The 72,089-nt window shown below is 41.2% G+C and overlaps 1 long non-coding RNA gene across 1 annotated transcript; it reads right to left on the bottom strand.

Moving 5' to 3' along the window:
* Positions 1-12,712: 12,712 nt before the first annotated feature.
* On the bottom strand, positions 12,713-42,127 carry LOC122560382. Its single transcript, XR_006314728.1, has 3 exons — positions 42,031-42,127; positions 17,178-17,269; positions 12,713-14,513 (listed from the first exon to the last, which is right to left on the bottom strand). It is a non-coding gene; the product is annotated as an uncharacterized LOC122560382 (long non-coding RNA).
* Between the last annotated feature and the right edge of the window lie 29,962 nt (positions 42,128-72,089).

Raw genomic sequence — 72,089 nt, 5'->3', positions numbered from 1 at the left:
AGGATGTGGTGGAGGCTGGTACAATTGCAACATTTAAGAGGCATTTGAATGGGTATATGAATAGGAAGGGTTTGGAGGGATATGGGCTGGATGCTGGCAGGTGAGACTAGATTGGGTTAGGATATCTGGTCGGCAAGGACGGGTTGGACCGAAGGGTCTGTTTCCATGCTGTACATCTCTACGACTCTATGACTCTTTTAAAACTCTGAATATGAATGGATGACACGCAATGGAACAGAGATCATTCGCTGAGGATGGAAGAATCAGGAGTAACTGACTCAAGTAGACATCAAGACTTCCACGTCCATTTGTCACTGTACCATCATCCCACTCTCTGATCTGGGAATCAAGTCTGAATGTCCTGATGCTTAATCATGTAGAAACTGTACTGTGCTGCATGAAAACATTGTGAAGTGACCATTTATTTCTTTCTAAATCCTCATCGTGCTGTATTGATTTTGACACAATGGCTGCAATTCTTTAAAAGGACAGATCTGCACTACCAATCCTGGCACAGTTTGAAACCCAGACAGCAATCGTTTGACTAACTTTTTCAGAAATTTTGCGATTGTTCAGTTAGCAGAGCTGAATAGCTGAGAGCTGAATTGTCAAGTCTGGTACATTTATTGTAGGCACATTAGTATCTTTTCTTTGCATTGTTTTAAATCAGTACATCAGCCTATTAGTCAGGTTTCATGTTGAAGGACGGAAAGTGCAAATGACTATTCACTAAGTATGGAATGACAGAAGATGTTCTGGCACATCAAGTTGATTGTGAGATATGCCAAACAGTACAACTGTGATCAGATAAACACTTCATGAGAACTGCTGCTAAAGAGTGCGTAACAGTGAAGTTCCAGCCTATATATATCATTAATTGGCAAGGCAGATTCTAACCCACAGTCAACAACACATTTATTGTGTGACAGAGGATAGCTAATGTTAGTCCATTAAATCAGTCAAATCAGATTTACTGTTGATGAACCTGTTCCAGGCTATCTCTTAGATGGCTATTACTCCAAAGACGAACAGTTTAAACATTTTACTCTGGTCAATGCAGCGAATTATATTGAGTGCAAGTATCCAACAACTTAGCAGTTTCAACCAACTAAGCAAAAAATGCTTAAAGTTGATAAAATAGAATCTTTAACAAACACACATCAAATTCCTGTTTAATACAACTGTGATTAAGTAAACTTGTTTAAAGAGCATCAATGCATTTGGTCATATGCTATTTCTTTATTTAATTGTTTTTGTTCCTTGAGTCATCTTGATTAATGTTGTGTTGATCACATTACAGCTATTCATTGAAGATGTTACAGGGCCATGCATAATAGTTGGCATTATTGCACATGTATACAGATGCTCTTCCCTCACCTTTACCTTTTATCAAAGAACATTTGTCACAGACTTGCTGAACCTTCCCTCATAATAGCATTAATTAAAATAGGGAAGCTAGCTGGGACATTGTATAAAAAACTTCATTTCCATAGTGGGAAAACCCTTAAAAGAAAGGTCCTTCAAACGTGCAAAGCACATGAATCTCCCTGTATATGATGCTTTATACCATGGAAGCTGTGCAGATTTGAAAAGCCAAATCGCCCACACACTGCCTCTGCTTGCCTAGCAACAAGCCACGAGGGGAAAGAACATTTTTTTTTCCTAACAGCACACATAAATTGGAGAGATGCAGAGTTGATCTGCCCTACATTCCTTAATGAAAGTTCAGTGCTGTAGTCTTTTGTGGGTAAACCACAGCTGGAATACTGTGAACGGTTTGAGCCCCTTATCTAAGGAAATGTTTATTGGCATTGGAGCCAGTCCTTTGAAGGTTACTGAGGCTTTTACCAGGCGCGGAGTCACTATCTTATAAAGAGACATTGAGTGGGTTGAGCCTGTACTCATTGGAATTTAGAAGAATGAGAGGCAACCTGATTGAAGCATACAAGATTCTTAGGTGATTTGCCAGGACAGATGAAAAAGTTGTTTCCCCTTGTGGAAGAGTCTAGGGTCAGACAGCACAATCCAAGAATCAGGGATTCAACAATTAAGACAGGGACAAGGAGCAATTTCTTCTCTCAGAGGGAAGTGAATTTGTGAAAATCTTTATTGCAAAGGGCTGTGGAGTCATATGGTCATAAAGTCACAGAGCTGTTTAGCATGGAAACAAACTCCTCGGTCCAACTCGTCCTTGCCAACCAGATATCCTAAATTAATCTAGTCCCATTCGCCAGCATTTGGCCCATATCCATTTAAAAACTTCCAATTCATATACCCATCCAGATGTCTTTTAAATGTTGTAATTGTACCATCCTCCACCACTTCCTCTGGCAGCTCATTCCATATATGCAACACACTCTGTGTGAACAAGTTGTCCCTTTTAAATCTTTCCCGCCTCACCTTAAACCTATGCTTTCTAGATTTGAACTCCCCCAACCCAGGGAAAAGACCTTGGCTATTCACCCTATCCATGCCTATTATGATTTTATAAAACTCTATAAGGTCACCCTTCAGCCTCCAGGGAAAACAGCCCCAGCCTATTCAGCCTTTCCCTACAGTTCAAACCCTCCAACCCTGGCAAAATCTTTTCTGAACCTTTCAAGTTTCTCCCTCCTGTAGCAGGGAGACCAGAATTGCACATTGTGTTCCAAAAGTGGCCGAACCAATGTCCTGTATAGCCGCAACATGACCAATAAAGGCAAGCATATCAAACACCTTCTTCACTATCCTGTCTAGCTGGGACTCCACTCTCACGAAACTTACCAACCTGCACTCCAATGCCTCTTTGTTCAGCAACATTCCCCCGGACCTTACTATTAATTGTAGAAGTCCTGTCCTGGTTTGCCTTTCCAAAATGCAACATCTCACATTTATCTAAATTAAACTCCATCTGCCACTCTTCAGCCCATTTTCCCATCTGATCAAGATCCTGTTGTAATCTGAGATAACCTTCTTTGCTGTCCACTACACCTCCAATTTTGGTGTCATCTGCAAACTTACTAACTGTACCTCCTATGTTCACATCCAAATCATTTATATAAACGATGAAAAGCAGTGAACCCAGCACCAATCCTTGTGGCACATCACTGGTCACAGGCCTCCAGTCTGAAAAGCAACCCTCCACCTCCATCCTGTGTCTTCTACCTTCAAACTAGTTCTGTATCCAAAGGCTAATTCTCCCTGTATTCTGCAACATTAGCAATTTTCCTGGCTGAGATAGACAGATTTTGAACAAGTAAGGGAATTAAGGTTTTTATGGAAAAGGTGAGAAATTAGGATTGAGGATTATTAGATCAGCCATGATTTCATTGGATGGCAGAACAGACTCAGTGGGCTGAATGGCCTACTTCTGTTCCAGTGTCATCTGGCCTTAAATTGCGCCTGAGGTAAAAGAGGTAAAGGGCAGAATTTCTGTGGAAAACAATGGTCTCAATGGGATGCATGCATTTGCACTGATAAAAGGAAAGAATTAGAGATAAGGCTATGCTGGATAAGTAAATTGTGTGGGATAGAAATTGGGTTGCTAATTCACTTCTGCTAAAGAACAATTTCATCTTCTGTAGTTTCTGCTTTAAACAAAGACTTATATAGTAACATAAATACATGCAAACATTTCATATGATAAAGCTGGGAGTGAGTCCATTTAACCCATTATGGTTTTGTGGCTCTTTGAAAGAAGTATCCAATTCAACCCTTACCCCTTCTCTTTCCTCATAGCCCTGCAGTTTTAATGCTTTCAAACATTTATCGAATTCAGTTTGAAAATTACTATCACAGCTGTCTCCATCATCCTTTCATGCAGTACATTCCAGATTGTAATGACTCCCTGCCTACATTTTCTTCCTCATGTTTTCTCTTGTTCTTCTGCCAATTATTTTCAAACTGATTACTGATTACTGATCCTTCTGCCACTGCACTCCTTATTTACTCTATCAAGGACACAAAAGATTTTGAACACTTCTATCAAACCTGCTCTTAACATTCTTGAATCTAATTAAAACTGTCTCTCCAGTCTCTCCACATTGGTGAAGTGCCTTAGACCTGGTGCTAGTTAGTCTCATCTGCACCCTCTCTTGTTCTGGTTAGCTGCAGCCAGTGACTTGGCTGTGCATAGTCACACATTGTGCTTCTGCTCTGTCTCCCTTGATCTGGGTGTACCCTGATCTTCCTTTCTTTGGAGTTTGTGTGGAGGCAGCCAATCCTGTGAATTCAGACTGTGGCCAGGTTTCCTGTTTAATTCACACGGACAGAAGGTGATAGTCCATTGGAACTGGGCTTTGCATGCCAATTAATATTTTCTCCCAGCATGAGTCCTGTAAATTAATCACTTTGTATGTGTTTACTTCGACAAAATGCCAAATATTCATGTTCATTTAAAACACATTGTTATTTGCGAGTTTGAATCTCTCCATGGCCTCACCTCCTCCCTATGCCTGTTACCTCCATCAGCCTTGGAACTTTCTGAAATTTCTGACTTTCTCCAATTCTGGACCCTCGTGCATTCCTTCACGCCTTCATTGGCAGCGTTCTTTCAGCCATTTAAGCTGTAAGCTCTGGAATTCCCTCCCCATCTATCTCTATTAATTTGAGAAGTTGCTTGAAACATACCTCTGTGGCTAAGTATTTGGCCACCTGTCCTGCTTATTTGGCTTGGTGTCAAGTTTCAGGGCTGATTTAGCTCCTGTGAAGCACAGCATCTACTTCTCAAACCAAGTTCCCGTCTCTCATGTATTTAACATGAGGCAATGTATTGCAGTTGAGTGCCATGCATAATTGAAAAATGGAGCCAAATATAGTGTCCCATTTGTATATTCGTTATATAAGGTATTGAAGGAGGTTCCTCATCTTGGATGAACATAACCTCCATTTTTCTATTGCCTTTTAAAAATGGTAAAAATAAATCCCAATACATTTTACAAAATATTGTCAAGAAAATAATGCACATGGAACTAAAGAATAAAATATAATATATATAGAAACAGGGTCATCTTGCAGGATGAGAGAGTGATCGAAAGGAAGAGAGGTTTAGGGTGAGAATTCTAGTGTTTACAACCAAAGTGGCTGAATTGTCTCCAATAGAGGAGCAAAGGCAGTTGAGAACGTGCAAATGATTTAAATTGGAAGAGATCTAAACAGTGGATTGTGGAGCTGGAAGAAGCTCTTTGGATATTACCTAATGATCACACTGCAAAAGAAGAGTGGGCTGCATGGTGGCTCAGTGGTTAGCACTGCCACTTCATGCACCAAGGACCCGAGTTCAATTCCAGTCTCAGGTGATTGTCCATGTGGAGTTTGCATATTCTCCCTGTGTCTGCGTGGGTTTCCTTTGGGTGCTCTGGTTTCCTCCCACCATCCATAAGTGTGCAAACTAGGTGAATTGGCTATACAAAATTGCCCATAGTTTTCAGGAATGTGTGGGTTAGGTGCATTAGGCAAGGATAAATGTAGGGGATGGGTCTGGGTGGGTTACTCTTCGGAGGGTCGGTGTGGACTTGTTGTGTCAAATGGTCTTTTTCTGCAGTGTAGAGATTCTATAATAAGAGCATTTCATTTGTAATAAAAGATGAAGGCAGAGGAGATACTCATGAACCAGGATCCAGGAACTTCAGGTAGGAAGGACATGTAAGATTCGTGGAGGTTGAGAAGATCAGAGGGAATGAAAAGGTTAAGAACAAAGACAAGGAGTTAATATCTAATGCACTGAATTGTGGTAGTCAACGTGTGACAACAATGTTCATTAGACTTCATGGACCAGTTTATTTAATATGAACAAAATAGAACAATATACTATATACAAAACTAAACCATTCTTCTTACATTTAGAGCTGCTAAGAATTGGTTCTATTAGTTTGGTTAACAATGCTTTATCATGAAGCCCGATGTATACTGTCACCTTGACTATCCTTCACAACACTACAACAATTGATGGTTCTACTTTATACTATTTAATATACAGGTTGGCCCTTTTGCAGAAATTACAGAAGATGCCACAGACTTGCAGCAGATCAATAAGTAAAGAGAAGTCCTTACCTTTGACCCTTCATTGGAAATGGTGTTCATTGTTCCATCTAAATCATTGTTCCCTCTTCGCATTTCGTGCATTGATTAAACTTCTACGTATTTTCATTTCATTTTCTCTGCATTTGACATTTCCAGCTTCTCTCCTTTCATTTTGGCCCATTGTGCTATTTTATTAGTTTTCACCATTTCCGCTTATTGTTATTTTGTTTTCTTGTGAACCTCCAAACAAATTGGCTGTTGTAGGTTCCATTAGCTGAGATATGATGTTAGGTAAGATCAATTCTCCCATTTGAAACCATTTATATTTTCCATTTGCTGGAGATTGGAGAGATCATTGGGGCATATGCATTTTGATTTGTAACAATGTTGGATAAAAATACCAAAGCAAATTTACACGACATTTCTTATTGCTGTACATGTTACCACAGGGTTAAAGTTGGACACAATAATATCTCAAACTACCATACTGTACATTAATAGTCTTATCACAAATCAATTGCTTTCACTTTTTCTCCTTTTTTTCCAATCATATAGAGGACTTTGATGACTTGTTTCCATGATTTGTTTCTCTGAAAATTAGAACCAGATCCAGTTTAAGCATCAATACGAATAATACAAAATGATTCCCAAATTGTAATTTTGGTTGGATATTGCCAAAGTCTGAAATTCTCACTCTGGACTGAACAAACCAGAACTGAAAAGAGATGGCCTACCTTGCTATTTTCACTTAGATTGTAACATTGAATTAAAACTTTCAGCGCAGAAGAATACTGTTCCATCTAAATGGTTTATGAATTTAATGCTCCATTCTGGCTTCTTCCCAACAGATACCAATGACAATATTGGAACTTCTCCTCCCAACCTTGGAGGTCAGTGTAGATTTAGGATCAGTGTCTGGTGAATCAGGTCTTCCAAGCCAAAAAAACTAGAAAGACAAGGGCAGCAGATGGATGGGAAATCACGCATAAGTCCCACTCCAAATCATACACCATCCTGTCTTGGAACTGTATCACCTTACCTTCACTACTTCAACATTAAGAACTTACCTTCTAATAGCATTGAGGAGGCTCCCTTTTTTTTATTCACTTGTGGGATGTGGACATCCTTCTTAAGGGCAACTAGGGATGGCAATAAAAATGCTGGCCAGCCAGAGATATCCGTGTCTCACAAGTGAATAATAAAAAAACGTCACCTTCAGTGCTGTTAGAAAGGAAATTCCAGGATTTTGACAATGAGGGAACGGTGATATATTTCCCAGTCAGAATAGTGAGTGGCTTGGTGGGGAACTTGCTGGTGATGGTATTCCCATGTATCTGCTGCCCTTGTCTTTCTAAATGGAAATGGTCATGGGTTTGGAAGGTGCTGTCTAAGGATCTTTGGTGAATTTCTCTAGTGCATCTTGTAATTAATACACACTGCTGAGCATCATTGTTGGGAAGGATGGATGCTTAGGGATGTGGTGCTAATCAACCTACACCAAAACGACGACAGCGATTCAATAATTCAAGTCACCACCTCTTTGCTAAAGCAATTAGGGATGGGTAATTAATGCTGGCCAAGGATTGACGTAAGTATGAATCCACAGTGAATGGTCATCAGTAATTACATGCTTTGGGTGCAGCCACTAATATTGATACAGTCAGCAGCTCTCACATCCCATGACTGAATATCATCAAATGGTGAGCACAGCTGGGTTATAGCCAGGCCAGAAGTAAAGAACTGTTCATTTGTCAACTCTCTGGACAGTGAGGTTGTAGATGACTTTTTGCTGCAAAGGACTCAGATGAGGATCTTGGAACAGAATACATGTCAGTGCTGATGTGCATGTATACTGACAGGAATTGGCTGGCCTGTTGATAGCTGCCTGACATTAGCAAGAAGCATGGGCGCGGGATTCCGTGCTCTACGGTCTATTCCCCGGGACGCATACCGAGAAGAACATCAACTGTGCCTGGAGGATCATCAACTCGGTGAAGGACGCTCTCTGAGCGGTCTGAAACCTGTTGATCTTCCAGCTGAAGGAGTTGACCCCGACTGAGTGTTGCAGACTGGCACATTCCAAGGTCCAGGACTACGTGTTGAGGGACGCGCTGAAGCTTGGGGCAGCTGCCGCCAAGGCGCGGTGGGGAAAGACCACTGTGTAACATCTGCCTGCCTAAGAAGAACAGGGGGCCCACGCAGTCATTTGGGCTCTGCTGACGCCTCAGCTAATTATATGGACATATGATTGATAAACGTACAGACCTGTATATAAAAATGATAAATTCTGATCTCTGTATGTAAATATGTACGTATGTATGGCATGACCAACTGTACAGACCATCAAATTATTTTATGAATAAATTGTATTTTTGAAATAAAAAAAAATTAGCAAGAAGCATGGGGCAAGTCTGGCTCCGAATGCACAAATGCCATTGCAGACAGTTTGCCCCCTCCACAGCCTCTGTTCCATCTCCTTGTCGAGTTGCAAATGCAAAGTCACTGCAACTGCAAAGTCACTGCAACTGCAGCTGAATCTTTCTGTACTCCACTTGCAACCAGAACCCTGTTATGTTGTGTCTCATGATATTACGACTCACTGGGATAGTATGCTGAAATTCAAGCTTTGCTATTCCCGGAGTCATCAAAATAGTTAGAGGGTCTTAAAAAAAAAGGCAAAATTGACAAAGCATGGATGAGATGTCTGTAATAAACAAAGAATTACTGTTTATTACAAATAATATTACAATAAATAAGCAATTAATAACCATTTACTGGTTAAAACTTTATCTCCCTTATGAAGTTTAGAAACAGACAGGGAAGTAATAAACATGGGTGTTATGGGCAGAGGGAACGACTAGGAAGGCAGATCAGTGGTGTAATGAGCACTGAGTTTGCTGAGCTGATCCTTCAGCTGATGAGAATGCTATTTTTCGATCTTCTCCAGATGCTTTCACTTCTTTGCAGGATGCACAGTCTGACTAGTTCACACATGTAAAGCTCTTTGACTTATCTGTTAAAAGTCACAGTTTACAGCAATTGCTGAGGGACAAATAAATTATTTTTCTTCAGGCTTTCGGTAGTTTTAACTGCAGAGAACAGACACAATTCCCAAGCTTGCAGAGGTCTGACGGCTTCTCCCTATGTCATTCAAAGCCCCAAGCTGTTCATCTATCTGGGAGCCAAACATCTAGTTGCTGGCAGGCAGAAAGCCTCTGTCATTGATAACTGGTCTAGTCCACAGACCAATCAGCCACATGTTGTTGGCTGACACTCCATTCATACACCGCCCTTCAGCTCCAGTTCATCTAGAATTGAACTCCTACTACGTCTTGAACAAGCAACTGTACAAACAGCACTTACAAGGAATGTCAGGCGACTTGCTTTTAAAAACTGCATCGATCCATCAACAATCCTTGGCTTTTAATGTAGTCCTTTTCCATTTCAGTTCACAATTAAAAATGCAGAAAAGTTGAAAGACATGGTCTTTACAACAATCAGTTTATTAGTATACCTTTAAGAAATATATTAATGATATCAATCATAGCTATGACATCTAGATATAAATGTGTTATGCCATAATGTCTTAACTCTGGTCATTTGAAGAATGATAATTTACTGGAAGTATGCTCCTCTGTTGTAAACTGATGGCTTAATATTCGCTTAGGCATCTATGTGCCTAAAGAATGTAATTTTTGTACAAAATAGCAAGTTGTAAGAAATGTCTGTTGGATTCTTCAATACCATGATATTCAAGCCTGGTTTGTATGTAATGAGGGGTGACATTAGCACTGCCGCATCAAGTAAAATACCCTGTCTAAGGTAAACTCACACCATGGTGTCAGCAGTGGTGTTCTGTAATCAATATCTTGTCAGTAGGTATTTGAAAAATGGTTGATGATCAATCAGACACAACTTTGAACAACACAGAGTTCACAAAAAGGTAAAGCTTTTCACTTTTGAGCAGTATCAGTGTTTGAAATTATAGGCATCTGTAAACATTGCTGGGTAGGGCATTACTGAGAAAACAGAGATACTTTATTTTTGATTCGGCAGTAAGTCCTTTTAAGATAAAATACATTTCTAAAGTTGTCTCAATTTAAATGAAAAAGAAATTTAAAAAGACTGAAGTGCTCTCTTGAGCTGGAACAAAATATTAGTGCAGTGTAGTACAGAAAACTAAACACTGAAATGTTCTGTTCCTGCCAGGTAATTCAAAGCAATAATTTCTCATAACAACACCTGGAACATATTTGCTCCCAAGGAACTTTTAACTTAGACTGACACAGGTGGGAGCAAGGATAACAAATACCTCAGAAATATTGGACATCCAGTGACACCTTACTGAACTGTAACTGTTCAAATAACTATACCATTTAGTGTACAGATCAACCAGTAGATGATTCACTCAAAACAAAGCCAGTGACAAGATTAATACAATCTTGTTATGAATGGTCAGAAAGATCTTGAAAAGCTCTGGAAAGTTCTTGAAGACCATCTCAAGGTAAGAGTTGACTTCAGGATTAACAGACTCCAACTAATGTCACATAAACAACAGACCAATGAGTCTATTGATCAGTTTGTCCAACTATACCACGGCAAATGCCACGCGGATGACTTTTCAGAAGACAAGCTATTGGAGAGGCCCATTTAGTTAGCCATCACCTTTGAACCCAGTAAAGCCGATAGAATTTTTTAAAGTGTTACACCATTGATGCATTCCTTGAAGATAGACAAAAATATGACTCCATAGTGAGTGGTCAACAATAATTGCCTTTGTTAGGTGCACCCACTAATGTTGATATAGTCAGCAAACTATATTAAACTAACAAATTCCGTATTAGCTGCAGTTTGTCACACCTACCCACAAGCTATCCAGCTTTTCTTGATATCTGTAAAACGTGCAGCACCAAGGGACATTGGGCATGCAGACACAGGAAATCTGTTTCTAAAGGTTGAGAATGAAAGAAGGACAAACCACAGGTAACCAAGAAGCCATTGCAATATCAGTAGCAAGGAAAGTGTTGAGAAGGTCCACAAACACAAACACATTGATCAGGCGCAGAGTCAACCAATTTTCAGAAGCTGACTGAGATTTCCATTTTGTTAACTTCATACACCATGTTGATGGAATAAGGTGACGAGAACCCTTTACATCCATTAGTAACGTACATCCTGAAAAGACAAAATAACTCACCCTAACAGCTATTATTGACCAAAGGAGCTAGTCCTAACATATTAATGCTATGTATCCTGAAAGACATGCATTTCCTCAAGCAGGATTCCATGGAAGACCATACAAGAGTCTATCTCACAACATATTACAGCTCACCAGTTTTGTGCATTGACAACATTACACTATGGGCAAATAGCAAGTTCACTGACATTGCATTAGTACATCTTTGCACAACACAAATGGAAATGGGATTACCATTCCCAGCACAATTTATGCTCAGAGGCAGGTATGAACGATCTTGCCCAGCAACCAAATATCTAACCATTCTGAGACACAGGACATTCTTCTCAAGATACAATGCTTAGAGACCAGCAAAGATTTCTAGAATTTGCAACTAGCTGGAATATATTTGTCTTTACTGATCATGGCGCTGCATTATGAAGGAGCACAAGCCAGATCAAATATATAATGTATCAATCATGCTCAAAAAGTTTGATGAGGAACACTCTGATGATGATGGTAGTGCAGTTATGAATGACAGCTGTAAAATAACAGCAACTGGGAACAATGTGTACCTCTCCAAATGGGATGAATCATCAAACGTCCAAGGGGTTACATTGAAGAGGGAAATGCTAGTCTTGAAAACTATGTTTTACCTGTTGTATTAAAGTGACAATATGTTGTTCAATCACATGTATCTCTTTGCGATAAGCTTTCTTAGTCTTTGGGAAAAGAGGAGATGTTGCATTATCTCTCAGTCTACATGTCAGTATACAGTTAAGAGACATTAAAGTTTGGGAGAAGATTTGTAGCTCGGGTGCTCATTGTTGTGGTTCTGTTCGCCACTGTTCAAAAGGGCCACAACACACTGCAGTACACCAGAACTGCAAAAAGAGGAAGAAGAACACCTATACAATGTATTCGCCAAAAACAGATACCCCTGCAATTTCATCAACAGATGGCTAAGGGAAAGACAACGGAGTAAGGACATGCCACAACCCAAAAGACTAGCCACACTACCATACATCAAAAACATTTCTGAACTGACAGCCACATACTCAGATGACAAGCAACATTAGTTCGGCTGGGACAACACTACTATTATAGGACAAGCCAAACAGAGAACAGCCAGGGAATTCCTAGAGGCATGGCACTCATCCACAGATTCAATCAATAAGCACATCGACCTGGACCCAATATACCGGCCACTGCAACGGACAGCTGGAACTGACAACCGGAAACGGCAGAGACAAACCACTATAAATGCCGGAGGAACCATCACAGAAGCGCTTCACAGGAGGCACCCAAGCACTGAGGATGTCACCTAGACAGGGGATGAAACGTCTGCAACACAGATTCCCAGCTTGGTGAACTGAACCACAACAGCTAAGAGACATGCTTAAGATATCATCACTGTAGCACATTATCTGAGGGAATAAAGATCTCATACTCCCTCTTTCCTCTGATCACTTGAAGCATGATGTGGAACTGGAAATGTGCCGCTTTGTTGTAAGCTAACAGTTATGTGTCGGCAGTTTCTTTTGCATAAAATAGTTCGATGTATCAATGTCTAATGGATTGTTTAATACAATGATATGTACACCCAGTTTCTTGTATTGCAAGAGATACCATAAACATTATCACCAATGTCACATCTAGTAAAATAAAAAACATATTATAGACAAATTACATCAGCCCTCATTTTAAGAGGGTGAAGCAACACTCTGACAAAACCGGGACTCATCTCAGGACCTGCAGACATGCTGAAATTACCTCCAGACACCCAGATATCACCTAAACTCTTAAAAATCACCATTGGTAGAATTTGAGTAAGTGGACCTTTAAATGGTGCTCTGGCTGGGCCTAACATGCTACAAGAATGTTTGCTGTTTGCAATGTGATCATCAAGTTAATTGCTGGGACTATTTTTTCCCAAATTAGGGATCCTGGCAACACAACAGTCAGGTGCCCTATATGGCATCAAGATAGCATTGATTCAAACTGTCTTTTCCTCTCCTCAGTGAGCACTGCCTAGAATGTGCAAGAAGTGGCTGATGCCATTATAAGTTGCACAAAATGAGTGCTAAGCTTTCATAGAATCACACAGCTACACAAAAGAATTTTAAATCCAGAATGGCCCAGATATTTCTTTATTATATGTGCAGTTATTGAATTTGTTCCTCCCCAGAAACAGAAACCTGACTTGCATCTTGTAAACACAGTGGTGTATGATAAATTAATGTTTTGAAAGCTGCAAGGGGAATTCAGTTTTCTCATGATTAATAAGCCAAAGGATAACTCTTCCAACATAGAATAGAGATTACAAATGGTGATAATTTATCAATTTACAAATGCTTGCTATGCCCTTTCTTTCAACCTTTGTTTTAAAGCATAGTGTACAATTGCATTTGTACTTTGTTCAGTGTGTAAATAGCATTCTAATATTAATTATGGTGCATAGGATGACTGGAGCTGCCTTTCTGACCACTACATTGTGGGTGGATTGGTCAAGTTGAAAGATAATCCTGCGTGGGAAGTGGAGGCATGCTGTCGATTTAACATTTTCTTTCCCCTAGACCATAGCAAAATTGACTATTAACTCACCTATCTAATTTGCTAAGGTCAGAAAGGCCAGAATTGTAAACCCATGGGAGAATATGATCACAGCAAACTGGTCAATGCATGACATTAATTAGGCTTTTATTAAAGTTGGTAGGGCTTGGATTTCACCTGATCTCTGTTCAGCTTCCACGCTCGGATTTGAGGAAGAAATCGCCTGGTAGCTATGGTGTGTGGTCAGATTAAAACACATTTTGATCACAGAAGACTATATCCACATAAAGGTCTCATGTTACTAAGTCTGGATAGGAAGTAGCATGCAAAAATGATTAGATTTCTATTTCTCATGTCTGCTGTGTGAGTATACATGTGGTCTCTCGGCAGTTCATGGCTGTATGACAGCTCAGTCTCTCGGCAGCTCATGGTGGTAGACAACCCGGTTTCTCGGCGGTTCATGGTTGTATGACAGCCCAGTCTCTTGGCAGTTTTTGACGGTATGACAGCCCGGTCTCTCAGTGATTCGTGGCTGTGTGACAGCCCGGTCTCTCAGTGCTTCAGCGAGATTCTTGGCCTGGTATCTCGACAGCTCGTGGCGGTGACTTGGCTCGACGTATGAGTGGGCCCTGCCCAGGCATGCTCCGGAAGCAGGTGGAGATCCAGTAGGTGGTAGCATCAGCAGCAACGATAGCATCGAGGCCCAACGGGGGAAGACTGAGTGGTGAGGGAGGTCTTCAAAATATCTGTGGTGGTGACATCAAGAACAGGCTGCTGAGGCCTCCTAGAGAGTGAGATAAGCAGAGGATTCATCAAAGACTGCTGAACTTCTAATTTAATCTCTTGAGTATCTAGTTTACATTTAGAAAGACTTTAATGTTAACCATGACCTTATTTTTAAATTTTTCTACATATTCTACTAAGGTAATGTTTAATTTTATTTCTCTTACTATTTTATACGTAAGTTTTTTTTGTACCTAGCTCCCTTTGTACCTGAGATGGCCCGAGTGTGGCAACATTATGCACCTTTCACTGTACTCTTGTACTCCTGTACTTGAGTACATGTGACAGTAAAATCTAAATCTAAATCTGTTGGCATTCAGGTCCAATGTGAAATGGATTTATTGTCTTTGTCCAGTTCCCAATGGTCTTGGATCAAAGCATGAAACTTTCACTGTTCAGGAACCCCTAAAGGTCCTCATTTTCAATTCAGTCTTGGACAAACAAGGCAGACAAAGCACAAACACATTAGGCATCTGACAAGGGGCAGACAAAGCACATGCATGAAAATAAAACAAAGAACTGTGGATGCTGGAGAAACAAAAATCAACGTTACTGGAGAAACTCAGCAAGTCTGGCATTATCTGTGCAGAGAAAGCAGAGTTAATGTTTCAAGTCCAATGATCTTTCTTCAGAATTGACACATGCATGTTGCTGCATGTAGTTTTTTTTACCTTGAACAGGTCACCAACCAGAAGCCAAAGTCAGTAGCTTGAACAGAGTTACTCTACATCAAGCATGATTTTCATCCCTGCTAAATGCATGTTGAAGGGATTTGCAGATTGATAGTCAACCTGTTTGGCCATGCTGTGAATGCACCACCCACAGGCATCAACTCTTGGAGTGGGCCTGGAACACTTAGAAATAGGGATACTCCCTGAAATAACTCCACGGAGGCTGATATCCCATCACCAAGTCACCCTTTATTTGCACAGGGAGAGTCCTTAACACTGATCCAGCTCACTCAGAGCCAATTCCGAGAGTGAACAGATCCTCTGACACTCCTGTTCTTATCTGTCAGCCAGGGCTCCCTGATTGGACCAGATTAATAGCCCCAGTTGGGGAACTCATATTTTATGAGATCCACCTGGCTGACCTCATTACAATCTCTACACCACCCACTAGCACCACAACAGCAATATGTGTAGCAGGCACTAACTTACAGCCCGTGCAGGAAATCTTAGGTCACCATGATAGCATTCCTACCTCTGGGCCAGAGCCTCTGGGTTCGAGACCCAACACAGGCCTGAAAAGAACAGGAGTGTCAGAGGATCTGTTCACTCTGGGAATTGGCTCTGAGTGAGCTGGATCAGTGTTAAGGACTCTCTCTGTGTAAATAAAGGGTGACTTGGGGGTGGGATATCAGCCTCCGTGGAGTTATTTCAGGGAGTATCCCTATTTCTAAGTGTTCCAGGCCCACTCCAAGAGTTGATGCCTGTGGGTGGTGCATTCACAGCATGGCCAAACAGGTTGATTATCCATTACACAGGTATGCCATTACACAGTCAATCAGTTTATCAATCTGTAAGGCAAAAGTGAGGAATGCAGATGCTGGAGATCAGAGTCTAGATTAGAGCAGTGCTGGAAAAGCACAGCGGGTCAGGCAGCATCCGAGGAGCAGGAAAATCGACTTTTTGGGCAAAAGCCCTTCATCAGGAATGAAAAGAGGGAGCCTCCATGGTGGAGAGATAAATGGGAGAGGTGTGGGGCTGGGGAGAAGGTAGCCAAGAGTATAATAGGTGGATGGGGATGGGGATGAAGGTGATAGGTCAGAGAGGAGGGTGGAGCGGATAGGTGGGAAGGAAGATTGGCAGGTAGGACAGGTCATAAGGATGGTGCTGAGCTGGAAGGTTTGAACTGGGGTAAGATGGGGGGAGGGGACATGAGGAAAATGGTGCAGTCCACATTGATGCCCTGGGGTTGAAGTGTTCCGAGGTGGAACATGAGGCATTCTTCCTCCAGGTGTCGGGTGGTGAGGGAGTGGTGGTGGAGGAGGCCCAGGACCTGCATGTCTTTGGTGGACTGGGAGGAGGAGTTGAAATGTTGGGCCATGGGGCAAGATGCCTACCTTGAAGAAGTTCTCCTTCTCTCTCTACAAGAATCTCAGTGAGTGTCTCTCTCTCACTGCAACCCCCATGTCATTTCCCCTGCCCTGAAGCTCTTCAATCATGTCCTGAAATGGACTTGCTACCACAGCCACATCTGCTTCCTCAGTGCTTGCCTCCACAGCCAACTGAACCCACATGGACTCCGGACTATATTCAAACCAGCACAGTTTGGATCCGAGCAGGACAACCAGTACACACTACAGATTCAAAACTACCAGCAGCGGTTCTCCTTCAGGATCCTCTGCTCCACACTTGCTCCTCAGATGCTTCCTGACCTGCTGTGCTTTTCCAGCACTGCTCTAATTTAGACTTTTATCAATCTGTAAGTCTTTCCAATGTGTAGACAAGAGAGGGAGAGTTTCCCAGTCAGCCAGAATTTTACAGTAACAAGCACAACACCTCTCCCCACATTAAAAGACTTACATGAGCAAGTGTCATCCTCATTCCAAGGAACTCCCACACAATAGGCTATTATTTTCTCCATCTGTCAGGCATTCAGCGTAATTTCCCCCAGGTAAAATGCATTTAATATGATGGATCATGTTTGGAACACAACTCACCTCCTCATCTGCATCACATAAACGCAGATATTTTCTTCTGTCACTGGCGGTACTTCAGACTTTTCCAATTTGTTCAGTTCCTTGACCTACATCTGATTAGGAATAATGCACATCTTTAGTGATTTTGACTTTGCAGCAGTGAAATGTGGCACAGGTTCTGGGTTGATTCTTATTCATTAAATTGATAGTGGAAATCTTCTGAGGCTTAGTAGGGGAGAGGTTCATTTGAAAAATTTAAAGCTGTAGTTGCTAGATTTTTGTTAGGTAAGGATTTGAGGATAAGCTCATGATCTAATTGAATCGACATTTGTAGCTGAAGGGAATCGAAATATTGGGTAAAAATGGAAAGGTGGAGGTTGAACATCAGCCAGTATCTTGAATAGATCAAGTTCAATGTGCCATATTTTTCTTTTATTTCTTATGCCCTTATGACTAAATCCTCTCGCCATTTTGTTAATGACTTTAGATAGTGGGAAAGAGCTAGTTTAGATGAGAATGCTGAAACCAGAACTGAAAGTAAAGTACTCATTATTGCTACCTCTCTCTTGCCACTCCATTCTCCCCTCCCCTCGCTGCCATGCACACCACCCCTTCATTCCCCATTTTCTGAATAGTTATCCATGAAAAGTCACAGAGATTAAAGTTTGCTGTAACTCCCTGGGTCACTATAAAACTGATCTCTGCCCAATGGCTCACTGCTGACACCTCACCTAGCCGTCCCCGTCCTGACATGACGGCACCCCCAATTATGCAAACCCAGATCTGACCCAACACAATGACCCATTCACAACCCTCGACTCGATCTGACCCCCCACCACCACACATAGCACCTTCCCATCTACCCAGCTGCCAGCTTCTACCCCTCATCTACCTGTGACCCCATCACTTTCACTGCCCTTTATCCCCTTCACCAAGTTCCTCACATCCTTTCATTCTCTCTGCAGCTTGTCAAAGTTCCATTAGGATCTTTAAATCCTGGGAAAATGACAGATACTGGGGTGTGAGTTGACCTCCAGCTGTGCTCCTGTTGATGCAGGAAAATTCCCAGAACAGGAATATTATGCATTTCTCAAGAGATCTGGTTTGGAGTTTTGTATCAGAGGTGCGAAGCTCCAGAACAAATTAGGTAAAAAGGAACAGAGTGGTAATCTGACAGTGATTAGCATTCATCAGAAGGTACAATTTACACCGCTCATGAGGTTGGAGGATTAAGAAGGCTCAGATATTAGAACTTTCTCTAATCATTTCCACAAATATTTGATTATATCCACTTTCTCAGATAAATGAGCAAACTTAGAAAAATATGGTCGAGGTAAGGTCAGGTTTTGGGCTTGTAAAACATTGCAGACTGAGTGAAGACTTTCAAATTCCTGAGAAAGAGTAAGTTGGTAAAACAACTCCACAACTTTATTCATCAATGTAAATATATGGAGTGCAAGAAATGCTATGAATCATTGTGGAATTTCTTTGACTGTGTATCTCAACATGAGCTTCAGATGAAAATGCCCAACAGGTACGCTGACATGGCACTCCCACGCTTTCAATGCACTTGATAACAAATTCAGTGGCCCATTTAATATTTCAGTAGCCCTGGGCTACTAAATTTCTTGGAAATGTAATTTTCTCTTCTTTGTCAAGCTTGTTGTGAACTTCATGAGAAATATCAGTCCAGATCTTGGGGAAACCGAAATGAGGACCATGTGGTTTTTTTAAAATGGTCTATCCCAAAGTTTTACACCACAAGTTCAAATCCACACTTGGAGTTCTTCCACAAACTCTTTGCATTCCTGCAGGTTTGTAACAAGCTTACATCATAAGTGTTCAAACCGTTGATTGTTGCAAAGTGGTAAAGAAATACAATAGTGCCTCGACCTACGAGCTTAATCCGTTCCGGGGCGAACGAAAAGTTCGCAAACTGAATCAATTTTTCCCATTGTTCGGATATTTCCGGAGTCTTTTCTCTTTTTTGTCTCGTGGAGGTTGGTGATGTCACAAGAAAACAATCCAGAGAAACTTGTTGTTTTCTTTGTTGCAGAATTTTCTGAAAATGGGACATCCCATTGTCATTTAAAATGTTCACTGCTCTGTTGGTCACAGTTTTGTTAGGGTGATTCCTCACTCCATTTCCACAGTAATACGTTTAGGCTTCTTAACACCACTATCACTACCACTTTTCACTTTCTTGGGAGCCATAATGAGGGCTAATTTAATGCAAAAAGCAAAAAAAAGCGTAAGAATTCTTATGATGTTCACAGTGCGCGTGCCAAAGACGAACTGAATGAGATCACGCAGGGCCCGAGAGCTTTTGTGTTCAGAACGTGCGTAGCAAAGCAGAACAATGCAATCACGTGGTCGCACACGGGCTTTTTGCGTTCGTACCTTTGTTTGTACCTTGAATTTTGTATGTACGTTGAAGCAAAATTTTACGTACAATCCTGTTCGTAAACCGATTTGTTCGTGAACGGGGTCGTTCGTATGTCGAGGCGCTAATGTAAATTGTATTCTCCAGTGCAGGAAAAAGGATTAAGCAACATTTGGTTTAATGGCAAACCAGTACTGTTGCACCTAGAATCATCAAGAGTGTGGAAGCAGGCCATCCATCTCACTGAGTCCACACCGACTCTCTGAAGAACATCCCAGCCAGACCCAATCCATCCTTGTAACCCTGAATTAACCATGGCTAATCCACATAGCTTTTAAAATGGTCTATCCCAACGTTTTACACCACAAGTTCAAATCCACACTTGGAGTTCTTCCACAAACTCTTAGCACTATGGGCACCATGGGCAACTTAACATGGCCAATCCACCTAACCTGCACAACCTTGGACTGCGGGAGCAAACCCCAGCACCCAGAGGAAATCCACGCAGAGACATATTATGCAAATACCGCAAGAACAGTCACCTGAGGGTGGAATTAAACCTGGGTTCCTGGTGCTGTGATGCAGCAGTGCAAACCACTGAGCCACCATGCCACCCAGATTGTCAGAATATACATTCAAAAACACCACAGCAACAGTTACATTTACTAATTATCACAACATTTATTCAATTCCTATTTTTCTAACATGGTCCTGCACGTTTATTATCTTAACCCAATCATATAACTAAAGGATACTAAGTGATTTTTCAGGAATTGATTGTGTATTGACTCACCTCAGTTAAGGAGGAGGACCTGTCCCTGTTATTAAGTAGAAGTAACATGGTTGCCTAGCAGCGTCCTTGGTTTTCATTAGTGAGTGTACCAGTGAATTTACATAAATTAACTTTGGATTATTTACGTAACCACACTTTTAATGTTTTGTATTTCAGTAACTTTTTGTCAAGGGAAATTAAACATGTGAATGTTGTCCAGAGCTTCGTGAGATACAGGAATGACAGTACAAGGTCATGAACGAGTGGCAATGTTTTTCCATCAGAGTTAGTGGTCAGACCTTGCAGGTTTCATTCCTTTTTACAAAGGGAACAGAGATTGTACTTCAAGTTAACTTTAGTCTACATTCAACATAGTTGCATCTGTTTTATGGGCAGAACAATAACTAATTTAGCAGTGCAGAGGCCCACAGTGATCTGCGCTGGTGTTTGGGTTACAGCTAAGAGTGTTCAGGTTGCTCGCTCTAGGTGCAGCTGCTTTGTCTGAAAAGAATGCAAGCCTCACTTCAACATCAAAATGAGTGACTCACACCCATTTCAAACCAGGTTTCATCTATAATATTTGACTGACATCTCTGTGCCTTGCACTGTCTTGTGAGTGTCCATAAAAGAACTTCAGACAATTATAGAGTCAGAGAGTCATAGAGATGTACCACAGGGAAACAGACCCTTTGGTCCAACTGGTCCATGCCGACCAGCTATCCTAAATTAATCTAGTCCCATTTGCCAGCATTTGGCTCACATCCCTCTAAACCCTTCCCATTCATATCCCCATCCAGATGCCTTTTAAATGTCGTAATTGTGCCAGTTCCACCACTTCCTCTGGTGGCTCATTCCATACACGCACCACCTTTTGCGTGAAAAAGTTGCCCCTTAGGTCCCTTTTAAATATTTCCCCTCTCACCCTAAACCTATGCCCTCTCGGCAAAAGATCTTGTCTATTTTACCCTATTCATGCCCCTTATGATTTAATAAACCTCTATAGAATCACCCCTCAGCCTCCGATGCTCCAGGGAAAACAGCCCCAGCCTATTCAGATTCTCCCTATAGCACAAACTCTCCAACCCTGCAATATCCTTCTAAATCTTTTCTGAACCCTTTCAAGTTTCATAACATCCTTCCTATAGGAGGTAGAGGAAATTGCACACAATATTCCAAACTTAACCTAACCAAAGTCCTGTCAGCTGCAACATGACCTCCCAACTCCTATACTCAGTGCTCTGACCAATAAAGGAAAGCATACAAAGTGCTTTCTTCACTATCCTACTCCACTTTCAAGGAACTATGAATCTGTACTCCAAGGTCTCTTTCTTCAGCAACACTTCCGAGGACCTTACCAGGTTCTGGATTAGAGCTGCTGGAAAAGCACAGCAGTCCAGGCAGCATCCGAAGAGCAGTAAAATCGACATTTCGGGCAAAAGCCCTTCATCAGGAATACAGGCAGAGTGCCTGAAGGGTGGAGAGATAAATGAGAGGAGGGTGGGTGGGGAGGAAGTAGCATAGAGTACAATAGGTGAGTGGGGGAGGGGATGAAGGTGATAGGTCAGGGAGGAGAGTGGAGTGAATAGGTGGAAAAGAAGATATACAGGTAGGACAAGTCATGGGGACAGTGCTGAGCTGGACGTTTGGAACTGGGGTGAGGTGGGGGAAGGGGAAATGAGGAAACTGGTGAAGTCCACATTGATGCCCTGTGGTTGAAGTGTTCCGTGGCGGAATGTGAGGTGTTCTTCCTCCAGGCGTCGGGTGGTGAGGGAGCGACAGTGAAGGAGGCCCAGGACCTCCATGTCCTCGGCAGAGTGGGAGGGGGAGTTGAAATGTTGGGCCACAGGACGGTGTGGTTGATTGGTGTGGGTGTCCCAGAGATGTTTCCTAAAGCGTTCTGCGAGGCGGTGTCCAGTCTCCCCAATGTAGAGGAGACCGCATCGAGAGCAACAGATGCAATAAACGATATTGGTGGATGTGCAGGTAAAACTATGATGGATGTGGAAGGCTCCTTTAGGGCCTTGGATGGAGGTGAGGGAGGAGGTGTGGGCACAGTTTTTGCAATTCCTGCGGTGGCAGGGGAAGGTGCCAGGACGGGAGGGTAGGTTGTTGGCGGGCGTGGACCTGACCAGGTAGTCACGAAGGTAACGGTCTTTGCGGAAGGTGGAAAGGGGTGGGGAGGGAAATATATCCCTGGTGGTGGGGTCTGTTTGGAGGTGGCGGAAATGTCGGCGGATGATTTGGTTTATGTGAAGGTTGGTAGGGTAGAAGGTGAGCACCAGGAGCATTCTGTCCTTGTTACGGTTGGAGGGGTGAGGTCTGAGGGCGGAGGTGCGGGATGTGGATAAGATGCATTGGAGGGTATCTTTAACCACATGGGAAGGGAAATTGTGGTCTTTAAAGAAGGAGGCCATCTGGTGTGTTCTGTGGTGGAACTGGTCCTCTTGGGAGCAGATACGGCGGAGGCGGAGGAATTGGGAATACGGGATGGCATTTTGCAAGAGGTAGGGTGGGAAGAGGTGTAATCCAGGTAGCTGTGGGAAGCGGTGGGTTTGTAAAAAATGTCGGTGTCAAGTCGGTCGTCATTAATGGAGATGGAGATGTCCAGGAAGGGGAGGGAGGTGTCAGAGATGGTCCAGGTAAATTTAAGGTCAGGGTGGAATGTGTGTTGGTAAAGTTGATGAATTGCTCAACCTCCTCATGGGAGCACGAAGTGGCGCCAATGCAGTCATCAATGTAGCGGAGGAAGAGGTGGGGAGTGGTGTCGGTGTAATTACGGAAGATAAACTGCTCTACATAGCCAACAAAGAGACAGGCATAGCTGGGGCCCTTACGGGTGCCCATGGCTACCCCTTTGGCTTGGAGAAAGTGGGAGGATTCGAAAGAGAAATTGCTAAGGGTGAGGACCAGTTCGGCCAAACGAATGAGCGTGTCAGTGGAAGGGTACTGTTGGGGACATCGGGAGAGGAAGAAACGGAGGGCTTGGAGGCCTTGGTCATGGCGGATGGAGGGACTGGATATCCATGGTGAAGATGAGGCGTTGGGGGCAGGGGAAATGGAAGTCATGGAGGAGGTGAAGGGCATGGGTGGTGTCTCGAACTTCTGTGGGGAGACTAGGGGAGATAGGACAGTGTCGAGGTAGGTAGAGATGAGTTCAGTGGGGCAGGAGCAAGCTGAGACAATGGGTCGGCCAGGGTGGCCAGGCTTGTGGATCTTAGGAAGGAGGTAGAACAAGGCAGTGCGGGGTTCCCGGACTATGAGGTTGGAAGCTGTGGGTGGGAGATCTCCTGATGTGATGAGGTTCTGTATGGTCTGGGAGATGATGGTTTGGTGATGGGGGGAGGGGTCATGGTCGAGGGGGCGGTAGGAAGAGGCATCCTCGAATTGGCGTCTGGCTTCAGTGGTGTAGAGGTCAGTGCGCCAGACTACCCCTGCGCCCCCTTTATCCGCTGGCTTGATGGTGAGGTTGGAATTGGAGCAGAGGGAGTGGAGGGCTACGTGTTGTGAGGGTGAGAGGTTGGAGCGGGGGAGGGGGGTAGACAGGTTGAGGCTGTTGATGTCCCGGCGGCAGTCGGAAATGAAGAGGTCGAGGGCGGGTAATAGGCTAGCACGGGGTGTCCAGGTGGATGCAGTGTGTTGGAGGCGGGCAAAGGGGTCCTCGGAAGGTGGGCGGGAGTCCTGATTGTGAAAGTAAGCTCGGAGGTGGAGGTGGCGGAAGAAGTGTTCAACGTCATGGCGTGTATTAAATTCATTGATGCGTGGGCGGAGGGGGATGAAGGTGAGCCCTTGACCAGAACCTTACCATTTAGTGTATAAGTCCTGCCCTGTTCAAAAATGCATTCCAAAATTTCCTGCCTTATCTTTTTTTGTATAGAATTCAGATGGAGTATATTGACATATTTGCCCTGTCCTTCTGAAATGTTAATGATATGTTAATTGGGTGCTTCATTATAATCAGATGGGCGTTACCTAGGGATTCATTTGTATCATGCACAAACTCCCTAACCAGACCACCTGCATTCTCCTCCAAATCATTTATATATATTACAAACAAAAGAGGTTCTGTCACTAAGTTAAAGAGTGCTATTACTATTACATCTGTATGTTTAACTGTAATATGTAATTATAATGGCCCAGATTGGTTTCAGAACCTTTCCAACTGATGACCATCATAGGCTCCAATATAAAGGAGGAGACTCTACTGGTGATCTTGATGTCTTCTGTGACTATGGCACTACTGAGAATGAAAAGCAATACCTTTCCCCACAATCAAATTCTAATTTAAGTTTGTAAGTTCCATTTGACTATTTGATTTTTGTTTTGTTATGACACCCCTTTAAATTTTGCCTGCTTTTAATTTGGTTTGATTTGTTTCACTTGCTTGAATAGGAGAAGGCAGATTGGGTTGAAAGTGCATGTTTATAATGTATGTTTCTGTAAATAAAATCTCATAAAGTAGATTAAGTGAATAGTCATTTTCACCCTTCACCACTGACTATCGAGTGTCTATCTAAGCCTATCTAACTACCACCCTTATCATTTGTCAACCTGCCACCATATCCACATGCCACCCCAGCACCCTATCCGCCAACCAACACTGCCAGTCAAGTCACCTACAACACCACCTACTCATTCATCCCTCCATCCGACTCAACTACCACACTGTCATCCTGCCAATCTACTCACCTGCTACCAAAACTTCCTAGCACTTTACCTATCTGCCACACTGTCGGACCATGGCACTATCCGCCTACCACCGAAAAACTTGCTATCCAAACCGTCAAATACCTTACCCACACTGCTCTGCTTCAGTGCCTCTTTTCCAAGTGCAATCCCACCCCTTTACACAGTGACCTCTACCCCTCAGCCTTACCCATTTTTGACGCTCACCTACAGTCAGTCAATGGAATCGCGCAATTACATTGAATGTTAAATAACCAAAGTTTAGAATTATGAAGTGACAACATTAATATTTGAAAGAGATAAAAAAAAATTAAAGGCTATGTTGGACCTGAAAAATAGCGCGGAAGTTGCATTGAGGCCTATCAGTTTTTCTATGTCGGAGTCTCACGTAGGTGTCTAGCATTGGAAGACTAGCTGTAAACAGCACAGGCAGGTAATTGGATACTTTATCCTATGATATTTATCAGTCAGAAAGGTTCTGAAACCAATCAAAAATTCCGGGCCATTATAATTACACATTACAGGTAAACATGCAGATGTAATAACAATAGCATTCTTTGACTTAGTGACAGAACCTCTTTTGTTTGTAATATATATAAATGATTTGGAGAAGAATGCAGGTGGTCTGATTAGGAAGCTTGTGGATGATACAAGGATCAGGGGAGCTGAGGATAGTGAGGAGGATTGCCAGAGGATACAGCAGGATATAGATAGACAGAAGATTTGGGCAGAGATATGGCAGACGGAATTTAATCCAGACAAATGCGAGGTGATGCATTTTGGAAGGTGTAATGCAAGAGAGAAGTACACAGTATTTGGCAGAACCCTTAGAAGTATTAACATACAGAGATATCTAGATGTACAAGTCCACAGTTCCCTGAAAGTGGTAATATAAATGGATAAAGTGCTCAAGAAAGAATCGAGCATGCTTGCCTTCATTGGTCGGGGCATAGATTATAAAAATTGGCTAGTCATGTTCCAGCTGTTTAGAACTCTAGTTCGGCCATATTTGAAATATTGCATATAATTCTGGTTGCCGCACAGGCCGAAAGGATGTGAAGATTCTGGAGGGAGTTCAGAAAAGCTTTACAGGGTGTTGCCTGGTTTGGAGGGTATAAGCTATGAAGAGAGATTGAACAAATTTGGTTTGTTTCCACTTGAAAATTGAAGGCTTAGGGCTGACCTGATAGGAGTTTCTAAAATTATAGGAGGCATGGATAGAATAGGTAGTTGGAATCTTTATCCCAAGATAGAAATGTTAATTGCAAGGAACCTAGGTTTAAGGAGAGAAGGGGAAAGTTTAAAAGAGATGTGAGAGGCATGTATTTTTACACAGAGGGTGGTAAGTGCCAATAATGTGATGCCAGGAGAGGTGGTAGAGGCAGATATGGTAGTTTAAGAAGCATCTTGACAGATGTAAGAACAGGCAGGGGTATGGATTGTGTCGAGGCAAAAGTCTTTGTAGTTTAGAAAGGCACAGGCTTGATGGGCTGAAGGGGCTGTTCCTGTAATGTACAGTGTTTTGTTTTTTCTTTGTTATCATCACTGTGATGGATGAGGTTGTTTATTAGAGCAGAGGTACTTGAACTGAATGTGAAAGATATGGGTTAAAATTTTATTGCAAACTGTTTTTGCTGGATGTAGGATGACAATACTTTGATCTAGTTCAGTAATAGCTGAAAACTCTCAGTAATGTAAGAAATTTTCTGGCCTAGTGAATTTTGTTACTGACTTCCCATTTGTTACTTCTCTCCCTCTCTCCCTCAAGCTTCCTACCCACTGCTTCACCCTTTGATCCTCCAGCTGACCACATTCCCTCTCTAACTTCTTGCTCCCCTTCCTGACCCTCCTCACTGCAACCAAATCTTCCTGGCAGCCACCTCCAATGAATTGTTCCCTCACCCCTTCCCTTGATTCTTGCACTCCTTCCCACTAGCCAAGTCTCTCTCTCAATCATTCCTACAGGCTGCGTGGGAAGGGAGGGAGCAGGGCACATGGTGATCTGCAATGAGCTAGTAATTCCTGGAATGGGAAGGAAGTAGCAAATGGGAGAGTTTGCAAAGCTGGAATGGATTGACATTGATTTGAAAGGTCACGGTGGCAGGAGCTGAGTTGGTTGGCAGTGGGAGAATTAGTGCTGAGTAGTATTTGTCCTGATGAGTATGATAAAACTTTGGCAACATGTCTGACTGTTCTACAATACGCATGTTTATGTTTCAAGAGAACAATTTTAAAACAAAGTTGGTTTGCTCTTATTCAATGCAAATAAAGATGTAGCATGTTCAGATCCTTTGCACTTTTTCTTTCATTCCAAATGTCCATAAATGTTTCTGCTATCCTTTCACATAGGTGAAAAGAAATGGAGTGAGATGCTATGCCAATCATTTAATCAGCACATATTTGCTTGTATCCTTTCAGCTTAGAAAATAGGTTTGAGGAAATGTTATGATTTCAAGATGAATGCTTCTCAGGAAGTATAGTCCTCCAACTACAGGTTCACCTTGAGTAGAAGCAACATTATTTGAGTCACATCTCCCCATTTTGTAGTTGTAATTTCTCTACACAGTCTCTGAGTTGACATTCTCTCAAAGTGGCTGGGTTGAAAGTCTTACTGGTTTTCCTTTCTATGCCCACACAACTTGAACTGCAGCAGTTCATGAAGATGGCCCAGCATCTCCTTCTCAAGACACCGAGTGATGACCAACAATCACTGGCCTTGACAGTGGTATCTACAGCACATGAATAAGTAAAGAAAGGTTGTCTCACTCCAACAATTTGAGCACAGAAGTTTGGGCTGCTACTCCAATGACAACAGCAGTTTCAATGCTTATTGATGATTGCTGCAATTGAGAAGTTGCAAATATTGGTGAAAGGGGAGAATTGTCGAGATCAGAGTAGAATTGAAATAAATGTAATATTAGAATTTGTAAAGCTGAAAAAGTTTAAAGAGCAGAAGCAGTAAAAATGTATGAATAAGTTACAAACACACAAATATAAGAGCTGTGAGACCTGGTGAAGCCTGCAAAAGGATTTTAATGGAAAACACCTTCATGTGCATAAAGATAAAATATTACATTTTATCAAGATTAACTTTCAGTACTAATAAGATTAGAATTCAGTTTAATTGAGAGAAATAACTCTGTAATAATGGTTGCAAATTGGTACTATATATGCATGTGTAGTGCAGGGAATACAGCGAGACTGAAGAACATATTCCAGGCATGTGGTAACTATAGCAACAAATTGTCAGCTGGAACAATCCACTTAGGGATGGTGAACTTGTCAAGTACCAACAAGATAAACATTCGGAATACTTGATATTAAAGAATAACCTGTTTTCTTTTGGAAATTTCATTTGCAGTGGATTATTGATTTTGTTTTAAGCTCTTGAAATCACAGTGCGTCCTTCCTTTTGCAGGCTTCACCAGGTCTCACAGCTCTTATATTTGTGTGTTTGTAACTTATTCACACATTTTTACTGCTTCTGCTCTTTGGCTGCCCAGAGACAAGATCAGCACTTGATTTCCCTGCCCCCCACCCCACTTATCTTCCTGTTTTTATACCACCCCACCACCCCATAGCTGGTTCCACAGCATTCACCTGTAACATTTCACAGCAGAAAACCACGATCACTTCTTTTTTCTTAAAAAGCTGCCACTGCAGTCAGCACAAAGACCTTAACAAAGATGTTCTGTGTTGGACACACTGGAGAGGCAAGAATACTTGCCTCACTGCAATACCAAGTTTATGCAGCATGATTTGCCAACATAGCATGTTATCATTTTGTGAAAATTAAGATAAAGAGTGTTCAGATCAACAGTTAATGAGTCTTTCTGAATAATCCTCCACTTGGGGAATCTTAACTATAGTACTTGATAAATTTCCGACCCGTTGGTGTCTTCAGAATGAAATTGAAGTGAGACAGTGTGCATTCTGTTATTGCAATTAGAATTTCTTACACTCTTTGCCACAGGATGATTGTGTGCTAATACTTTGTTCATTCGTAGCACCTCCTGTTGTGAGCTACAGATCTCTGTGCAGCTGTCAGAGAGAAAGGAATGCAAAAGAAATATGATCCCTCACTACATGAGACTGGGAGAACTGGAGAGAATCAGGTCACACTCCTTTCACATTTTGCAATCAGTTGAAAATGTCAGTAGCAGTTCCCATTGAACAGGCAGCTCTCAGAGGCCACCATTAGCAACCCCTTTGTCTTTTGTTCTGGTTACCTTCACAATCTGTTCCACTTGATCCTCCTCTGCTTCGTCCGACACCAGCATAAAAAAATCATTTTCCAGCCCCTATCAGTATTGAAGATGAGTAAATCAGACTCTAAATGTTAACTCTGTTTCTCTGTCTGCAGATGCTTCCAGACCTGCTGTGTGTCTCCAGTATGTCCTGTTTTTGTGTTAGGATGGCGAGAGGAGTTTGGATCAGAAAATATGAAAGAGAGAGAAAAAAAAGGGGCTTTGCTAAACTTTAGTCAGTGCTGGCCAGGGATTAATTCTGGTACTTCCTTATTTTCCCTCCTTTAAGTCCTTCAACCCTCCCTCAAAATATCTAACTTGCGCCCACAACATCGTTGAAAACTACCAATCTCCAACTCCACTCTAAAGTCTGTTGACATGTTGTCACCACCTAGATCTATGCCTATGCCAGAACTCCAAGTTTGAATGATGTGGAAGTGCTGATTCTGGACTTGGGTGGGCAAAGTCAGAAGTCATATGCAGCAGGTTATAGTCTGACAGGTTTATTTGAAATCACAAGCTTTCGGAGGCTTGACTTCACCTGATGAAGGAGCAGCACTCCGAAAGCTTGTGATTTCAAATAAAGCTGTTGGATTATAACCTGGTGTTGTGTGACTTCTAACTTTGTCCAAGTTTGACTGTCTCCAATTAGCCTTCAGCCTATGCAATAGTACTGAAACAACTGTGATCAACGAGCATCCTATGTAAAGGTAAATGAATCCACCTTGTTCTTCTTGACCCATCTGTAGCTTTTGATACTGTCATCCACACCATCTTCTTTCAGCATCTCTCTAGTGTTATTCAGGTGGATGGGAATACTCTCTCCCTGACCATTCATACCTATCTAATTATAGCCTGAGTTGCAATGGCATCTCTTCATGATCCTGCACCATTACTTATGGTGACTCCCAAGGATTCAGACCAGAAGATCATAACACCCAGGAATAGATGTAAGCTATTCCATCCTTGAGGCTGCTCTACCATTCAATGAGATATTGGCTGATTTGATAATACTCAACTCTAGATTCCTGCCTTTTCCCCATAACCCTGATTAACAATCTGTCTAATACAGCCCTGAATATGATTAACAACCCAGCCTCAAAAGTCTTCTGTGGTAAGGTTTTTCACAGACGTACCACCCTCTGAGAGAAAAAAACACATCCTCTTCATCTCTGTCTTAAATCTGTTACTCCTTCCCCTAAGATTATGTCCTCTGGTCCGAGATTCCTCCATAAGGGGAATCAACCTCTCCATATCTACCCTGCCAAGTCACCTACAAATTTTGAATGGTTTCATTAGCATCTCCTTTCATTTCTCTGAGCTCCAATGAATACAAGTGCAACCTACTGAACCTCATAAGAAAATCCTCATAAAATAACTCCTTCATACCCAGGTTCAAACTAATGAACGCTCTCTGGATTCCCTCTGATGACAATATATCATAGCTTATGTAACAGCCAGAACTGCTCACAATATTCCAGCAGTTGTCTGACCAGTTTGTTGTATAGTTTTAACAAGGTCTCCGCATTTTTTATATTTCATTCCCTTTGAAATAAAGGACAACATTCCATTCGCCTTCCATATGGTCCACTGCAGTTGGATGTGGTTCACCCTCAAATCTCTCTGTGCTCCAGCTTTCAGTAGACCTTTCCCATGTAAATAATATTCTGCTCTTCTAGTTTTCCTACCAAAGGACATATTCTTCATCTCCTGTTGGTTTTCATCTACATACATGTGGCCCTCAGCAACATCATCCAAAAACATATTAGTTTTCACATGGATAATAGTGACATCCAGCTCACCACCTCTTTCAAAATCTCCATTGTTGCTAAATGATCAGACTGCTTGACTGATGTTTAACTCAGATATGCCACATTTAAAGAGCATTCTAATGTTGATTTAAATAATTTTATTTGTTTTACAATAGTTTGTAAATACTTACATAATTATCTGAATACTGCTGCCTCCATTTCTATTTTAGCATGGGTTGAATGGACACACCAAAAAGCATGTTGTATCCATTCATGCCCATTCTATGTGTTTAAACAAACTATCACTTTGTTCCCTACCTCTCTTGACCCAACTGTCTTCCACTCACTGCCCCTTCTCAACTTCTTCCTGCTCGCCACTTCCCCCTCCTGACCCACTCACTCCCTCCCATTTATTGCCCCCTCTCCACTTCTCTCTCACTCCTTTTACTCCTCAGCTCACTCATTGACCTTTTCTGTTCGGGAGAGTGACAGCAGGGGGAAAGCAGGAAGAGGAAATCAGCGATTTCACTCTGACGCAGTTCATTTATTGCTGAAACCTCATTCATGCGTTTGTTATCTGTAGACTTGACTATTCCATTGAAGTTTGCCGGACTCCCACCATTTATCCTGAGTAAATTTGAGATGATCACATCCATGCTGGCTGTGTCCTAATTTGCATCACATCCTATTCACCCTTCACAGCTTTGCTCACTTACCCACATAGGCTTCAGTTAAGCAATGCTTTGATCTTAAAATTCTCACCCTTGTTTACAACTCCCACCATGATCTTGCCCCTCTTTATCTCTCTAATCTCCTCTAGCCCTGGCATATCTCCTGCTTTCATCCAATTCTGGCACTTCGAGTATCCCTGATTTCAATTGCTTCACCATTGGTAGTTGTGCCATTAGTGGACAAGGCCCAAATTCTTGGGATTTCCTCCATGAACCTCTGTCTGTCTGTTTTGTCTGTCTTTCTGTCTCTCTTTATCTTTCTCTTCCTCTCTCTTTGTTCCTTTAAGGCCTCTCCTCAAATCCTACATTTATGACCAAACCTTTGGTTATCTGGCCTAATATCTCCTGATGTTGTAGATGATGATGCAAGTATAGGTGACATTTTGTTATCGAGTCCTGAAGCATTCCAATCTCAACTGGGATTATAACAGATATTTAGCAGCAAACACCAACCATGTTGTTTGTGTCAAATTTTGTATTATAGCATTCCTGTGAAGCACTTTACCTTGTCTACTTCATCACTGCTCCAGTAGATTTAGGAATATATTTGAGGTTTGTGTTCTTTAAAACAGAGAAACAGAAGGGTGACATCCTAAAGATTTTCAAGATTATCTAAGTATTCAGTAGGCTACATGGAGTGAAAATGTTTCCATCTGGGTGAGAGTAGAATTTGTAATCATCCATATAAGATGGTGATTAATAAACACAATAGGGATTTCAGGAGACCCATCTTTACTCAAGCAGTGTGGAGCATGCTACCTCAAGGAGTAATTGAGAGGAACAGTGCAGATTCATCCATATAAAGCTGATAAAATCATCAAGTGAAAGAATAGAAAGTATGCTGATGGACCTTAATAAAGAAGGAGTGGGAGGAGACTTCCATGCAGAAAAAATATTAGCATCATCCCACTGGACCAAATGGCCTTTTTCTCTCTTGTGTGTTCATAACAACTTATGTGTGTGTAAAACTGGTCTCATCAATAAGATTTGGAGATGGAATACATTCATGCAAGACATTGTGGTAAAAGGCAAGTGTAGGTGACATTTTGTTATAGAGTCCTGAGGCATTCCAACCTCAACTGGGATTATAATAGATATTTAGCAGCAAACACCAACTATGCACTACCAGTAACGCAAGAATTCCAATCATTGCATTTTCAAAGCAGTGCTTTGAGCTCTAATATGCAGAGATGAATAACCCTGCCAATGAAGTCAAACTTCTTCAGGTTATTAAATGTGAATTAATATTCTGAGTCAGAGTTCTTAAACATTAAAGGTTTGAAATTTCTCTGTGCTCTATTTTTAGTGCAATGGTTAATGTGTTTTTGTATCACATTCCCATGAGCATTATTTTGAATGGCTTAATGATTTTGCTGAAAAAAGTCATTTCAAATGTCTTAGCTGTTATTTTTAAAATACTGCACAAAGAGGAATTTCAATCACTAAAAATAAATTGTTTCCATTGTTAATATGTTATAAATATAATTTGTAAATTCAAGTAAGGCTGCGTAGGCAGGATGTGTGTGATGTGTCAAGATTTCAAACAGCACAGCTTGCAAAGCAAGGCCCGGTTGGACTGAAGTTAAGATGAAAGACAGTCAAGTCTGTTTAAGTTATTTTATTTGTTCACTAAGCAATCATAGACTCCCTACAATATGGGAGCAGGGCATTCAGCTCACACTGACCCTCCAAAGATCATCCTACCCAGGCTCACCACCCTACCCTATCCCTGTATTTCCCATGACTAATCCATAGAGCCTGGACACTATGGGCAAATTAGCACAGCCAATCCATCTAACCTGCATATCTTTGGTCTGTGTGAGGAAACTACAGCACCTTACAGAAACCATGCAAACATGGGGAGAATGTGTAAACTCCACAGAGACACTAATCTGAAGGTGAATTGAACCCAGGTCACTGGCATTGTGAGGCAGCATTGCTACCCACTGAGCCACAATGTCACCACTTTGTGGGTGTATTATAGCATTTATGATAAACAACACTATTTCGTACAACTTGCTTCACACTAACCTAACACAGCTGTGCTCACAATTGCTCAAGCACATATCCATCATATGTCCCAACGATCCGAATGCCCTGTATTACTCTGTAGCTTTGTTACACCTGATGTGCCCAGATTAAAAGCACAGTAAGGAATAGCTTTTAAATTAGAATGGAATTTTTGTTGATCCATTTCGTACTGTTTTTCATAGAATCATAGAATGATACAGCACAGAAGGAGACTGCTGAACACATAGTGCTAATGTTAGCACTTTGAAAGAGCTACTCCATTAGTGCCATTCTCCTGCTCTTTCCCCATAGCTCCGTCAATTTTACCTCTTCAAGTATTTATCCAATATGCTTTTGTGAAAGTTACTGCTGAGTCTTTCTACCAAACTTTCAGGTAATGCATGGTTACAGCATAATCCTTTTCCCCTCTTCTCACTTCTCTTTCTTTTGCCTGTTATCTTTGTTTCTCCACCGTACTTCTCAAAGATCTGTACATCTCTGAGGCTAGTGTTATTTCACCTCGCAGACAATAGGGGCAGTATTCAGCTAATGGTACCCTACTGTCAGGGAATGGTCCGCCTGCTGTAAAAGCTACCTAATTTAAATAAAACAAAAATAGTGCTGGCTGTACAGTGCTGGAGGGTGGACAGTGACTCATTCTGCCAGGATGTGATCTAATATACTGATGTAATCATGTGCAGATGAAATAAGGGTGACAGTTGCCGACCTGCTAAAATGTTTTCAGGGCCAGAGTTGGTGCTAGCCTTTCCAAAGAGACCTGTTGTTGAAAATCAGCAGTCTCAGATGAGTGACAATAAGGTTTGTTATTTTTGAGAGTTTCTGCATTATGACAACAGGACGGAAACCTGAAATACTTGGAACACAGTTAGCTTTTAACTCCAAAGTGTGTTTTTTTTTCACAGAAGCTTACTACAGCCAAAAGTGACTACAGATGTAAATTCAGTCACTGTCTCGCAAAGTTCAATGTGGGAGCTATGGAAATGTTGTACCTGCAAAATATCAGAAAAGATTCAAAAAAGAGAGATGTATAATAGGAAGACATAATAAGGGGGCTGATCAATCTCCCTTGTCTCAACAAAAAGCAACCACTTGTAGAACCTTTGTATATTGCCTTTAAGGAAAATACAGACATGGCGGTTTAAAACTGACTGGCTGACTAGTAAGTGTGTGTTAATGGTTAGACTTCCTAATGTGTGGACTAGTATGCTGTGAGGGTCAAAGCTCTGAGGACAGTTGTGTAATCATCCTTTCACTGCAGGCAAAAGAAAGGCAAAGACTCTGTCCCATTCTGAATGCTGCTACTCAGCCACTAACAAAATAAATTATGACAGTAGAATTTTAATCAACTTAAAAAGTGGATAATTTCAAAACAACCTATTCAGCTACCAATGTCAATTCAACTGGCAACATCCATTGGAATGGCTGCAAAGTTTAACTATCCTCTCTTCACAAACAATTTGTTGAATCATAGAATCCCTACAGTGTGGAAACAGCCATTTAGCCCAATAGGTTGGCACCGACCCTCCAAAGAATATCCCACCTAGACCCATTCCCCTAACCCATTACTCTACATTTCCCCTGACTAATGCACCTAACTGACACATCCCTGAACACTATGGGCAATTTAGCATGGCCAATTCAGAGACTGATCTTTTCTTTTAGTTTTTATCTTCTGGACTCATTCTTTATGTCCAATTTGTGCATAACATTATTATTTCTTCTCACATTTTGTAATTGATAGACTCAGCCTTTGCAATCATTCAAGAAAGCCTATTTAATCATTCAAGAAAGCTCATTTTTAAATGTAAGTTTGTTTGAGTTGAGAGAAAAGTGTTGATGAGGGAAGAGATTCTTTTTAAATTAAACTTATTGTGACCAACCAAAGGTGTGGGTGAATAACTAAGGGCAACCAGATCACTCCTCCTTACCTGGGCGCTTAATGGTTTGAATTATCCTGTCTGCAACTGTAACAAATTGGGGAACCATGCCCAGGGACTGGTGTAATACCTTCCAGGCCTCACAAGGAACTTTTGCAGCCTGCTCACTCTCAGTTTCCCACAATAATGTTGATTGGAGAGTAAAAAGGGCCTAAAATGTCCTTGGCAAATAGAATTAAGGAGAATCGTAAGGCATTTTATACATAAATTAGGAGCAAGAGGTAGGTAGGGAAAGGGTAGCTTCACTCAAGACCATTAGTTGTGGCATTGAACATAAAAGTTGGGAAGTCATGTTGCAGCTGTATAAAGGTTTAGTTAGGCCACAATTGGAGTATTGTTCGAAGTTCTGGTCACCACACAATAGGAAGGATGTGGAAGCTATGGAGAAGATGCAAAAGAGGGAATTTATGTGTGGATTACAGAAAGTGGGTGAGGTCCTTGATGTCTACTTTGCATCGGTATTTACCAAGGAGAAGGATATGAGTGGTGGTAAGATTAGAGAGGTGTATATTGATATCCTAGGGCATGTCAACATTAAGAAAAATGAGTGTCTTGAAAAATATTAAGGTAAATAAGTCCCCAGGCAATGATGGGCTTAATCCCAGGTAATGAGGGAGGCAAGGGAGGAGGTTGCTGGGACTTTGACAGAGATCTTTGTGTCCTCTTTAGCCACAGGTGAAGTTTCAGAAGACTAGAGAACAGTCAATGCTTTTCCTTTGTTTAAGAAGGGCAACAGGGACATTCCAGGAAATTATAGGCTGGTGAGATTTACATCAGTGGCATGGAAATTACTGGGCAAGATTCTTAGAGATAGAATTTACTCACCTTTGGAAAAACATGGATTTACTGGGGGTGGTCAGCATTGCTTTGTGTGGGGAAGTATTCTCTCACAAATTTGATTGAATTCTTTGAGGAAGTGATGAAGATATTGATGAGGGTAGGACATTGGATGTTATCTACAAAGACTTTGCTAAAACATTTGACAATGTCCTTCATGGCAAGCTAGTCCAGAAGATTAAGTCATATGGGATTCATGGTGACTTGGTAAGTTGTATACGAAATTGGCTTGGCCAAATAAGACAGGATGTAGTTGTGGAGAGGTGTTTTTTCTGACTAGGGACCTGTGATCAGTGGTGTTCTATAAGGATCAGTGCTGGGAATTCTGTTGTTTGTAATTTATATAAATGATTTGGATGACAATGTATGCGGTCATATTAGTAAGTTTGCAGATAAAATTGGAATTATAGATAGTGAGGAATGTTGTCAACGGATTCAGTAGGATATAGATCAGTTGAAAAGTTGGATGGAGAAATGGCAGATAGGAGCATTGATCTATAGAAGGATCTTGGATGCAAGTCCAAAGGTCCCCGAAAGTAGCAATCCAAGTGGATAAGGTGCAAAGAAGGCTTGCTTCATTAGTTGTGGCATTGAACATAAAAGTTGGGAAGTCATGTTGCAGCTGTATAAAGGTTTAGTTAGGCCACAATTGGAGTATTGTTTGAAGTTCTGGTCACCACACAATAGGAAGGATGTGGAAGCTATGGAGAAGATGCAAAAGAGTTTTACCAGAACGTTGCCTGGATTGGAGTGTATGAGCTATAAGGAGAGTTGAACAAACTTGGATTGTTTTTGCTGAACTTAGAATCCCTACAGGGTGGAAACAGGCCCTTCGATCCAGCAAGTCCACACCAACCCTCTGAAGAGTAACCCACCTCTTAGTTCTCTATATTTCCCCTGACTATGCACCTAACATTACAGACAATTGAGCATGGCCAATCCACTTAACCTGCACACCTTTGGATTGTGGGAGGAAACCCACGCAGACACAGAGAGGATGTGCAAACTCCACACAGACAGTTGCCCTAGGCTGGAATTGAACCTGGGTCTCTGGTGCTGTGAGGCTGCAGTGCTAACCATTGAGCCACCGTGCCACCCCAAGATTGGAAGTGGTGGTTGGGGGGGAAGGCAACTTGATAGAGGTTTATAAAATTATGACGGGCATGGATAGGGTGGATAGTTGGAGTCTTCTTCAAATATTAGGGAGCATAGGTCTAAGGTGGTGGGGGGGGGGTGCAGGTGGATTTAAACGAGATATACAAGGCAAGCTTTTTACACACAGGATGGTAGGTGCCTCAAATGCACTACCAGGGGAGGTGATGGAAGCAGATAAGAGGCATTTAGACAGACACAGAGGCAGGGAATAGAAAGATACAGACCATGTGCAGGAAGATGGGATTAACTTAGAATGGCAATGGAATTGATGCAGACATGATCGGCCAAAGGGCCTTTTCCTATGCTATGCTATTGTACGTTTTATATTCTATGACTGTTTTCCCATGCATCCCCACTCACTTCACTTACCATACAGAGGGAGCAGGTCCCCTGCTCCAGCCTGAAGCTACAGGTCACAAAGCTAAGCATTGCTCAGATCTTTGTGCCTGTCTGATGTTGCCTCAGTAATACAGGAATTAACTTTGGCCCTGATTTTTCAGTATGGGAAGTATTCATGTTAACCAATTTTCTGTTGTCACAGAAATTTTAGTTGAAAAAAATATGTAAAGGAAAATAGTGAATGAAAATAAAGTATAGATAAACTGTCAAACTAATATTCACAAAGCCTTACATGGTACCATTTGACTCAATGCACTTCACATCATCATTTGAAAATTCTTTGATAAGCATACATATGCATGATTTGGAGGAGCCAGTGTTGGAATGGGGTGGGCAAAGTTAAAAATCACACAACACCAGGTTAGAGTCCAATAGGATTATTTGGAAGCACTAGCTTTTGGAGCACTGCTCCTTCATCAGGTGGCAGCACTTTGAAAGCTATTGCTTCCAAATAAACCTGGTGTTGTGTGCTTTTTAACTTTATACATATGCAGTTCACCTTATCATGTAATTCATATTCCAATTTGAGCGAACCTAATGATCAGAGTCACTAGCATCTGGTCACCTAATAAATCTAGTTCTATTGGTATTGTATTAGATTCCACTTATGTGCTCATATGTACATATGAAATAGAAGAAGTCGGCCATTCAGCCCCGACAGCCTGTCCCAGCATTTGATAAGGTCATGGCTGATCTACTTGTGATCTCAACTCCACTTTCCTGTCTATTCCTGATATCCTTTGACTTCCTGTTAGTTAAGAATGTATCTACCTCTGCCGTCAAAATATTCAATTACATTGTGTCTTATGCAAGGAAGAAGTGTAGGGAAGAAACTTTCACAGACTCACAACCCTCTGAAAGAAAATGTTCTTCTCATCCCTGTCTAACGTAAGAGTTTATCCTGTTTTAAAACATAGTACTAGGCTTTCAAATAAAGGCAAGTATCTTCTTAGCATTCACCCTATCAAGTTCCCTCAGGATCTTCTCTGTTTCAATAAGATCACTTCTTATTCTTCTAACTGCCAATAGGTGACCCAACCTGTCCAAACTAGCCTCATAAGGCCAATCTTTCATCTCACGAATCAGTTGAGCAAATCTTCTCCACCCTTGCAATGCATTCATAAACCTTTGAAGAGAAGGCAATCAAACTGTACACAGTCCATAGCTGTGGCCTCAACAATGTCATAAACAACTGTTGCAAATCTGCTTAATTTATATAACATTCCCCTTGAAATACATGACAAGATTCCATTTGCCTTCCTAATCACTTGACGTACATGCAAACAAAACTTCAGTGATTCATGAGGAAGTCAGGGGGACTGTCTGACAATGAGACAACATATGACTGAATTTGGCATCCTAACAAAACTAAAGGCTATGGGAATCAGGGGAAATCTCTCCACTCTTTAGAGTGACACCTAGCACAAAGGAAGATTGTCATAATTATTGGAGGCCAATAAAGGGAGGCAATAGCCTAATGGCATTATTGCTGGAAAATTAATCCAGAGACCCAGGTAATGTTTTGGTGACCTGGGGTCAAATCCTGCCATTTTAGGTAGTGGAATCTTGAATTAAGTGTCTAATGATGGCCATGAGCTGATTGTAGGGGGAAAAACCCATCTGGTTCACTAATGTCCTTTAGGAAAGGAAACTGCCATCCTTATTTGATCTGGCCTACATGTGACTCCAGACCCACAGCGATGTGGTTGACTCTTAACTGTCCTCTGGGCAAATAGGGATGAGCAAAGAATGTTTTTCTAGCTAGTGCCGCCCTTATCCCATGAATTAATTTTTAAAAATCCTAGCCACTGGTCAACATTGCAAGATTTCCTCAGGGTATTGCCTTAGGCACACCCATCGTTGTCATTGACCTTCTCTCCCTCATAAGTCAGAAGTGGAGAAGTTCAAAAGCAGCAAGACCTGGTCAGCATTCATGATTGAGCTGATGAGTGACAAGTAACATTCATGCCACACAACTGTCAGGGAGTGATCATCTCTAAGACGAGAGAATCTAACCATTTCTCCTTGACATTTAATGTCATTACTGAATTCCCCACTATCAACATCCTGGGGGTTACTGTTGACCAGAAATTTAACTAGAAATATTTAACATTCAAGTACTATAGTTACAAAAGCAATTGACCTGGGCAATACTGTGGTGAAAAGCTCATTTCCTGACTTCTTAAAACCTGTCCACCATCCACAATCACAAGTCAGGAGCATGGTGGAATATTGCCTGGATAAGTGCAGCACTCAGGAAGCTCTACACTATCCAGGGCAAAGGCAACATCTGTTTGATTGATACCCTAACCCTAACCCATTCTCACAGTCTCACCACTCACTCCTTCCATAACCGATGCTGAACCAGCAGAGTGTAGCATTTACAAAATGCATTGCAACAACTCACCAAGACTCATTAAACTGCACCTTCTTATCTCTGCCTCTTAGAGGAACAAGAGATGAGATATCTGGGTGCACCACCATATGCAAGCTCCCCTCCAAGCCACACACAGTGCTGACTATGGATTAATCTGCTGTTCCTTCACTGACATTGGATCAAAATCCTGGAAGTTCCTTCCTAACAGTACTGTGGCTGTACGGCAGTAAATGGATTGCAAGAGCTCAAGGAGGCAGCTCACCACCACTTTCTGATGGGTGCTTGGGAAGGGAAATAAATGCTAGCTTTGTCAGTGATGCCCAGATCAAGAATTAATAGAAAGTAAATACCAGAATACCCAGATTCTAGAGTTCTGTAATCTTCCTCTATTTAAATTTTATGCTGTTCTTCTACTCTTTCTACTAAAGTGGACAAGATTATATTTTTCCACATTATATTCCATCGACCAAATCTCTGCCCACTTAATTAATGTATCACTATCTCTTCACCTCCTCTTAACAAATTAATTTCCTACCTATCTTGGGATGATCAGTAAATTTAGCAACCATACATTCAGTCCTATCATTCAAGTCATTACAGACATTTTGACTGCATGTTATGGAATTGATTTATGCAATTGTTATTATATTATAATGGATCATTAAAGTATTGAAGCTCTGGCTTTACTGAAAATGATTTATTTTCAGGAATGGTCAACAATGATAGAACAAATTAAGAAAGGTGGTTCATGTGATGTAACATTGGCAAAGAAAGAATAATAACAATGAATTTGCAAAGATTTAAGCAGTTGAGTTGAAGTTAATATCGTCTGTTTTGTTTACATCAAATCACAAACTGAGAGGTTTAGACTATAAGCTATAGGAACAGAATTAGGCCATTTGCCCCCTCCCCCTCATTTTTCCCCATGAATTTTGATCTCCTTACTAATAATTCCCATAAAGTTTTGATTTGATTAAGACGAATGTTAGCCAGTAACTGTATTGGTTGCTCCTCTATCACAGATGGTCCATGCAAAAACCTTGGTGGATCATGATAGAGATGGAGAAATCATTCTCAAATCAATCAAGAGTCTGGTCTGATATAGCAGAAGGATGGAAACAAAGAACTTCAATGAGAATGTAGTGAGTAAAAAGTGCTCAATATGTGAAGCTAATCACAAGTAATTTATTGTATAATACTCTCTTGGTCTGATGGCAAATTCAGATTTTGGAGTCAACAGTCAGATAGGAGTGAAATATTGCTTTTTACTTCTGTCTGTTTAATGCATTTAGTGAATAAAATGATTCTCGTCCCAGTTTTGGATATTTTCCCTCCCTCCCTATTTTCAGCTTCGTCTGACATAGACATAGAAAAATACAGCGCAGTACAGGCCCTTTGGCCCTCGATGTTGCGCCGATCCTCGATGTCTGCCACCACTTTAATGAATGTTATTTGTGGGGAGAAAGAGAAACACTGATAGTTATGTTTCTATAATTCTGTTGTACCATCTTGCTCAACTAAGTCAATTAACATCAATAAGTACTACAAGGTTGTCTAGAACCACACATTACCTCAATTGCATATGATGAGCTTCTGAAGGCTTCATCTGTGAGAAAGTATTTGCCAGCCTCAGTCTGTTGGTACTGACTGCAGTCTCATTTTCCAAACAGGAATTCTGGGATTCAATTGGACAACATTTCAAAACAACTGTGAGCAATATGGAATTCTCAGCATACTTCATTGTCAATGAATCAATAACAAATCTGAACTGCATTGGTCTAACCTGGAAAATCCCTCTGCACCTCCTTTTCCACTCTTGTGTCTCCAGTTAATTTTCCAGTTAGCACACAATATTTCTTTTTTTGGAATGGATGTTCACATAAATTCATAAGTACAGCAAGTACAAGGGAGCAAAATTGTGCATTTAAGTAGTGCCTTTAACATTGAAAAATGTCCAAAGGCACTTCACAGAATAATGATTGACATTCATTAGGCACTGAACTACAAAAGTGATAATGCAATTCAATGACTGCCTGAAAGGCCTGTATGGATTATCCCCAGCCTTGAAGGAATGTCATATCCAATGGATGTCAAGGAAGCATCAAACAGAAGAACTTCAAGGGGAGAAATGTAGTTCAAACTGAACTATAATCTACTGTTAGTTATCTCAGACTGTGAACATGATGGGAGGAAAGAAAGCAGTCTGGGTGAGAGACATACTTGTGTTTTCAAGGATATACAGGAACAGTGGTTAAAAGCCAGTTTCAAGCCTGCCAAGTGGGCAAGGGTGTGCTTCGAAGGTCACAGCTGTGAAAAAGCCTAGTCGTCCTTATGCTGCAGGTAAAAAGAAAGTAGAAACCTATTCTTTGTTAGAAGCCAAAAAGCAAGTGAAACCGCAAATGAAAGAAAACAAAGATCTGCAAAGATAACTATCTCAAAATCAACAGCTCACCTACCAACATCAATGCCACTAGTATGATACAGTAGAACACATAGAATATCCCATCCTAGTGAAACTCAGAGACTGATCTGGATTTATTTTAAATTTTGCCTTTGTTTTTGACTCACCTCTCATTTGTAATCCATGTGCTATATTCTTACTTCTTTAATTACCAGTAAAATCAATCTTCAAGAAAGCCTGCTTCATTTGGCTCCTTTTAAAACTTACATTCATTTGGTCTGCGGTGAAAGACATCCACTAAGGAGGGATCTTTTATGAATTAATCTTGTTGCAACCAAATTGTTAATGGCTGAATAAAGAAAGGGGACCAACTAATCCTTCCTCATCCAGGAGTTTGACCATGTCGGGTAACCCATGTGGAACCATGATAAATTTGGGGCATCTTTACTGAATGCAACATTACTAATGGTCTAGGATTGTGGAGCCACGGGGATATATATACCCAGGATTTATGCTGGGTGGGGGTCTTTGCTCACTGGGCTATGCGCTGCCATCTGGATCCCTTGGTGGGTCTGTGCCACTGTCTGGTGGTGCCTTTTCATGGGGAGATGTTTAAAATGCCTCTTTTTGCTGGATGCCACCTTGTCCAGGATTTGCTTGAGTCTCCACTCAATGAGGCTACTCTTCCTGACTGGCATGATGTCCCTTCAGGTTGGACTCGGTGGTTTGCTTCTTCTCTCTCATGCCCCAGGATAGTGGCCTGGGCTGTGGGGCTCTGGTGGAGGATGGCATATCCCAACCTGTGACAATGTTGAGGGGGCTGCTGGGTTTTTGCCAAGCTTGGTAGGAGTTGTGGGATTGTTGGGGGTGAAGGTGGAGAGTAATGGCTGGACTGATCCAAAGCATCCAGCAGCTCTCCATCAGCTGTGTCCTGCAGGTGACCAGGGGAAACAGCCACCCTCCCATCAAGTACCAGTTGCCATCTTGGGGTGGGCATCTCAGCTTGGCCATGGCTGGCACTCTGAAGGGCCAGGGCATGGGTGGGGTGGGGGATAGAGGGTGGTGGTGTGTGTGTGTACGTGTATATATACATGTGTGTGCATATACGTGTGTGTGTGTATGTGTGTGTGTGTATGTGTGTGTGTGTGTGTTTGTGTTTGCTGAANAAGTGTATTGCTGGAAAAGCGCAGCAGGTCAGGCAGCATCCAAGGAGCAGGAGAATCGACATTTTAGGCATAAGCCCTTCTTCAGGAATCAGGTGTTTATGTTTGTCAAGCTCAGTCACAGGCAGTGCTCTAAGGATCAAAGTGTGAGCTACCAAGTTCCAAAGCTGTCAGCACCCCTCAGGGCAGGTGGCAAGATGTCTACTAAGCTCCAAAGTACCTGACACCTCATAATCAACAGGGGCAGCTTCATTGTTACTGGGTGAGTGCTGGGGACAGTGGCAGGTTCTTGAGGAGATGTTGGTGGTGATTGTTGAGGTGGAGGGGTTTGTGGGGTCTCTGTGGCTCAGGCAGGTATCTAAGACAATGGTATGGCACTGGAAGAGGTTGATAATCAAAATGTTTGGATAGGCATCAAGACTGAAAGACAAAGAGGGGAATGCCAAAATGGTGCCATTGATTCAGGTAATGTACAATATTCTCATAAATACCATTCTAATGAATTGCACAATACTCAATGAGATTTCTAGTCCCATTTACTTAACATGGTTTTGCTTTAACATTACATAATTAGGTGTAGTTAAATCTAGACTGCACACATATCCAATGGACAATGGAGGTCAGAAGTCTTAATGTATTCAACACAGTAAATGTATTTTCATTTCACACTTCTGTCAACAATTGGAGGCTTGATTTTTATCTTGTAGATTAGATATTGAAGCAAATTGTGTTGATGAAGGATTTAAACAGTACACAGGAATGCAGAGACGGCTCATTAAGTGCTTTCCACATACATACATTACAATTTTGGCTGTCTTGATGTTATCAAAGAGGAGCTAGCACATACAAAATTCTTCCTGGAAAAAGGAAGGAAGATGCGTTAGTATATGGTCATCCATCTGAGGAAAGATAATTCAAATCCAACTAGTTTCCAACAGTGAAACAGGTGGCACATGTGTTGATATATTTGCTAACTGGATGGTAAGATATAGAAACAGAATTAGGCAATTCAGCCCATCAAGTCTACTCTGCCATTCAATGTTTCTTAACCCCATTATCCTGCATTCCCCACATAACCCTTGATCCCCTTATTAATCAAGAACCTGTCTTGGAGACATTCAATGACTTGGCCTCCACCGCGCTCTGTGGTAATGAGTTCCACAGATTCACCACCCTCTGGCTGAAGAAATTCTTCCACATCTTAGTTCTAAAGGGTTGCTCGCTTCATTTTGCAGTTGTTCCTTTGGGTCCTAGTCTCCCCTACTTGTGGAGACATCTTTTCCACAGCCACTCCATCCAAGCCTCTCAGTATTCTGTAAATTTCAATGAGATCCCCCTCATCTTCTGAACTCTAGCAAGTACAGATCCAGAGTTCTCAACCGCTCCTCATATCACAAGCATGACATGCTATTCTTTCTGACAAAATGGACAAGTCACTGCAAATGCTAAAACCACCTGAAGGATTGTGCAAAAAAACTGAACATAAATTTATGGGAATCATTTCCATTCAGGGCCCAGAAGCCAGCCAAAATGGATTAATACTGTCTGTTCTCTTGGAGAGGCTGTGGAATTTATGTCTGTTTAAATGGTGACACTGAACATGTTTCCTTCAATGCTGGATACAAGACATTTTACCGCATCTGTTTTTTTCTTATGACTGTAGTTTAAGACATAGAACAGAGTAACTATGCTAGCCAGTACTGTTTACGCAGACAGAAAACTATTTACTTCTGTTGCTGTTGTCAAGAAAGTCTGGAAGAAAGAACTCTGCAATTTTTTTTTCAAACTCACTAGACATCCCAATATGGTATAAAAAAATCTCCAGCTGGACTTCTATTCAGTTGCACACATGCAACATGCAACATGCACTTACCTCAGAAAAATTACAAACTGTTCAAAATACAGACCGAAAGAAATAAAAAGAAAACTGAACATTCATGGAGGGCACAGATTCAGAGCTAAGCTATTTATAAATAAACTGGAATATGAAATACTGGCTTGTCAAAGGAAAATATGTGATCCAGATCATTGTGGATTACTTAACTTTAAAAGACCCACGGCTCAATAAGACATTAGCATAGCATTCATTGAATTTAAAGTTGGCTGACAGACAAGACCAGTTCACGCTAAATGCTAATATAGAAGATGATGATGATGATAATCAAAAACGATGTATGGTTCTGTAACCCTGTGGAGATTCCCTGGGTTGCCCAAGATGTTATTCCGTGAGGTGAAATAAAACATCATTCAAAACATCATGTTGCTTGATCACATGTAAAAAGCCAGATCTGAAGGCTAATATCCTAGCAAATGTAACAGCAACAATGTTAAGATGGGTGCCAAGTGACTAACGACAGTTACAAAATTAACTGCAGAAGTGAAATTTCTACAACAAATTTATACTATGTGAGCTGTCTTATGTTCACTGCACGAGCCAGATCATAACTAGGTTAAACAATACAATAAATGCTGGAAACAAAAGGATAACATGACTTCTGTTCTTACATCATATATTTCTAATGAGTTGCTGCTGAATATGTTGGCATTCTTGCAAAGCGGTTTATATGACCCCATTCAACAGGGGTGATGCTGGGTCTTTGTGTCAGGCATTAAATGCCTTCGAATGAGGGTCCTCCCCAGGAACCTGCAGACAACCCAGCAGGACTTGTCTTGGCTCCTCACATAGCGAAGCCTACAAGCCTCTGGTCGAAACCGGGGCAGCAAGATGATTATTTGCCCACTTAAGGGTGCCAACTGACAGATGGAGGGGTCCCTGTCCACTGCCCTCCCATCTGTCCCTGCCATGGAACTTATCAAATTTGCCATGAGGGATGGCATTTAATTCCACCTTATACCCATGGGCAGGAATCTTGTAGAGATATAGAAGGCCTTGGCTGCTTACTGGCGAGATGGTGAGAGGTCTGTATTGCCTCTTGTAGGCACTGTATATTTTTACCCCGCTGGACTAATATCCTGAAAGTGGAAGTCCTGCCCATAATGAACTGCTGTCCAGTAAGTAGTTCCCAACCTTCACCAACAAACCTGCCATAGGAGGAGCAGGCACTAGATTCTGCCCTTGATTCCTGATCAAGATATTTGAGAAATATTAAGATATTTCAGATATTTGGGATGCCAGGAATCAGGCTAACAGGGAGGACATTTTCTTTGAATGGTCAATAATAACTAGCTTTAAAGCAGTTTTTTGAGGAACATTTGTTGACCACGTGACAGAAAGTTTGGATCTAATTTTCTTCACTGGAGTCGCAAGATTTTTTAAACCGTGGTATGGAGTTTTATCACCTTTTGACTATTTGACACAAGCTCGCATTTCTTCAGACACAATGGAAACATCAAAAGTAGCATTGTATTATCCCAAGCCACCAATTTCCTAAAAAGCTCATCCGTTATTTATTCTCCCTAATTTCTCTTCTGGCTTGGCTCACCTTTAGGTACCATCCTGGTCCTCTAGAATTACTGCAAGAAAATATTTAAGGACCCATAACAGTTTTTTTTAATTGCCCACAATGAGGTAGTTCTTGACTCTGGACAAGAGCATAACAAGTTAGCAACCTGTTATACATTTGTCTTGATTTTTAATTCCCATTGAAGTTGCTATCAACCAATTTATGTTATTGTTTAAGATCAAGAACAACTTTCTTGGTTGTGATTCTAGAGACTATATATGTGTATACTTTACAAGTTTTTCCCATCTTCCTATGTTGCTACCCACTATGTTGTACTGACAGCACTGACAAGTGCTCATTCTTCATGCAAGAGCTTTCATGATGAGGGTTGGCTAGCTGTTTGACTGCTAAGCACGACCATGTCCTCACTCAAGGTAAACACGGGTTAATGGGTACTCATTACTGGCAATGTCAATCAGGGAATGAAATGTTATTGTTTTTGAATTTTACTATGAAATTTGAAGAACACCCAAATAGGTTTTTTGAAAGAAACAAAAGAGAATGGTCTGTGTAAAGCTGATATTGACCTTGCCCAGTATCAGTTTTGCAGCTTTACATATTTTTTCTTCTTCCGCCAATGCCTTTGAACCAGCAGCTTGAACTCCAGCTGAGTCTCATCACTGCAAGTAGTCTCTATCTGTAACTGGCAGTATTTTCAGCTGTACAATGTAACATCAGGGAAATATTCAGCTTTTGAGAGCCAGAAAACAAAGAGCTTATCATCTTTGCTGGATCCGAGCTCATTCAAACACTAGAACAGCAATAGGAGAAGAATGGCAATTAGTGCAAGAAAACCCCTGCAGCATGTTGCAAAAGCCGACTTAAATACCAGAAAACAGAACCTTCAATTTCTTTCAGACCTAAATTTCAAACAGGTATATAGATCAGGCACTTCATTTGTCAACTACAAAAGTATTTTGCATTTTGCCTCTTTCCCACTCTTGACACAACCCTCCAGATTGCAATTTGAATATTCCATTACCTTTTTCTTGACATGGGGAGTTGCTTTACTGTGAAATGCACTGCCTGAAAGGGTGATTGAAACAGATTCAACGGAATTTCCAAAAGGCAAGCATTCAATATTTGAAGGGAAAAGATTTGGGAAACGAGAAGGGGCTTAGAGCTAATTGGATAAATTGACCAAAGAGACAGCATAACATGATGGGCTGAATGTCTTCCTTCTGTGCTGTATCATTCTGTGATTATCTGGAGTTAGGATGAGCCATACCATTATCTCTCCATTGTGAATTAATTGACTGGCTCTAAGTGAGCACCAGCATATAAGAATTCTTGGAGTTAGTGAGCAGACTGTAACAGATACTTGAATATTATAGATGAAGTTACAATCTAGAAGTAGGCTTTTTGGCCTAAATGGTTGATGTTGATGTTTATGCTCCACATAAGCTCCATCCCACCTTGCTTCATCAAATCCCATCTTTTATCGTTTCCCCCTATCGTAATTATGTTGCTTCCCCTTAAATGCATCTATCCATTCATTTCAACAATCCATGTGGTAGTAAGTTCCTCGTTCTAATAATTTCCTGGTTAAAGAATACCTGCAAACTTCTACTCCAATAAGCACTGTTTTACATGAAGTGCTTTAGGTTTTGAGATGATGTATATATTTTACATGGGGAAACAGACAATGAATAGTCAATGCTAATTTCTTTAGGTGAAAGACAAATGTTGACATTATGTATATTATTTTAAGTATTGAACTAAACCACCAACAGTAGAGGAAAGGAGAACTATTTCCTGATTGCTTTATTTGTGTGTCCCACTTTTAATCCAAGGTCACATAAACTGAAATGATTAAATGTTACAGCAGAGACAGGCCATTCAATCCATCAAGTCCTTACCATAATTTTTCCACACAAGTTACCTAGTTTGATCTCACTTTTGTTTTGACTTTCCATTACTGAAAAGATGTCAGTACTATTACTAAGCCATGGCAGATGGTAAGGCCACATTTGGAGTACTGTGTACTATTCTAATAGGTTGCTATAAAAAGGATGTTATTTAACTGGAAAGGTGCAAAAAAGATTTACAAGGATGTCACTCAAGCCTGAAGGTTTGAGTTACAAGGAGAAGCTGGAAAGGCTGGGACTTATGTCACTGGAGGTTGAGGGGTGAACTTATAGAGGTTTATAAAATCATGAGTGGCGTAGATAAAGTAAAGTGCGAAGGTCATTTTCCCAGGCTGGGGCAGTACAAAACTAGAGGGCATTGGTTTAACAGGAAAGGGGAAAGATTTAAAAGGGACCTGAGGGACGTATATGAAATGCGCTTCCAGACCCAGTGGTAGAGCTAGGTGCAATTATAACACTAAAAAGACATTTGGACAGGTTAATGGTTGGGAGAGGTTTAGAGGGATATGGGCCAAATACAGACAAGTGGGACTAGTTCAGTATAGGAAACCTAGTTGGTATGGACCAGTTGGACTGAAGAGCCTATTTCTATGCTATATGACTCTATGATCTCATTTCTAAAAAGGATCCGGTTAGAAATAGGAGCAGGTTAAAAATAGGACCAGTGCAAAGTAGACAGAGTTTCAGTGAATCCCATTGCAATCAAAGGAAACAATAATCAGCAGGTGTATGTTTTGTTAAAATATTGTTATTCCTGTGTATATATTGTGTTATGACACAATTCTGAAGCAGGTGGGATTTAAACTCTGCCTTCTGATCTACTACATCTGTACCACAAGAGGCCTTCAGGGAGGTTTTTTTTAATATATATTTCATAATCAACATGTTCAGAGATGTTATGAGGTAGCTGGAGCAGGTAAAACGTGAACCCAGGGCTTCTGGCGCAGAGGTAAGGACACTACCCCTGAGCCTCATCAGGGGAAGTGCTTTTTTTTTTAGATATCTGGAGATATTTTTATGTACAACTGAGCATTTGTTTTCCACCAACAAACCACATCTGTTACTTTTTTCCCCTTTATTATTTATCACTAATCACCCCTGTTTATAATTAAATTGCCAGTTTTACATGCAAAATGTGTTAGGGCAATGCAACAACAACAAATGTGAGGGAAAGTTACACAGAAAGTGAGGGGACAAAATCAAAATAGAGTTGGAAGGGGAAATAAGGCACGTGAGGAAAGTTTTTTTTATACATCCAGAAATGTTATCAGACTTAAATAAGTGTTTCACTTTCCCATCATCAAATCACTGTGATTTTTCTTTCTTTTTTTAAACTACTAACCACAACCAGTAACCAGTTGTGCAGCCAACTAAATATTGACAAGCAAAACCCATTATGGACAATCAAAACTGGGGAAGTAGGAAGAGAGATAAAGGGGTAAATCAAAATGGAGTTGGGGGTGGGGAGCTAAAGCACTGTATCACTTGTGGTATACAACTCTCTCTAAAGGGATCAAGAACATCAATGGACATCACATGCCCTCTGTCTAAGGACATCCAGGCATGGACATAAATGCAGTAGACAGGCAGACAGTTGGCAGAGATGATCCTTTCACAGCCCACTGCCTACACATGTTTATAGCCAGCCAGGCCAGCGAGAGTGTTTTTTACCCTAATCAACCTGCTGCTATCACACACCTCTGGAGCAAGTGGGACTTGAACCCAGGTCTCTTGATTCAAGGGGAGGGACACTACCATTGCACCACAACAGACCCATTAGTCAAAGTGTTTGAGTAATAGCTGAATTGATTTCACCTGTTTTGAATGATCAGTCAAAGTCAAAGTTATAACCCACAGCTCTGCCACCCCACCCATCATGGAGCATCGTGGTACTATCCTTATCTTTGAGCCAGAAGGCTTGGGTTCAAGTCCTACCTGTTCCAGAGATGTGTAATACTATTGCTTAGCAGGTTGCTTAGAAAATAACTTCCAAAAAGATAAGAAGTTATAATCCCTGAGCTCTTTGGTACAACTGTAGTTTCCCTACTTCTTATCCAAAATGCATGGGGTTTAAGTCTCACTTACACCAATAGTGTGTGATATCATCTCTGAGCAGGATTGGTTTGAAAATATCTGAAGTTATAATTCCTCCAACTCCATTTAGAATTAGAGACAAAAACAGAAATTGCTGGAAAAGCTCAGCAGGCTTGGCAGCATCTGTGGAAAGAAATCACAACTCCTGAGGAAGGGTCACTCAACCCAAAACATTAACTCTAATTTCTTTCTCTGCCAGATGCTGCCGACCTGCTGAGCATTTCCAACAATTGCTATTTTTGTTTCTGATTTGCGGCATCTGCAGTTCTTTCAGTTTCCATTCAGAATTATCCCACTCTCTCTTTCCTGACTTCTCCCTCATCTTTGATGGTTTGCATTGCCCTTAATGAGCTTTCTGTGTAAATTATTTAATTAGAAATGCAGATGATTTATTAGTGGAGGTTAATAAATGAAAAAAATGGCAAGGACAATTTGGTAATGAATAAAATGGTTCAGTTGTATGTAAGAGCACTTCTGGATATATAAAAAAAACAGTACCAGAATGCTGTGGCACAGTGGTAATGCCCCTACCTCTGAACTAGGAAGCCTAGTTTAAGTCCCACTTGCTTCAGAGGTGTGCAATGATATCTCTGAACAGGTTGATTAGAAAATGTCTAAAGCTATAATCCCAGTAATAGTCAAAGTGAAACAGTCAATCTGTCATTATTATATTCATATTCCAGTCTTAATTATGTTTAAATGAGAAAAGAAAATCAAGGAAATTAGAATTGACATCAAATAAGAATTTCAGCATAATTTCCTCCATCTGGCAAAATATGAATGTAAGTAATGTTCAATTAAATGACATAGTGACTAATGAAGTGTCTTCTACAATCTTAGAACCATAGAAGTACTGCATTGTTATGCAATAACAGCTCTATATACCAAAGTTGTTGCATCTGCAATTCAAAACTAATGCACTCAGAGATGAGTTCTTGTTTTGAAATTTTCTTGTTCTACTTAACTTTTATGCAAATCCAGCCTTCACTCTGTGGAATATAAGTATGCTTTTATCATTATTTTAAAAGACAGGACTGTGCCTTAGAAATACCCAACCTCATCCTCATAAACAACACCAGCTATAAATTGGTGACCATCATCACCAGAGAGGATGCCCTAATTGTGCTTAGACATAAGAAATTATGAATGTTAGTGATTTTTGAGAAGAGTTGTAGCTCAGGTTGATGATACGTCTGTAAGTTTGCTCGCTGAGCTTGAAGGTTTGTTTTCAGACGTTTTGTCACCATACAAGATAACATCATTGGTGAGAGTCTCCGGTGAAGCACTGGAGATATGTCCCACGTCTCTATTCATAAGTCTTGATTTCTTAAGGTGTTTGTGTTTGACAGGATAGATGTAGAAGAAATGATTAACATTTTACAGGACAACAGTGGCCCCATCCATGGAAAGCTCGGAGTATTTCCACATTGGCTGGTTATAGGTATGGCTGGTTATGTGTAGCAGGCTGTTTTTTATATATATTAATCGGGGTAGCGGGTTTAATGGCATGAAGTTCAGCCCTCTATAGCTGATGGTCAAATGACGGGCTTCAGTCCCAACAGTGCCATCAGGAACAGTGGCCACTGCTGGGACTGCAGTCAGCCATCAGCAACAACAAATGCAGTTCCAGAGACATGGTAAATGTGACTGGAATTTCTGAAGCCAGTCAGACAAGTTGAGGGAGTTGTTTATGAGGATGAACATGGATATTTCTAAGGCACAGCCCTAGTCATGGATGAGTGATGGGTCCTGTTTTGATCGCAATATTCAAGATTCCTGATTTGAGGCTCTCCCCACCCCTCCATTCACTGAGTCAGCAAAGATGTCATCAAGATATGCCTAGTGGTCTCAAGCTTAAGCTTCACAACTTCAGAGTCTTGATTCATCTAAGGGTGGGAGAAACAACCCTTACATTCCCATCAATCCAACTTCCAACTGTTCCAGCTCCCCATAAAATCTTGATTGATCTTAAGGTGGGCCAAGTCGGTGAAGTGTCAATGGAAGAACGTTTGCAGGACAGTGTTCACTGCATCATAATGTTTAGGCTGACTATGAAATAAGATAATGGACAAACCAGAGTAAGTCTAATAAATTGGAGAAAATCTAACTTCAGTGGGGTTAGAATGTGTTGAATAAATTGTGGTGTCAAAGATCAGCAGGTAAGACAATAGTTGAGCAATGAGCTACTTTAAATGAGGAGCTGATCCAGTCGATGAAGGGAAAGGTAGGGCAAACTAATCCAGTGTTCCAAGAATGACAAGAGAGATAGAAATTATAGTAAAACATGTGTGTTTATGAAAGATGTCAGCTAGAAAATACAGGTGAGATTTAATATAGCAACATTGTGGTGAAAAATAAGAGAAGCAAACAGAGAGTCTGAAAAGAGATGGCCAGCTAACATAAAAGGGAATCCCAAAGTCTTCTATTGTCATATAAATAGTGAAAGGGCAGTAAAGGAAGGAGTAGGGTTGATTAAGAAGCAAAAAGGGAATGTATTCATGGAGGCAGAGGGCTTGCTGAAGATTTAAAATGAATTACTTTTCACCTATATTATCAAGGAAGAAGATGATATCCACAGGATGGTGAAAGAGGATGAATTTCAGTCACTGGAAGGGATTAAATTGATAAGAATGAGGAATTAGATAGAATTGACAAGGCACTGGGACCAGATGTGATTCTTCCAACAATAAGGAGGGGAAGGAGAATGGAAACTACAGGGCCACTGCCAATAATTCTACAATTTTTCATAGTCTTGGTGAAATGTCAGAGGACTGGAGAATTGCAAAACTTTTACTCTTATTCAAAACATGGCTTAGGTTAAGCCAAACAATTGCATACTGTCACTCTAATTGTCCAGCAGCTCTTGAAGGCAGGACATCCTGCCTCAGGGAATGTAGAAGTCACAACCTCAGGCAGCTAATTGCTTGAGCCATATAAAGTATCATTGTGATTTCCAAGGGCTGAGCTTATTCCTGACTGTCTCACTGCTTTTACATTAAATCCTGGGCATCAATTTCCTTGCAGCATTGTACCAGACGAGGGAGGGCAGGACTATTGTAAACTATGAATAATTAAGAGACTGAAAAAAAACCCTTAATCATTCCAGCCTTGGTTCTGTGCAATATGATGAGATTTCAGCTTGAGGAAGGATTGTCATCCTAATGTCCTACCTTCTTAGCAGCTGATCAGTTGCGGAGAAGCTCCACCTTATAAGAAAAGGTAGAAACTGCAGAAGGTAGCTATAACATTTATAGAGCTGTTTTGTATCACAAGGCCTCTATTAAAATGTGAAAAGGAGGTTCAACTGTTTCAGGACCGTAGTTTGGCTACACGACAGAGAACACCACCTTGTACATCAAAATACATCACATCACCTGATAACATTATTTCCATGCATCATTAAAATTTGAGTTACTATCAATTGGATAAGAAAACCAAATAAACTTCAACATTTTTGATGCTTAGAGAAATGATCATATCCACTTGTCATGAGCATTGAGCATCATTTGACAAAAAAAACTGACATGACATCAACCTGCTTGATTGCTTTTTTAGGTATAGCATTCAGGAGTGCAAAATATATAATATAAACGTCTTGGCTCATTGAGCAATATTCTTTTCCTCTATTGTTATTTCACTGTGCTTCATAATTCTTATTATTCCAGTTCCATGAGAGTTGTTGAAGACAGCCTCACTCTCACTATATGACACAGTGAATTGAGACATTGAGGTATTAGAATTGATTGAAGCTGGCTATAAAATGTAACTTCCCTCTATTAATAGATGGAAAACGCATATTGTCTTTAGTGAATTAATCAATTTGGAAAAGAGTGAAATTTTCACACTTCAAATTCCTATCTTATCTTTAGATTCTGAATATGCCCTGTTTAGATTTTTTATTGCATGATCTTCCTCAAGTAAAAAGCTTTTAATGAATAGATGTCTAGTAGTATTGAAAGCTGCAAGTTCAAATCTTGTGAGGTGTTGTGATGAATCATATAGCCTAAGAAATGAAAAAAATGCACTCATTGCAGATGCACAGTTACTATTTTTGGCTTGCTCTGGCATCATTTGGATCTACTGTATGTGCAACTGTCCATCTTGTGAACCTTTAGCTTCAGCACTGATTGTGCTCAGCAGAGATAATATGCTTCTGTGAGCAATCTTTGTTTTGTTATGCACTGTATAGTTTAAATTATAGGAATTCCCTCAGGTAACTCAGTGTCAAATTCCATGAAGTAGTCCCACCTTTAGTTTTTCATTCTTATTTAATTATTACCTTACTCCTCTTTCAGTAGTAGATTGGAATTCAGCTTTACTGAGTACCTGAATGCTGCGTGCTCAGAATAATCGTCTGAAAAATTAGTTGAGAACAGGAAGTTGGATATGAATTGCCAACTGCTCCCAGGAGCATCAAAGTCCATTAAAATCTGAATGATGTGTTTCAAAATCAAATGGTGCCTTGCAGTACTCAAAATATCAAATCATATAGCTAAGTAATTGGGGTGATCATGGCAGGAATAAGATGGTAATATGTTAACTCTGGTGTTTGGATTAGACATTGTTAGATTAAAGCAGTCTAATCAACATAGATGCTGCTTTTGTAAATTGCTAATAGCATGGGCTGATTATTTTGAATCTGGCAAACACTTAGGCTATAAGCATACTTAAGTTTTCTTAGAATTTTCAATTCTGGATTAATTTACAGTTAAAGATTTACTTATTTAAAGAGAGAGAAAAAAGGTTCTTTAAGAAGGATGCATTATCTGTCGCTAAATGAGGAAGTTAAGATATTATTAAATTGGAAAAGACACTGCAAATCCACAAATATTAGTCACAGGTCAGAGGATTGGGCAGGCTTTAAGAATGTCTCCCCCTGTGAGAGGTAGCATAAACGTAGAAGAAGGGGCTGCTCATTAAAGATAGAGATAAAGAGGAATTTCTTCTCTCAGAAGGTAGTGAATCTTGAAAATTATTTACTGCAGAGGGCTATTGAGGTTGGTTCATTAAATATACTAAATATATATTGGACAAATTTTTAATCAGCAAGGAAACTAGGAGTTTTAGGAAAAAGGCAGAAAAGTACAATTGAACGTTATCAGATCAGCTACTATAGAGTCAAAGAGTCTTAGAAATGTACAGCACTGAAACAGATCCTTCGGTCCAATTTGTCCATGCCGACCAGATATCTCACCCTAATCTAGTCCCATTTGCCGGCACTTGGCACATTTCCCTCTTAACCCTTCCTTTTCATTTGCCCCTCCAGATGCCTTTTAAATGCTGTAATTGTACCAGCCTCTACCACTTCCTCTGGCAGCTGATTCCATATACGCATCACTCTGCGTGAAAAAGTAGCCCCTTTTATATTTTGCCCCTTTCACCCTAAAACTATGCCCTCTAGTTCTGGACTCCCCCACCCCAGATAAAAGATCTTTTCTGTTTATCTTATGATTTTACAACCTCTATAAGGTCACCCCACAGCCTCCGACGATCCAGGGAAAACAGCCCCAGCCTATTCAGCATCTCCCCATAGCTCAAGTCCTCCAATCCTGGCAACATACTTGTAAATCTTTCCTGAACCCTTTCAAGTTTCACAATGTCTTTCCAAAAGGAAGGAGACCAGAATTGCACTCAATATTAAAAAAGAAGCCTAACCAATGTCCTGTACAGCCGCAACATGACCTCCCAACTCCTGTACTCAATACTCTGACCAATAAAGGAAAGCATACCAACTGCCTTCTTCACTATCCTATCTATCTGCGACTCCACTTTCAAGGAGCTATGAACCTGAAGTCCAAAGTCTCTTTGTTCAGCAACACTCCCTAGGACTTCATCATAAGGTATATAAGTCCTGCTAAGATTTGCTTTTCCAAAATGCAGCACCTCATATTTATCTAAATTAAACTCCATCTGCCACTCTTCAGCCCATTGACCCATCTGGTCAAGATCCTGTTGTAATCTGAGATAACCTTCTTCACTGACAACTACACCTCTAATTTTAGTATCATCTGTAAACTTACTCGCTATACCTCCTATGTTCATATCCAATTCATTTATATAAATGATGAAAAGTAGTGGACCCAGCACCGATCCTTGTGGCCTTCCACTGGTCGCAGGCCTCCAGTCTGAAAAACAACCCTCCACTACCACCCTCTGTCTTCTACCTTTGAGCCAGTTCTGTATCCAAATGGCTAGTTCTCCCTGTATTCCATGAGACCTAAACTTACTAACCAATCTCCCATTGGGAATCTTGTCGAACGTCTTACTGAAATCCACATAGATCACATCTTCTGCTCTGCCCTCATCAATCCTCTTGTTACTTCTTCAAAAACTCAATCAAGTTTGTGAGACATGATTTCCCATGCACAAAGCCATGTTGACTATCCCTAATCAGTCCTTTCCTTTCCAAATACATGGACATCCTGTCTCTCAGGATTCACTCCACCACCAACCTCAGGCTCACCGGTCTATAGCTTCCTGGCTTGTCCTTACCAACTTTCTTAAATAATGGTACCACGTTTGCCAACCTCCAGTCTTCTGGCACCTCACCTGTGACTATTGATGATGCAAATATCTCAGCAAGAGGCCCAGCAATCACTTCCCTAGCTTCCCACAGAGTTCTAGAGTACACCTGATCAGGTCCTGGGGATTTATCCACCTTTATGCGTTTCAAGACATCCAGCACTTTCTCCTCTGTAATATGGACATTTTTCTAGATGTCACCATCTATTTCCCTACATTCTATATCTTCCATGTCCTTCTCCAAAGTAAACACTGATGCAAAATACTCGTTTAGTATCTCCCCCATCTGCTGCGGCTCCACACAAAGGTTGCCTTTCTGATCTTTGAGGGGCCCTATTCTCTCCCTTATTACCCTTCTGTTCTTAATGTATTTATAAAAACCCTTTGGATTCTGCTTAACTCTATTTGCTAAAGCTATCTCATATCCCCTTTTTGCTCTCTTGATTTCCCTCTTAGTTATACTATTACTGCCTTTATACTCTTCGAAGGGTTCACTCGATCTCTTCTGTCTATACCTGACATATGCTTCCTTCTTTTTCTTAACCAAACCCTCAGTTGCTCCAGTCTTCCATCATTCCCCTACCTACCAGCTTTTCTTTTCACCCTACTAGGAATATATTTTCTCTGGACTCTCGTTATCTCATTTCTGAAAGCTTCCCATTTTCCAGCAAACATTGGCCCCCAATCAGCTTTTGAAATCTCTTGCCTAATACTGTCAAAATTGGCCTATTTAGAACTTCAACTTTTAGATCTGGTCTATCCTTTTCCATCACTATGTTTAAAACTAATATAATTATGGTCGCTGGCCACAAAGTGCTCCCCCATTGACACCTCAGTCACCTGCCCCGCCTTATTTCCCAGGAGTGGATCAACCTTTGCACCTTCTCTAGTAAGTACATCCACATACTGAACATTGCCCACTCTTAACAAATTCGTCTTCATCTAAACACTTAACACAATGGCAGCCCCAGTCTATACTTGGAAAGTTAAAATTTCCCACCATAATTCATTCTTATAGATAACTGAAATCTCCCTATCATTCTTATAGATAACTGAAATCTCCTTCCACGTTTTTTTCTCAATTTCCCTCTGACTATTAGGAGGTCTATAATACAATCTCAATAAGGTGATCATCTCTTTCTTATTTCTCAGCTCCACCCAAATAACCTCCCTGGATGTATTTCTGGGAATATCCTCCCTAAGCACAGCTGTAATACTATCCCTTATCAAAAACGCCACTCCTCCTCCTCTCTTGCCTCCCTTTCTATCCTTCCTATAGCAATTGTATCCTGGAATATTAAGCTGCCAGTCCTGTCCATCCCTGAGCCATCCCTGAGCCACATTTCTGTAATTGCTATGATATCCCACACCCATGTTCCTCACCATGCCCTGAGTTCATCTACTTTCCCTTTTTGGCATTTAATTGAACAGAAGAACAGATTCAAAGGGCTGTATGGCCTACTTCTGCTCCTATGTCTTATAGTCTTAAAGAGGCAGAAGTATGAGAAAGTTAGCTAATTATATGAAAATAGATACTAAGAGCTTCACCAAGTTTTTGAATAGATTAGATTAGATACCCTACAGTGTGGAAACAGACCCTTTGGCCCAGCCAGTCCACACCGACCCTCCGAAGAGTAACCTACCCAGACCCATTTCAGTCTGACTAATGCACTTAACACTATGGGCAATTCAGCTTGGCCAATTCACCTAACCTGCACATCTTTGGAGGATAACAGTAACTAAAGTTAGTGTTGGTTCTGGGGGATGATCGTGGAAAACAAGCCTCAGAGGCTTTGAACAGGTATTTGGTGATTGTCTTTATGGTGGAAGGTACAAAACTTCACAAATATAATTCAAATTAAAGAGGTGATGGGAAGAGATTAAATTAAAACAATAACCAGCAGCAAAGAAAGTGTACAAGGAAAACTATTACACATAAGGCTGACACATCCTCAAGACCAATGGTCTGCATCCTTTGATCTCAAAAAGACTGATGCATAGAAACATAGAAAATTGGTGCAGGAGTTGGCCATTCGGCCCTTTGAGCCTGCACCACCATTCAATATGATTATGACCGATGATGCAATTTCAGTATCCCATTCTTGTTTTCTCTCCATATCCCTTGATTCCTTTAGCTGCAAGGACCACTAATGGCAGATGTGAGGTCCACGTATAGGCATTTCATGGCTGTCCTTGTTTGAATCCTCCATGTGCTGCTGCTGAATCACCATTTATATATAATGTGATGCTTACTGCTCATATTATAAGGATCTATTCCTTTTCTGATATTCTCCATTAGGAATCGTGACTTACTGATCCAACCACATCAGGGGCCATTATCACGATGGTGCAAACATGCTGAGAAATGAAGGTGAAACAAATATGCTAGCAAATCCAGGACGAGCGACAACTTCCAGCAGCTGCTGAATGTCCCTCCAAAACTCGTTCCAGTTACAGATGGCCCAGAATCTACGCCTTTCCCTCCCGATGATTGAGGTGCAGTATTCCAGAACATGATGCTCCCAAATAAGAGCAATGGGCAGATGTTATGCAGCATCGGGCGCTAGGGAAAGAGTAACTCCCTTGGACTCAGTTCTCTCATGATAGAAGGTTAAGGATGGGTAACCTGTTTAATTTGGTTTTCTTAGCTGAAGTTACAGTGACAGTTGGTTAGACAGGTGTTGATAAAAAATAGCAATACATTTACAAATATGCACTTGTACTTGCAGTGGAGTGTCACTAGTATCACCTGTGTGCCCGCAGAAACATTTATTTTCCATTCCCCTCCCTCTATGCACTGTGAATGCTGGCAATGCTTAACCTGCGGAATTTTAAAAATGCTGTCGACACCCAAGAGGTCTTGTCAGTGGCAGGTAGTTCCATCATTGTTGAATGCACAACAGCTCACGTTGGGCTCTGTAGTGCCATGGTAAACAGTTAATGAAGCAAACTGAGAGAACAGTGTGAGACAATGCGCTAGAGTTCACACAGGGAAACTCTGAATTTTCCTGAATTTGACGCTTAGCCAAGTTTTGGTAAAATTTACCAAATAGTCACTATAAAAATTATCTGGTTTTTATAAAACCAGATACTATAAAAACAGTCAGAGAAGGTTTACATGACTCATTTCTGAAATAAAGGATTAATCTTATTAGGGAAGTTTGAACAGGTTAGAACTATACCCATTGGAGTTCCAAAGAATGAGAAGTGGTCTTGTTGAAACTTATAAGATCTGAAGGGAAGGTCTTATGAGTAAAGGCTGAGAGACTTGGGTCTGTTCTCAATGGAAAGAAGAGGCTAAGAGGGGATTTGATAGAGACATACAAGATGATCAGAGGATTAGATAGGGTAGACAGTGAAAGTCCTTTCCCTAGGATGATGATGTCAGCTTGTATGAGGGGGCATAACTGCAAATTGAGAGGTGATAGATTTAAGACAGATGTCAGAGGCAGGTTCTTGACTCAGAGAGTGGTAAGGGCATGGAATGCCTTGCCTGCAAACATCGTTAACTCAGCCACATTAGGGAGATTTAAACAATCTTTGGATAAGCACATGGATCATGATGGGATAGTGTAGGGGAATGAGCTTAGATCAGTTCACAGGTCGGCACAACATCGAGGGACAACAGCCTGTTTTGCACTTTATTTTTCTATGTTCCATCTTGAGATTACTTGATAGGACAGAAAATGTATCCATTTGAGAGCGAGACTAAAACTAGGGAATATAGTTTAAAAATAAGACACCTCCATTTTAAGACTGGAGTTTAATTCTGAAGTCATGGTCACTGTACCTGAAATGTTAACTCAATAGACGGGGAAAATGAAGTACCCCTTCTCCAATTTATATATTCATCACTGAGAAGATGAATGTAACTATGAGGAGGTTCTGTTAGGAACAAAAGCTTGAAGTATCAGAAAGTCAATTGTTTCCTCTGGTGAATAAAAGCAAGCAAAAGGTTAAGGTTTAAGTCAGGGTTATAACTCTGGAGGAAGAGAAAAGAAATGAAGAACTAGTGACAATCAATGTGGATATTGATCTTCCACAACATGTGAGCCCTATCTGATAAAGGAGCACTAGAAAGAGTGTAAAGCAACACTGTGTATTACTGTCGTCAAGAAAAACTGCCTTAACTACATGCTGGCATTCCATGTACAATAGTGTGAATCATAAATAATAACATTGGTTATAATGCACATTTTCTAAAAATAAACCTTGTCTGGACCTAGATTTTTAGCTTTTGTAAGCAGAAAAGGAGACATGGAGAATAAACTAACTGTGGGGATCCCAGATATAATAAATATGTGGAACTGCAAGAAATAGAAGAGCATCATGTGCCCTTTAACAATTCACGGAACTAGCCATCGATCATGTTTATAATGTTTGACTGCTGTGATCTCTCAGGGAAACTCAAACAATTATATAGATGCAAACAATTCATAAGCTAAATTAATCATAACATTTCATATCCTATCACTTGCTTTTTCTTCATCTTTCTGTGTTTTATCCCATAAAAGTGCACAACTTTGATTAATCATTGCATGAATCACTTTCCAAGAACCCAAACATTAGACAAGAATTTCTGAGAAAGATTCTGTGGAAAATCATGGTGATTCTGAAAAAAGTCAAATACTTATGGAAGCATCTTTGTCAGCAGAATTCAGAATATTTCTCACAGAGATTAAGTTGTTCAACCTTATTAATCAGGATTAGGACTAAGTTTTTATGGTTATAAAGTGATTTTGATACTTATGACATTAGCATTTTAACATAAGAATAACTCTCAAGGTAGGGTATGAGGCTTTAATTTTGTATTTTATTGTTCAGCCATATAACTGGATAAGCAAATTGACTGCCTGTTATGGATACCACCCAAAAGGAATGGAGAATGGACAATATCTGTCATGGGGTAGGGGCTGCAGATCATGAGGACTAATTGTCTGTTTTATGTTCAGACAGCATTGAACATCAATCACTACTTGTTTAAGGGGCTTTCTAAAATATGTCACTCCTGTAGATTATGTTACGTTGCTTAGCTGTAAGTTGATGGCTCTTTCAGGCAGTTGTGTGGTATATCTGGCCAACGTCAAGGCTGACCTCCTGTTTCTGCAGGACTGTGGGATACCACACATCAGCAGCTGCAGGAAATGGTCAGGGGATAACACTTGCCATTCTTCTGAACTGGGCATTCTGCTGCAGGAAGGCAACTTAACCATCTCAGAGGTTACGGAGGTGGTGAGTGGGTACCTCATCTTGGCAGATGTTATGTACAGAAACACCCCCTCGAGACTAATTAACATGTACACCCCGGTGGCAAAGGGTGAGAGGCTGGCTGTCCTGCAGCAGCTTCCACTGCTGCTGGAAGCATCAAAGCCGATCATTCTGGCCGGAAACTTCAATGACACCATTGACCTGGAGGGGCTGACAGCAAACTGTACACCACATCCAGATTCCTGATAGAAACAGGTAAAGTCGCTAAGCTGCACAATAGATAGAACACAGAGTAGATACACCTGGTCATGACCAGGCAGGTCTGTCCGCTCAAGAATAGATTTCCTGTTTGTGTCCCTCATGTTCTTGGTCAGATCCATTGACATCAAGCCAGTGTTCTTCTCTGACCACTGCCTCCTTTTGGCCGATTGTCACCTACAGGATGTCCAGTGCACTTGCAAGAGAATGTGGAAGCTGAATGTGAAACTGTTGACCCCAGAAAATAATGAGATGCTCAAAAAAGGATTACACATGTTGGAGAACTGTGAAGTCCATCTTTGAGTCTCCAGCGGACTGGTGAGAACAAGCCAAGGATAAGAAGTTCTTTATCCCCAAGGATGTTCAGAAGGTGACAGAGAGAGAGACAGGAAAAACTGTCCAAACTCTAGAAAAGCCCGCAGAACGCACTCCTATTGCAGACAATGGGGATCAATGTGATGGAGGATCTGCAGAAGGTGAAGACTCAGCAAGCCTCGCTATTTGCCTCAGAGATCTTCCAAGATAATTAGATTAGATTCCTTCATCTACTTCATGGACAATAGCATTAGTCCATCCCATCTGATTCTTATATATGTCCTTATACTGGAGTAACAAAATTTTCAACTGCGTTCTATGCTCCTGAGTCAGATGGTTCACTAACCTATCCCAATCTTCAAGGAATTCTTCATTTTTTAATCTATTTTGAGGCACATCAAAATCTACATCATCTGGATTTAATTCCTCACTCTGCATGGTTGTAACTAATACCTGTTTCTCCATTCCTTTTTCTCCAGTACAATATGGTTTCAACATATTCACATGACATACTCAATACCTTTTTTTCCTATCTGGCATCTTTACTCGATAGTTCACCACTCAACGTTTTCTCAATTTAATGGGGACCACTAAACCTGGCTTTGAAGGGATCTCCGACCACTGGTTACAGTACTGACATGTCATCCGCTTGGGAAAACATCCGAGTCTCAGAGCTTTTATCTGCCACCTGTTTCATTCTATGCTGTGCTCTCTTTAGGTGCTGTTTAGCTAACTCATCTACTTGATTTAGTCTCTCCCTAACCTCCAATACATAATCTAAGTGCGAGATCTCTGACTTTGATCCTGTCAATCGTTCCTTAATTAATTTCAAAGGGCATCTTATTTCATGCCTGAATATTAACTCAAAATGCATGAACTGAATGGATTCATATGGGGCATCTCTAATGGCAAACAATACTAAAAGGATACCTTAACACCAATCATTCGGGTAATCCAGACAGTATACTTTCTACATGGTCTTCAAGGTCTGATGCCACATTTCTTTTTTTTATAAATATTTTTATTAAAACTTTTTAAAATCTTTTACAAAACAACTATATATAAAAAGCAATATCAAAATACAAAAAGATAGAGGTAGTACAACAATGTTGTATCACAATAATATTAATGATAAACTACCTACTATTCTACCGGAATGAACATATCTACTTAACTTAAACTAAACTACAATCAAATTAAATAAAAAGTAAATTACGCTAAATTCAAATTATCTTAAATTAAATTATATCACATTACTCCCACGTCGGGAGCACCAATCATTGTATCCATTTTTTTTTCCTTAGCTTCCCCCTCCCAGGGCCCCACATGCGCCCAAACAGATTCCCAAGGCTATATCATGGCCTTAATTAATATTGCCGATAAGTCTGCATCAATATAATTTAGAAAAAGCTGCCATGTCTTGTAAAACTGTTCCGTTTTGTGAGGTAGTCTTGGGGGAGATGCTCCATCTCCAGCCTGCCCCACCCGAGAAGACCTGGTTTTTTCCAGCGTCCAATTCATTAAAACATTCTTCCTTGCACAATGGGTGAAAATGTTACACAGTATCCTCCTGTGTTCCCCCAGGAAGGACAAATTCTGCAACCCAAGAAGAAGAAATACTGGGTACACTTTGACTTCAACTGAAGGAACCCCTTCAGCTCCCTCATTAAGTACCTCCAGCACTTGCAACATGACCAGTATCATTGTGTATGAGTGCCTATACTAATTTTACATTTGAGACACCCTGGAGATGCTCCCCTCTTGAACTTAGCGAGCCTTTCTGGCGCCATATGAGTCCTGTGTAAAATCTTCAATTGAATGGCCTTGTGCTTTGTTACATATTGAGATTTTCTTTACATTTTCCCATATATCATCCCATGTTTCCAGTGAAATATGCTCTCCTAGTTCCCTATTCCAATTCCTAACGAGTCTCTCCACCTCTCCTAAGGCACATCCCTTCTGTAAATGATACAAAGTACTAACTGAAAGAATCTCCACGTCTGACTTGTAAGGCTGAGTCAGGAGCGTGGTCCTCCTCTGTATATAATCCCTTAAATGAAAGTACTGGAAAAGGTCCCTATTAGAAAGTCCATATTTCTGACTTAGTTGGCTAAATGACATCAAGACCTCCTCCTTGAATAAATCTTCCAGACAAGAGATTCCCTTATTCTCCTGTAGTTTAAAACCAGAGTCCATTGCCCCAGGTTTAATTCCTGGGGCTCCCGCCAATGGGGTAAACGGCGAAATCTTAAACCAATTGCCCTCATCTTGCCTCATTATCCTCCAAGCTTTCACTGCATTTAAAATGATTCAGTTCTAACACTGCTCTGTCACGGATTTCATCTTATCCATAAGTATTAGATTAACGGGGGGACATCTCAGCTGTGAGGCTTCAACATCAAGCAAAATCAACTCTGCATTCCTCCGTACCCAGTCACCAACATATGCTAACAGGGCGCTTAGTTGATATCTCTTCAAGTCCAGAAAGCCTTCACCCTGCGGGAGCAATAAATTTAATTAGAAGGTGCCTGCGACACCCAATAAAGGACTCTAGCCAACCACTGAGCCTCCGTAACACCTGTCTGGGTAGCAACAATGGGAGCATTCTCAAGGGGCACAACATTCATTTTGATCAGGGCTACTTGGCATAACAATGATAACGGTAATCCCTCCTACCTCTGCAAATCCTGTTTTATCCTCTCTAGTAATTGTGCATAGTTAGCTTTATACAGCTGGTGGACGGCCGGGGTAATAAACATTCCCAAATATAAAAAACCTTTTGATGACCATCTAAACGGGAACTGCATTCCATTCTACAGATCAGGCACCTCCACTAATCCCCCCACAAGCATGGCTTCTGATTTTGTCAAGTTGATCCTGTGTCCCAAAAAAACTGCCAAATAAATTAATTTTTTGAATCAATTGAGGAACGGATTCCTCTGGATTGGCCAAGGACAAAAGGATATCATGGGGTGATCTTGTGCTCCCCCATTCCCAGCCTTGGCACTACTATTTCAGGTTCCCTCCTGATAACGTCAGCTAACAGCTCAATTGCCAAGGCAAATAACAGCAGTGAGAGAGGATATCCCTGTCGACTACCTCTCCCAATATTAATGTTATCTGACTTAGTGCTGTTTGTGATGACTGCCACCTTAGGATCATGAGACAACATCGCCACCCATCTAGCAAAGACTCCCCCCAGACCAAAGCGCTCTTGGACCCCAAACAGGTATGGCCATTCTATCCGGTTAAATGCCTTTTCCGCGTCTAGGGAGACCAGCAAACCTGGGATCAATCTTTGCTGGTATACCTGCACTATGTTCAGTATCCTCCTTATATTGTTGGAGAAGCTATGGCCCTTGATAAAACCCATTTGATCTTCTTTCATAAAATAGGACAATACCTTTTCCAACCTCAGGGCCAGCACCTTTGACTGAATTTTAAAGTCTACATTCAACAACAAAGTTGTCCTGTATGAAACACATTCTTCAGGGTCTTTCTCCTTCTTTAAAATGAAGGAGATATTAGCCTCCCTAAGAGAGGGCGGAAGACAATCTTGTGTGTATAAATAGCTATACATCCCCAAAAGTGGCTCCACCAACACGTTTATGAATTCATCACTCTAACATCACTCAAGAATCCATCTGACCCCAGTGCTTTGCCACATTGTAGATGCTTTATTGCTTCCTGCACCTCTTGTACCATCATCGGCGCATTTAACAGGGAGACCTGCTCTGTGTTTATTACTGGGGAGGTCCAGGTTCTCAAAAGAAGACTGCATTCTATCCGCACCATCTTCACCACCCTCTGACCGGTATAACTCTGCAAAGTATTTCCTAAATCTAACATTGATCTTCTTCAACTCACGTGTAACTGTGCCAGCCTTCTCTCCAACAGACATAATGGATTGGGAAGCATTTTCTTTTAGCCAGATGTGCCAGGTATCTACCTGGCTTATCTCCAAATTCAAATAATCTTTGTTTTGCAAAGGTGACCTCCTTTTTTGCCACTTGTGTGTGCAATGAATCAAAAATAGTCTGGAGAACCTTGACCCACTGCAGCGTGACCAATGAAGGCCTATTATAATATGCTTCCTCAGCTACCTTCAGCCGGGTCTTCAGCTTCCGCTGCTGCTCCTCCCTCTGCCTCCTTCTAGTTGTTGACTACAACATGATCAGGCCTTGTAAATATGTCTTAGTGGCCTTCCAAAGTATTGCCAGATTACTGGCCATACCCGAGTTGATACCCCAGAAAGCCCTGAATTCTCTTGTAACGTACTCAACAAATTTGCTAGCCCTTAACAGAAATGGGTCGCTGTGCCAGTGCCGTACATCTATTCCGCCACGCTTAATTTTAATATCTAAATACACTGGCGCATGGTCTGAGATAGTTATATTCTCAATTTTGCACACAAATGTTCTGTCCAAACAGGCCAACGGCATGAGGAACATGTCAATTCATGTGTGGCACTTGTTTGGGTTGGAATAAAAAGTAAATTGTCGTCCAGGGCAGCCCATGATTTCCCAAGAGGAGGAAGCTTATCTGAGGTACAGCAAGCGAGGAATACATTAACTCCATAAAATCTAAAAACTACTCCTATAAAAACTACAACAATTAAAAAAAACACTACATTTAACGTAAACATACACACAAATAAACTCCAATTCACTGGAGGTCACCCCCCTTGCCCATGGGAGGCAATCCTTCCAATCCTTGCTACCATCCTGACTCCTTCCAGCTGAGGCCGCGCCCTAGTCCCGGGCAATATGCAGATAAAGAAAACATGTTACTTACATTCTGAGAGTTAACAATGGACGCCCATCCTTCCCCCTCCACACCTTTTCTCCATATAGCATAATCACAGGTATAGCCATCCCCAATCCAAAAAAAAGGACAGCAGCAAAATAAATCCCCATACAATAACCAACTGACCAAAATGATAAATAAAACAGGTTTTAACCAAGGCAGTACTAAAGCTATAAAATCGATAGCCATAGAAAGGGAAGAGAGGAGTAAAAGAGGGGCAGAAAAAGTAAAGAAAAAAAATCATACCATTGTCCGTAACGGTGTCCCTTCACCACTCCCAACTCCCAATCCAAGTCCTTCATTCCAAACAGTTCACAAAATCCTTTGTGTTTTCTGCTGAATCAAAATTATATACCACTCCTCTGTGAGGGAAAGGCAACACCGCTGGGTACCTCAAGGAATATTGAATATTCAGATCCCTTAATTTTCTCGTAATTTCATCAAATGCCTTTCTTTTCTTAACTATGCCTCCTGAGAAGTCTTGGAAAAACCTTCTTGAATTTTGAAGATTAAAGCCTGTGAATATCTTTCTAGTCTTCTTGCTGTTTCAATCACCAGCTGTATTTTTTATAATGCTGGAGTTGCACTAAGACCAAGCAGAGGCACAAATCCGGCCCAGATCAGCGCATTGTGATTCGGTGGGCCCACTCCACACTCACCAGGCCCTACTCCAACTCCAGGCCCAGGAACTTCGGGAGCCAATTCTCCAGGAATTCAATGAGGTCCTTGCCTTCCTCACGCCCTGGGAGACCTACAAGCCATAAGTTTTTCCTTCAACTTTTCCAGGTTGTCCACTTGTTCCTGAAGGATTTGAACCTGGTCTTCCAGTGTTCAGATTCTTCCTCCCGAAACCTCCTCCTTGGTCTCCAATGACGCGGTCCTCTGCTCCACTGCCTCTACTCTTCGGTCCAGTGTTTGAATCTCTTGCTCATGTTTTTTTCAGCGTGGCAGATATTGGCTCCATCGCTGTTTCAATATTTTCTTGGAGTCTGGCAAACTCTGAGAATAAATGCTGCTGCCCCATTAAACCCAAAGGGGCCACCCCAGGAGTTTAAGTAATGACTACGCATATATCTGACACACTAAGGGAGTGCCCTGCTTGCTATACTCCTTCCACTCCTTTTCCTTTATTCGCCTTCATCGTGATCTTAGAGCTGTCAAACCACAATTTTAGCAGCTCCAGGTGCTCAGTAGCTTTATATTAGCAATTTTTCTCCTAGGAGTGGTTAACAGGGGGAGTTGGGAGGCTTGGTGGTAAAGGTCCACCTTGCCATGGGGTATGGGACAGAGCCCAGCACAGTGACCACTCAGACAGTCGCCATCTTGGATATCATGCCACATTTCCAAAGCTCTGTAGGATTCAGGATGATATGCACTGGAGTTAAAGTACTGTATACCTAAGCTATCCATAACCTCCTTAAACAGCCTAGCAGTAAAATTTGACCCTTGGTTCAACTGAATCTCTCTGGGTAGCCCATACTGTGTGAAGAGAGCTACAAACTCCTCTACTATCCTTTTTACCTTGGTACTCCGTAATGGAATTACCTCCAGAAATCTGGTGGACACAGCCATTATGGTTAGCAAGTATTGGTTTCCACTTTTAGTTCTTGGAGGGAACGTACACAATCAATTATAACCTATGTGAAAGGTTCTTCAAATGTGGGAATTGGAAAAAACGGTGCTGGTTTTATTATCGCCTGTGGCTTATCTATCATTTGGTATGTATGACATATAGGGCAAAAGTTAACCACATCCTTGTGCATTCCAGGCCAATAAAAATGTTTTTGTACCTTAGCCTGAGTTGTTTGTACCCTTTGGTGACCTCCCACAGGTAATTGATGTGCTACCCCTAACACCTCCTGTCTTTATGCTGCTGGCAACACAATCTGGTGCACTTCAGCCCATTTCTCCTCTGTATTAACCTGCCGTGGCATCCATTTCCACATTAGGATTCTATCTTTCAGAGAGAGTCATAGAGTCATAGAGATGTACAGCATGGAAACAGACCCTTTGGTCCATCCCGTCCATGCCGACCAGATATCCCAACCCAATCTAGTCCGACCTGCCAGCACCAGGCCCATATCCCTCCAAACCCTTCCTATTCATATACCCATCCAAATGCCTTTTAAATGTTGCAATTGTACCAGCCTCCACCACCTCCTCGGCAGCTCATTCTATACACATACCACCCTCTGCGTAGTAACCTTTGCGAGTATTCTCTGCCTCCTTTTCAGAGTATGCATCCACATATATATCTTTTATTGTCTTGTCTTGCTGTTGCAATTCTCTTCGCCTTTCGGGACTAAACACTTCTGTCTGACCCTCTGCCTGTTCAGGTTTTTCCTGCACCATTATATCAAACAGGGTATAGCTAAATGAATCTCAATTCCTTCATCTTTCTCTTTACTTTTTGCTTCGTGCTGAGACTTGTGATAGTGGGAGCTGGTTATCACACGGTCTCGGAAAATACCAGGATATTTCTGTTTTAACTCTTCAGTTTCTTGGTATTCCTTGGGCTTCTCCACAACAAGGGGCGTCACTCCCACCTTGGATCCTGCCAAATCATTCTCAAGAACAAACTGGATTTCCTGGAATGGACATTCTGTCAATCACTCCCACTGTAACTTCCCAGTCTTGAGTTGGCATTCCAACCTGATCTTACATAGGGGAATGCTAAATTTCTGTCCATCTATCCCACAAATTACCACACTCTCAAGTAACAGATCAGAAAGAGTGCATATTCGCTCATCTCTTACTATCAGCAACTGGTAAATCCTGTATCTCACAAAATTATAACCTCTTGTCCTTCTCCCCCTTCTCTTTCTGGGTAAACTTTATCCGCGGAGGCAAATTCTTTGTAGAGATCAGGTATTAACTCCATACCCAACCCTGATTAGGCTCTGCACTCTCTTGCAGCTCTTCTTGGGGTGTCCTTTACTACCTTCACTAATGCCACTGGCTTAGCTCCTTTTACCACAATTTTTCCCATTGTGCCTTTCTTTAACAACCAGCGCTGTTTCTTTATGTGTCCCACTTTACCCCAGTGGAAACACCTGAGGCCTTTCACCTCCTGTCCACCCTTTTGGGCTTCCTTTTTATTCTGTGGTAAATTCTTACCAGTGCTCTCTACTCTTGCTTTTGTAGTGTAAGATCTCCCCTTCTCCCAACTTTTATCCCTCACAGGATGAAATTCTGGTGGGAAGCTTGTCTTATGCACCATGTATTCATCTGCTAATTCTGTTGCCCTTCTCATTGCCTGAACTTTCTGTACCTCTACTTGAATTCTTACCATCTCTGGAAGTGAGTTTTTAAACTCCTGCAGCAGAATAATAATCTCTCATGGAGCCTCAAAGGTCCTATCTATTTTTAAAGCACGCACCATCTATCAAAATGACTATGTTTAATTCTTTCAAACACAACACAAGCCTGACCTGGTTCCTTTTTTGTGTTTCTGAACTGCTGTCTATATGCTTCTGGTACCAATTCATATGCACTTAAAATAGTCTGTTTAACCTCTCCATGATCTCTTGA

The sequence above is a fragment of the Chiloscyllium plagiosum genome, chromosome 21, assembly GCF_004010195.1.
Source record: "Chiloscyllium plagiosum isolate BGI_BamShark_2017 chromosome 21, ASM401019v2, whole genome shotgun sequence".
NCBI classification, from domain to species: Eukaryota; Metazoa; Chordata; class Chondrichthyes; order Orectolobiformes; family Hemiscylliidae; genus Chiloscyllium; species Chiloscyllium plagiosum.
Note: the sequence above shows the minus strand (reverse complement) of the source record. Positions and strands in the feature narration are given on the sequence as shown.